The sequence below is a fragment of the Nuphar pumila genome, chromosome 9 (genome assembly GCF_984573655.1).
Source record: "Nuphar pumila chromosome 9, dmNupPumi1.hap1.1, whole genome shotgun sequence".
NCBI lineage: Eukaryota > Viridiplantae > Streptophyta > Magnoliopsida > Nymphaeales > Nymphaeaceae > Nuphar > Nuphar pumila.
The window spans coordinates 22,709,769-22,781,857 of NC_143257.1; positions in this window are offsets into that span (position 1 = coordinate 22,709,769).

Sequence of the window (72,089 nt, forward strand, 5' to 3'; positions counted from 1 at the left end):
AAAATGATATCAGGGACAGAAGGGGAATATTTAAAAGATTTTGAAAAATTTGGGGTGTTCACAGATGCCCCTCTTTGCTACTAAGCCGGTTGAAAGCCGAGCTTAGTGGCAAAGAAAACACTCCAAATTTTAAAAAATGCCCCAGTCAGCAGATCTGAACTAGGTGTGGAAGAATTTGATTTAAAAGACATGTTTTTCAGATTTAAAACTTTATCCTTGAATGGCTTGGGGAAGACGAAATCCTCGAAAAATGATATGACTGAATAAATAGAAATGAGGAAATCGTGATGGGACTTTTGGGTGATGATCCCCAAATGATGAAAGATAGGAGTTTTGATCAAGTCTCCTGGGTGAGGCAAGATCAACTTTTGAAATGACTCAGTTTTTTAGCCCTTAACCTGGATGGGACGAAGATAGATCAAGATAACTTGGATGGGGAAAGGAATGTTAGCAGACCTCGATGGGACATTTTGAGAGAAATGCCTCGTGAGATGAAATTTAAAACATGATCCTTTCCTGGATGGATGTAAAAAGAGCACAGATTCCTTTGTGGGGGGAAAACCATGATGGGACGGGGAGGATTACCTCGTCGAAACGAGGCTCAGGTTTAACCCAAACCTGAAAGGAAGGCACCTCACGGAGTGAGGTTCAGACTTCACCCTTATCCTGAAAGGGATGACCATACGGAACCCTCGAATGAGGACGCCGAGATGGGACAGAAAGGAATATATCATCAGAAGAAAATTTAAATTTAATCCTTGACCTGAGTGGGGGATGGTACGGAGTCTTCGGATGAGGAAACCGTGATGGGACTAGAAAGGACATCTAGTCGGAAATGGGACTCAGGTTTAACCTTAACCTGAACGGAAGATACCTCGTGGAACGAGGTTCAGGCTTAACCCTTAACCTGAAAGGGACGACCATACAGAATCCTTGAATGAAGAAACCATGATGGGACTTTCAGAATTTGGACGAACAAATCCGAAAGGGGTTCGCGAGAAGAGAAAAACAAGGGGTTCCCTAAAGCTTGGAAAAATGGATGATCTTAGGCGCCTCATTGCTGAGACTAAAATCAGCTTTCTAAAAACAGACGACCTCTCGCAGAAGGTTGGGTGATACCTCGAGGAGCGAGGTAACAGGTTTAATCCTTAGCCTGAATGGATACAGAATCCTCAAGGAGCGAGGAAAACTGTGATGGGTCTCTAGACTTTGCACAACAAGTTCAAGAGGGGTTTTTGCAAAAGGATAAAAATGGGGGTCCCTAAAGCTTGAAAAGGGGTTGTTCTTGGGTGCCTCATTGCTGAGACTGAAAATAGCTTTTGACAATAACAGATCTTTTGCAAAAAGTTCAGGTTTAACCCTTATCCTGAGCGGGAACTGTCCATGGTGGGACAGTGGGGAGCACAAAGAAGTGTGCGAATCTGAGAGTGCTCAGATCAGGCGGAAGGAAATGACTTTTCAGTCCCAAGGAGGGATGATGTCAGGATACGTCAAAACGATCCTCAAGTTCACACTTCATGTTGGGATAACTAAAAAATATGCCAAAAATTGTAGTTGATTCAGAATGATTGAATTGTGCTCATGTGTGAAAATATCACCTCTTTCTACCTAGAGTATTAATTCCAACAGGGCTAACTCTGTAGAATTAAGAATCAAATTCAAATTTATTGCTGTTGAGTTTCCTCAAGGAAGATATCAATTTCCTTGATATGAAAGAGAGGAAACATTCTTAGCTGCATAAAAGCAATTAAGTGAAAAGATATTGATAAAGAATTTCACATAGATAAAGATGATTCTTGATAGTTTCGGGCAGTTTGATATCCTGGGCATTTCCCATGATGATCCTTTTGCACTCTTTTGAACCATGGAGCTTTCTTGGCTTCTTTCACATCATCCTTTATTTTGGAGATATCCTGACTTTTTCTCTCTTTTTCGAGGAAGGGTATGTCACAAACTCCTTCATCTTGGAGATGCTCCGATCCTTCTTTTTCTTTCTCAGGAATTATGACATTGGTTCTTGGGTTGAAATCTCTAAATGGTAGCAGAAATCAAATATCTTTTAGGGTTTGTCGGTAGGTTCATCGCATCCGCCTTCATCTCGACGGTGATCCGAACTTTCCCTGGAAGCATCCGTGACAAACTCCGTCATCTTGGAGATGTTTCAAATCTTCTTTGGCCCCGGGGGTCTACTCGCTTAATTCGCCTTCATCTTGACAACAATTGAGAAATCCCTTTTGCGGATATTTGATTTACAACTCAAACGACTGGGGAGATATGGATTGGATAGGTTCTTTTTTACTGCCCAGGATATTTTCACTGTCTTACAGCCAAAAGAATAATCTTTAAGAATGTGCCACAGCTATGATCAATATCAGTTCACTTATGGCTTTTCAACATCATTGAATTTTCCTTTGTCGGTCATATCGAAGGTTTTTCTTCATCATCTTGGTTGACCAACAGAAAAAGCTTGAATTTAGTTCTTATTTCGCAAGAGTCTTGCTCTTTTGAAGATGATACTAAAGGTGGTTTGAGATAATTCTTTGTGCGATGAAAGCTTTGAGACCAACAAATGACTTTTGATAGCAGATTGACAATGTATTCTAGAAATCCTTGATGAAAGAAATTGCTCGATATCGAATTGACATGTCCGTGACAAAATTCTCCTCTCTTTTTCCCCAAAAAGAGAGACTCAGGCTTAGGCCTTTACGTGAATGGGAAGTTGGAAATACTCCTCTCTTCCCTGAAAGAGGAGGTGTTTGCAAAACGGAACTTTTGAAGAGAAATTAAGTTTTCGTCAAAACTCCCTATCTCTAGGCTTCTCTTATGGGAAGGCGGCCGAAAAACAAAGTTGAGAAAGTATCACAGAGGAACGAGTCCATCACACTCTCCCTAGAAGAGGGTCCTCTGTGAAGGGGTTGGCCAAAGATAATAAAAACAGAGGTCACAAAAGAAACGAGCTTCCGTCGAAGCTCTCCCTGGAAAAAGGGTTCTCTTGTGTAAAGTTGGTTGTTGTTTTGCAAACTGTTCGCGAAGAAAACGAGTCCCTTCAAACTCCCCCTCGAAAAGAGGGTTCTTGCAAATGAAAGATGGTTGCATGCGAAAGGAACGAGCTCCCTCGAACTCTCCCTAAAGAGGGTCCTTCGCAAGAGAAAATGATTGATTTTTTATAGAATGATGACCTGAAGGTCGAGATTGAGAATTTATAGCTTGAAATGATGATGTTTGGTTAGCACAAAGGCTGAATCTGGATGGCTAACTGATTAGTCAGCCAAACACTAGCACGAGTGCTAGATGTACCAGCACGAGCACTGGATTTCGAAAAATGCCCCAGTACGAGCGTTGGGTTTTGAAAAATGCACACCAGTACGAGCACTGGATTTTCGAAATGCACACCAGTACGAGCACTGGGTTTTCGAAATGCACACCAGTACGAGCACTGAGTTTTTCAAAAGGAGGATTTGAAAAATGAGACCGACATTCGAAGATACTTGAGAATTAAGCGAAAATGATTGCCGGTGTTTCAGGATTATCCCTTATCCTGAAGGGGAAGTTCAAGGAGAACTCCGCTCCATAAGTGAGCATTAAATTGGCAAGGAGATTCAAGTCAGAATTTTGAAAAAAAATGAGGATGTACAAAAGCGAAAATCCAAGTCGGGACTCAGTTTTTCAAATATAAGAAATGGGTGAGAACTGAGCTTGAAAAACTCGAATTCTCCACACGACAATTCATCCAATACGAGCATTGGATTCAAAAGGAAGTTCAAGTCAGAACTTGAGACTTCAAAAATAAGAATATACAAAAAGGAAAATCCGAGTCGGAACCCGGTTTTTAAATGAGTGAGAATCGAGTTTGGAAAAACTCAAATTCTCAAAACGATGATTTGTCCAACACGAGCATTGGATTCAAAAGGAAGTTCAAGTCGGAACTTGAGACTTCAAAAATAAGAATATGCAAAAAAGGAAAATCCGAGTCGGAACCCAGTTTTTAAATGAGTGAGAATTGAGTTTGGAAAAACTTGAATTCTCAAAACAATGATTTGTCCAACACGAGCATTGTATTCAAAAGGAAGTTCAAGTCGGAACTTGAGACTTCAAAAATAAGAATATGCAAAAAAGGAAAATCCGAGTCGGAACCCAGTTTTTAAATGAGTGAGAATTGAGTTTGGAAAAACTCGAATTCTCAAAACAATGATTTGTCCAACACGAGCATTGGATTCAAAAGGAAGTTCAAGTCGGAACTTGAGACTTCAAAAATAAGAATATACAAAAGGGAAAATCCGAGTTGCAACCCGGTTTTTAAATGAGTGAGAATTGAGTTTGGAAAAACTCGAATTCTCAAAACAATGATTTGTCCAACACGAGCATTGGATTCAAAAGGAAGTTCAAGTCGGAACTTAAGACTTCAAAAATAAGAATATACAAAAAGGAAAATCCGAGTCGGAACCCGGTTTTTAAATGAGTGAGAATTGAGTTTGGAAAAACTCGAATTCTCAAAACAATGATTTGTCCAACACGAGCATTGGATTCAAAAGGAAGTTCAAGTCGAAACTTGAGACTTCAAAAAAATAAGAATATACAAAAAAGGAAAATCCGAGTCGGAACTCAGATGGGAAGGAAACAATCCCAACCCGGAAGCCGGAACTTGAAGAATTGACAAAGCATGAATAGATTTTGACGATGAAAATGAGAGATTTATTCGAGATCCTTGACCCAAGGTGGCCTAAGATTCGAATGGCTTCAGGATCTTCCCCTATCCTAAAGGAGTATAGAATAGAATTTGATGAGAATTGAAGAATTTATGGGGGAATAATTCAGATTTATCCCGTAATTTGAAGAAGAATAAAATTTATAAACATGGAGAAGAATTTAAATAGCTTTATTGAAAATTTGTTTTAAAAAAGAATTCTCACGGGTAGCAGTGATGCTCCTATGAGGGGTATCAGGATTATCCCTTATCCTGAATGGGAACACCTCAGACAACGAGGGTCAGGTTTTTCCCTTAATCTGAGGGAAAAAAATAAAAGAATACCTCATGGGAAAGAGGCATCAGGTTTATCCCTTAACCTGAAGGGGTTTTGAAGATAAAAAAAAAAAATTTGACAATAAATTGATAAAACTTGATTAGATAAAAAGAAAAATGAAATGAACGCAATTTAATGAAGATAATCAAGTTAACAAAGAGTTGGTAAGAATTTAAAAAAAAAAGATCTGTCTGACCCTGCCTGCATTATGATGAAGGAAGATAAGTATAGATTAAAATAAAATGCCCCAGTATCAAGGAAGGATGTGAGAACTTAACAGAAGATTATTGCTTTATTGAAAGACTTTTAAAGAGTACAAAAGGTCATGATGAACAATTTAAGTATAAAATCTTTTCAAATGTAAAGCATTAATAGGATCTGGCAGTTCCATTCCATCTGCGTTGATCAGACGATAGGAATTGCGAGGCAGTGCTTCCTTAACCACATAAGGGCCTTCCCAATTGGGTGACCACTTGCCCTTTGGCCGGTGCTTGAGATAAGCTGTCGATCTGAGCACAAGATCATTGACTCAGAATCTTCTCTCAATTACTGATTTGGCGTAGTGCCGAGCTACCCTCTGACGATAGGCCTGAGCGTGTTCCGCTGCCTTGAGCCTCTTCTCATCTAATAGATCCAGTTGTACCAACCTCTGCTGCTGATATTGATCAAGCGGGCATTCGATGAGCGATGCAAACTTGAGTGCAGGCTTCTGAACGTGGAGAGGTAACACTACCTCGGTCCCGTAGACGAGCTCTGAAGGAGTGGCATTGGTTGGAGTCCGAATGGTGGTTCGGTACGCCCAAAGTGCATCATGCATCTTCTCATGCCAATCGCGACCTGTTTCCACTGTTCTTTCCAGAATGCGGATCAAAATCTTGTTGGTGGCCTCAGCCTGGCCATTCCCTTGAGGATAGTAGGGAGCTGAGAAATGGTGATGAATCCTGAACTTCGAGCAGAAAGTCTTCATCTTCTCATTCTTGAAATGACTGCCATTGTCTGATACAATATCATGTGGGACGCCGAAGCGGCAAAGAAGATTTTTATGGATAAACGAAACCATGTGTCGGCCTTCTACTGTTCGCAGAGTTACAACTTCGACCCATTTGGTGAAGTATTCTGTAGCCGCGAGGAAATATCGGTGGCCATTAGAAGCCGAAGGAGTGATTGGACCAACTACGTCAAAGGCCCACATCGAAAAGGGCCAAGGAGAGACCACAGATTGCAAGTATGCGGCTGGCGCATGAATGGAAGGTGCGTGCATCTGACATTTGACACACTTCATCACAAATCGATGGCAATCTTGCTGCATGGTTTTCCAGTAATATCCTGGGCGGATAATCTGCTTGATGAGTGTTTGGTAGCCGACGTGGCCACCACAAATTCCCTCGTGTGCCTCTTGGACAACCTCTATGGCCTCATCCTTATCTAAGCATCTGGCATACTCAGAACTGAACCCACGACGGTAGAGAGTATTGGCAAGGATGAAATAACGGGCTGACATGCGTTGGATTGCACGTTGCTCCCTTCTTGGGATTTTCGCTGGGAATTTACCAGTTTTAATGAAGTTTTTGATGTCTTGGTACCAAGGCTTCTCTTTCTGGGTGGCTTGGTTCACTTGTTCAGTTGGAATGTAGGCAGGTTGATCAAGTCTGCCGATCTCGAAGGAACGACAGGATTCACTGTCTTTAAAAGACAAAATAAAGCCTAAGCAGGCTAGGCCATCGGCTATGTGATTGAATTCTCTTTTGACATGGTTGAGCTGAAACTCTTCAAAATTGCCTATGAGGGCTAAGGCAATCTTTTGATAAGGGATTAACTTTGAGTCCTTGACTTGCCATTCAGCATTAACTTGACTGACAACAAGTAATGAGTCGTCGAAAGCATGTACTCTTTTGACATCGAAGTCTTGCAAAATCTTGAGGCCTTGTATTAGAGCTTCATACTCGGCCATGTTATAAGTACATTGGAAGTCGAGTCTGAGGGAATAAGGGAGCATCTCCTTTTCAGGAGTGATCAACAAGATCCCAATCCCTATACCAGACATATTTCTGGCTCCATCAAAGAATAGAGTCCAGACTGGAGATTCTTGGATGCTACAGATGCGATCGTCGGGAAAGTCGTCTTCCGCCTTGATCTCTTCTGTCAACGGGAAATCTGCCAACTGATCTGCGATGGACTGACCCTTGACTGACTTTTGAGAAACATATTCCAGGTCATACTGCATTAGGAGGACTTGCCATTTCGCAATCCGTCCAGTAAGGAAAGGCTGCTCAAGAATGTATATGAGAGGGTTGAGTCTTGACAGAATCTTGATTTCTGAAGTCATCAGATAATGCCTCAGCTTCTGGCACATCCATACTAAAGCTAGACATGTCTTTTCCGTCTGAGAGTATCTCTTCTCATAATCAATGAAAATCTTGCTGATGTAGTAGATGGCATGCTCTATCCGGCTGCCTTCCTCATACTGCGCAAGAAATCTGCCACAAGCATTCTGATTGACAGAAATGTATAAGAGAAGCGGTTTTCCAAGTTCTGGTGGCTTCAGAACAGGTGGATTGAGAAGATACTGCTTGATACGCTCAAATGAGAGCTGGCATTCTAGTCCCCACTCAAACTTTACTTCTTTTCTCAGCAAGTGATTGAAGGGCTCACATCTCATGGCCAAATTGGAGATGAAGCGACAGATAGACTGAATGCGACCTTGAAGGCTTCGTAGTTCTTTGAGGTTGGTGGGGGCCGGCATATCAATGATTGCCTTCGCCTTGGCAGAAGCCACCTCTATGCCTTTCTTGCTGATCATGTAGCCAAGTAGCTTGCCTGACTCTACCCCGAAGACACATTTCTGCGGATTGAGTCTCAACTTGTAGAGGATAAGTCTTTCAAAGACTTGGCCGAGAACATCAAGATGATCCTCTCCTTTAGATTTGACCAAGATATCATCTACATAGGCATCCATGTTCTTGTGCATCTGGTCATGGAAGATAACTGCCATTGCTCTCTGATAGGTTGCCCCAGCATTCTTGAGTCCAAATGGCATGACTGTATAGCAAAAGGTACCCCAAGGCGTGGTAAAGAAAGTTTTGGATTGGTCACGAGCGGCCAATTTGATCTGATTATAGCCTGAGTATCCATCCATAAAGGAAAACATGGCATGGCCTGTCGTGCTATCGATCAGAAGATCGATTTTGGGGAGTGGATAATCATCCTTTGGGGTGGCTTTGTTCAGATCTCTGAAATCAATACAGATTCAGACCTTGCCATTCTTTTTGGGAACTGCCACGACGTTCGCCAACCAATCTGGGTACTCAATAGTCCGGATGAATCCTGCTTTTAATAATTCTTCAAGTCCTTCTTTAACTTGCGGTGCTACTCGAGGATCCATTTTTCTGAGTTTCTGCTTGATTGGCTTGCAATCTGGCTTCAGTGCGAGACGATGCTCGACTAACTTGGGATCTAAGCCTGACATATCTTCATAAGTCCATGCAAAGACTTCCTGATGCTGTTTGAGAAAATAGATGAGCCTTTCCTTCTCATCTGAACTTAAGCTCGAACCAAGTTTGAGGATCTTTGGATCATCTTCCGAACCAATATTGACATCCGCTGTCGGATCCTGAACCAACGGCGATGGTTCATCCTGCTTCTGAACACTGGTAAATTCTGGCAATTCTTGAATCGCTGGATCGAACTCTGCTATTTCTTTGATCTGCCCTGTCACTTTGCTGACTTTTGCCCCTGCCTTCGCCTTGCATGTTCTGGCCGGTTTATTTTGAAAAAAAGTTGGTATTGATAACGAGCTTTTTGAACGATTTAAGAGCCATGATTCTGGCAGTCCTGAAAGCGAAAAGAAGGCCTTTGAGAAAAAGAGGTAAGATATTTTAAAAATAGCCTTTTGTACAGAAACAGAGAGCGACAAAATAGACGAGGATATAAGCAAAGAATTTGTGTATACCAAGATGAACAGAGAAAACAAACTTTTCATTGATTAAGTAAACTTTGATATTTATAAGTGATTGTTTGAAGGAAAGAAAGAAACTGGGGCGGATCTTGCCCTTATAAGATGACATAGCGAAAGAAAACAGAAAACACTGGCATTGTCCTTATCACTGGGCTCCCTTGACGAAGATAGTGCGCTTGCCGGATGACTGACCCGTGAAACCCAAGCCGGTACCGGTGACATGCTGATCGGGGATGACTGGCTCCAGAACGTCGTCTTCATTTCTGCCCAAACCCCTGAAGGGCTGATAACCGTGCTTTATTAGAAGATCAAATCCTTTCCTTGTTTTTGAGAACTGAGGAAAAAGCGGATGATCCCGAAAGGAGGTGCAGTCGAGGCGCCCACCTAACTTGAAGAAGTGGGGTCCCTGCCACTGGGCTACCACCGTTACGCTTTCTGTCGGCTGAACTTCTTTCAATTTCAGCATATCCAGGCTTTCACTCAGATTGATCTCGTCGACTTCCCTGATGCTTGGGATGTCGGCAGTGAAAGTAGGACGGGGGATCATGGGCTGTGGGAGTCGCTCTTTCGGGTCCTCTCCTAGGACCGTAGTGATCATGCCTCCCTTCGACCATTTGATGCATTGGTGCAGGGTTGATGGAACAACATTGGCATTGTGAATCCAAGTGCGTCCAAGCAACAGATTGTACGTGGGCGGTACATTGACTACGTGGAAGAGCACAGTATGCACTGAATAATTGATGAAGATTTCAAGAAATATTTTTCCCTTGGCTGTCTGCCCATGGTTATCAAAACCGTAAATCGTGATCGGATCTGGGGTATATTCCTCTTCTTTTAAACCCAATTTCTTGGCTGTCATCTCTGGACAGATATTGAGGTTGCTGCCCCCATCAACGAGCACATGAGGAACTGCCATCTCCCTGGTTCGCACCACTATGTAAAGTGCGTTGTTATGAAAAAAGTGAGGTTTTGACAAATCCTTATCAGAAAAGGTGATTGGTGCATTCGTCATGGCCTGATTGACGATTTGAGCCATGTCTTGCAGAGTCGTGCTAGGCTTGACTTTGATCTTTCTGAGCAGATCTTCTAGCACTTGCTGGTGTTCTGGAGAAGCGAGGGTCAGATCCAGGATCGAAATGTTGGATAAAGCAGTAATTGGCTTCCGCACTGACCCTGAAGCCTCTTCTTTCTTTGAAGCTGCCTTGATAAAGTGCTTCGAGATTCTGGGGACTATCTTGGCAATTTCTGTCGTTGCCTTTGTTTTGCTGGAGAATGCAGTGACATCCGCCCTCTTGGCGAAAGACTGTGCTTGACAAAGGACCAGGACTTGATGCTGATCCTGAATGTCCTGACTAGAACACGGCTGGATGCTGTCCTGCAGAGAGAGTGCCTGCTCCGTAATGACTGAAGCTGAGTGCTTGGGAAATGGCTTGGACAAGATCTCTGGTTGCTGCTCATCCTCGTCCTCAATTAGCATGTTCTTGTCAATGCAATCCTAAATGATGTTTTTGAGGACAAAACAGTGTTCGGTGTCGTGTCCGACAGTCCGATGGAACTTGCAGAATTTATCAGTCCATTTACCCATAGCGACGGGAGGATCTGCCACCTTGGGAAGTTTGATCATTCCTTTCGACATCATATATTCTAAGATGTCTTCGCGGGACTGCTCTAAAGCTGAAAATTCCCGATCATAACTCCAACCTTCGTGCTTCGGCTTTTCTGGCTGCTTTGCTTCTGGCTGAGGCACTGATTGGACAGGCTGTGGCTTAACAAATTTTCCCTTCTAGGCTGCAGAGTTTGTTCTTTCGGCCCTGGAGTGCCCTGAGTTTTTGTTGCGATTTTTCTTGTTCTTCTTTCTGCCAGAGCTACTGCTGTTATCGGAAAAATCCGTGGAATAAGCAACATGAGCTTTTTTCTTTTACTCAAGATTCCCTCGGACGAAAGGATAACCTTCGTACAAGCCATTGTCCAAGCCGGTCTCGAGCCACTCGGCTTTCTCAATCAATTTGATGAATGACTTAGCAGGCGATGTAGAAATGAGGTTCCTCAGAGGCTGAGCAAAGTTGTTCAGGATAATCTGCAAGGCATGTTCCTCTGGGATAGGAACCTTCATCTTGTTACAGGTGCTCCTCCACCTGTGGATGAATTCGCTAGCTCTCTCATTCTCGTTCTGTTTAAGATTATACAGATGGTTGAGAGTTGGTGCAGCCTCCAGGTTGAACATGAAGCGTTCAATGAAGAGATTTACGACTTTATCGAACTCTCTTAGTTCGATAGGGTTGATATGGTCTGCATACCACCTGGCCGATGTTCCTTCTAGGCTGCGAGGAAAGCAGATGAATAATGCCCGGTTGTCTTTCCTGAAGCGACCGCATTCAGCATAGAACATGGCCAAATGAGCCTTGGGATTTCCTGTTCCATCAAACTTGAGGAACTTCCGAGGGAGATTCTCTAGATTGTCGTCTCCGTTCAGGCCATTATAAAAATCTTCACCAGAATAGGTCTGTTTTCCCTTGCTCTTGGCCTGAATGTCCTTGATTGCGCGAGTCATTTCTCTCATCTGCTCGTGCATCGGATCCTCAGTTGAAATAGGTTTATTCACAGACTAGGGCTCTGCGGTGATTTTCACAAACTGCTACGGAGGATTCTGATGATAAACATACTGCTCTTCCTCATCCGATTCTTCCTCGGCTGATTCTGATTCCTCAGAAGTGGTGTTAGGCTGGACTTTCTTTCTGACAATCTTGACGGGCCTTTTCACAGCTTTCCTCTTTGGTTTGCTCTTCGGGACGGCCTTTTTCAGACTGGCCTCGGCCTGTTCTGACATCATTCTTGCCATCATCTTCTGGAATAGTCCATACATAGCAAGATCGATATCATCGCCCTTGTTCTGATTCTGCCTTCTGACTGATTTGGGAGAATCCATAGCTTCGATCTCGCTGTCACTGTGCTGAGGGGCTGTCTCTTTTCCAGCTCTTGTCTGAACCATCTTGACAGTGCCAATGATTTCTGTGTAGAATAAGGGAACGGTTAGAGCATGGGAGATCTTTTTGTAAACACGACTTTTGAGACAAAGACGAGAACGAAGGGATTTTGATAGACAATTAAACAGATTATCCCATCACCAGGGATCGGGTCATCACACAGCTTGCGATAATTGCGTTACCATTCTGTGATAATGAGGAAAAATGCGCCTTATTACCTAGGCGAGGTCGTCCATCATGATAAGGGATATTTACAGAAGAAACGAAAGGAAATGTCTCATCATTAGGGATGAGATTGTCACGGGAATCGTGACCATTCACAACATAAAAGAATCATTTGGCAAAAAAGAGCTTTTTCAACAAAACAAAAGTTGCATTTTATTGATGACGAATTCAAATACAAAGAGAAGGTGGGCACACAATTCGCCACCATTCCCGATAATCAGAAGATACATTGGGTCCAGAAAATATAGACAAAGGAATGAAGGAATCCCAAGTGTATTTGGCGACGTGGTATGCTCCAGACCACTGATCCGACTGTAGATCGAACTCTGGCATGCTGCCGGTTGGGAAGCGAACGTTGGCTCGAACCTGCTGTTGCGAGAACTGTCTGAGACATCTCTCTGGCTGATAGTCGACACAGAAGAATGAACCAAGCAATCTGTAGTGCTTGTTACGAGCATAAGTGTAGCGAGGAACCGACTCTCGCATGTCGAAGTAATCCCAAAGGATCTCCTCCTGGTGCAGATTCTCAATCGAAGCTCGATACTGAATGGCGGACTTCGGCTTCTTGCTGTTGAACCTGAAAGAGCTGGCTTTTGACGGCACATGTCGCAGGAACCAAGACTGCAAGGCATAAGTGCATCCTTCCACCAAAATGGTTTCTCCGAGGGCGAAACGAGCTAAACCTCTGTAGAGAAAGGCTAGAGCTGCCATGGATACTGAAAGCTGACGGGTCTGCTTGCTTCCCCATCTTCGAAAAAGTTGGGCGACTCTGACATCGATGAAATTCTGACCATCCTGAAAGAACGCCAGCTCCACTGTGCATAGGACCATGGCATGTTGAATTCTTTCTTTAGCTGCTCGAGACAAGGTATCAACTTCTTCATAGGCCCCATACTTGTGATAGAGTTCAAACAGATCGATGAACTGACTTCCGTTGATCTCTGTGAGAGGCCAGGATCTGCTCCCTGTAGCTCTGGCCAATGCTTCTCGAACATCTATCCCCTTGACGTTGATCAGGAACTGTTGTTCGACTGGATCATCTGGTTGACCAGCTGGTTCTGGCAATCCCATGATATCACTGAACTCATCCATTAGCAAAGTCATCTCTGTTGAGAAACTCTGTTTTGATGTCACATAATATGATACACTGTCTCATTTGATTTTATATGATATGATAATATGTCCTCTTGAAAAATGTTATATTATGACTGAATATGTTTTGCCATAAATCTAACGAGTATTTGATGCAAGGATATCTCACCCAAAAAGGATGGAGACTTCCTGTTCAAGTACAAATATGGTGCAATCATACTCCTTGAAGAAAAAGCTTGATGAGCCATGCATTCCTAAAGTTCAAATGAAGAGATCGGCTACCTCAAGATGAAGACTTCTTTCTTCTTTAGAGTCATATGTAACAGAACCTTCAGGAACTTGCATATTGCATATTACATACTCATTCATAAACACTATATCATAAAAGTATACGATAGTTTCAAAAAGCTCCTTTTTGAAAACCAATAATTGTACCTTCTTACAACCTTTTATGAAAAAGATATTTTGTCATATAATAATTGTACCCTACACTATATACAAGACAACATGAAAAAAGGAATGTAGGAAAAAGACAAAAACATAAAGTCGGCTACATGGAGAAAACAAATATAATATGTTTTTGAAAAGACTCTAGTTTCCTTCTTTAAAGAAATATGTTTAATATAAGAAGAAGACAAAAACATAAATCGGCTACACAAAAGAAAAACAAATATAATATGTTTTTGAAAATACTCTAGTTTCCTTCTTTAAAGAAATGTTTTTAATATAAGAAGAAGACAAAAACATAAATCGGCTACACAAAAGAAAAACAAATAAAATATGTTTTTTAAAGGACTCTAGTTACCTTTTTTCATAACCATAGAATGTCGACTTACTTGAAGTCATCATTCTCTTTACAAAGCATTAAATGCCTCCTATAACAAATCCTTGTTAATATCCTTCTCAAAGAATGTCGACCTTCTTTTGGTCCTCATTCTCTCTGGAGACTTTGAAATACACAACATAAAGAAAACACTTGACATGACTATGTACAAATAAATATCTCAAAGCACTCATTGTACTTACACTCATTTAAAGCAAAGAAGTACTAATGTACCTCAAATCATTAATTAGAATAAAGACAAAACTACAACCCAACGTTCAATGTACTATTGTAAGAAATAGACTTTTTACATAAAATATGTATTACCTAAAATATTACAACGACTAGTGTACCCTCTATTTTACTTTTATGGAAAAAGGCATTCTCGAATTTATCTAAAAGATATTTTTTGAAATGACATAACATTTCACATTTCAAAAAGTTACAATTCCAAAATATAACGACTACTTTTTAAAAGCTATATAAACACACTCAAATAAACTATTCAAACAATGGAATGGAATAGACGTGTGAGCTTACAACGAGAAAAATTTCTATTCGATATTTGAAAAGAGAGCCTTGAAAAAGAAAGAGAAAAAGGAAAGAAAGAAAAGAGAAAAAGTCAAGTCCAGCTCTTTGACAAAGAGTATCCTCTGAGTGACAAACAGAACATTCTGAGAATCCTTCATTCGTGCATTCATATCATTCTGAAGGTTCTATAGGAAGTATTGTAACTCTGTTATTCACTGTATTCCTTCTTTGTTGAAAGAAGTAGACCTCTGTGAAAGAGGGTGTTGCCCTTCTCTGTTGAGAGAAGAAGACCTCTGGGGAAGAGGGTGTGCCCCTTCTTTGTTGAGAGAAGAAGACCTCTGAGGAAGAGGGTGTTGTACTATTTATCCGGTGACTCGGATGTTATAGTGGAAAGCTCAAGTGGTTTGCTTGGGGACTGGATGTAGGTCTGGATACTGACCGAACCAGTATAAATTCTGTGTTTTATGTGTTGTGCCTTATTGCTTAATTATTTATTTTATCGATCATTATCATATTTCACTATTCACCCCCCCTCTAGTAGAATTTCATTTGGTATCAGAGCAGGTTTGCTGGTTTCGACGTAACAAGTCTTCCAGCACAAATGGCATCTACTTCCTATGCTCGTGATATTGAAGGTCAACACGCATCTCGTCCTCCTTTCTTCAATGGCTCCAACTATGGATACTGGAAGTGCAGAATGGCTATATTTCTCAAATCCATAGATTTTGCTGTATGGAAAATTGTTGAGCATCATACACATCTCCATCCGCAGACTATAACTTATGGTCTGATGAAGAAAAGAAAATGGCAAACCTAAATGCAAAGGCTATGAATGCCTTATATTGTGCCATTGATCAAAACGAATTCAATAGAATATCTATATGTGAATCTGCATATGATATTTGGCATTCTTTGGAAGTTATTAATGAAGGAACCAACAAAGTGAAAGAAGCCAAAATTTCATCTCTTGTTAGAAAATATGAGTTGTTCAAAATGAACAAAGATGAACCCATCACAGAGATGTTTACCAGATTCACCAACATCACCAACGATCTGAAATCTCTGGGTGTAACATATTCCCAGACTGAAAAGGTGAAGAAAATCTTGAGATCTCTCACAACTGATTGGGAGAAAAAGACTACTGCTATTGAAGAAGTTCAAGATTTATCTAAGCTTACTTTGGACGACTTAATAGGCAATCTTATGGCCTATGAAGTCCACATGAAAGAAAGAAGAGCAACCAGTAAAGAAAACTCTAGCTTTCCCAGCCCTATTTGAGAATGAAGACTCAGATAAAGAATCAGAAATTACGCTACTTACCAGAAAATTCCAGCGCTTCATGAGAAGGAACCAGCTTCCAAACAGGCACAAGGAAAGAAAAGATCCTAAAGAAGATCCCATGTGCTTTCAGTGTAATAAGCCAAGCCACTTAAAAATTGACTGTCCCCTTCTCAAAAGAAAGTCCAAGACTGAGGAACCAAAGAAGAGGTTCTTCAAGAAAAAGACTCTGCATGCTCAATGGGATGATTCAGAACCATCCACTAGTGAAGAGTCAAGTGATGATGAAGCCGAAACTGCAAATATGTGCTTCATGGCAAACGAAAGTTCGGTAAGTGAAATCTCTGATTTTTCTTTTGAAGAACTTCTAGATGCTTTTCAAGAACTATTTGAAGAATCTAGAAAATTGAGTTTAAAAAATAAAGATTTAAAATCTGAAAATTTAAAGCTTTCCCAAGAGAATGAAAAACTCAGCAGTGAAAATTCTGAGTTGAAAAAGGAAAATCTTATGCTTATGTCTGAAATTTCTTCTACTAGCCCAAAAAATAAAAATATGCAAGTAGAAATTTCAGAGCTAAAAAGTAAAACTGAGAACCTCATGAAAACGGTTTTCAAGTTTACTAAAGGTAAAGAGAACTTGGATAAACTCTTATCCTCTCAGAAGGTCTCTTTTTACAAGAATGGTATTGGCTACTCTCATTTCAAAAAACCTTCTTGTATGAATCAAAAGACCACATTTGTGAAAAGTTCATCTGAACCAAATAAGGAGTATTATAATGATAATCTTTTTAACTCCTCTAAAGATATAGACAAACCCAAATCCAAATGGATATGGGTTCCAAAGTCTAACAAAAAAGGACCCGATTGGGTACCAAAAAGGAGATTTACTTAATGTTTTGCAGGCTCCAAAGAAGAAGAACAGATGGATACTAGATAGTGGATGTTCAAAGCACATGACAGGACATCCAGACCTTTTTGTTGTTCTTCATCATAAAGAAGGAGGAACCGTCACCTTTGGAGATAACAACAAAGGTTTGATAATTGGTATTGGAAATATTGGTAACATAGATAAACCTCTTATCAAAGACGTTCTCCTTGTTAAAGGCTTAAAACATAACCTACTAAGTATCAGTCAAATGTGTGACACAGGTTATAATGTTAGCTTTAATCATGATGCATGCCTCATAGCAGACACCAATGAAAACATCATCTTAAAAGGTATAAGAAAGAATAATATATATGAACTATACCTAGAAAACATCACAGAACATTGTCTTATAGCTAATAATGACTCTCAACATTTATGGCACTTAAGAATGGGTCATGTAAATTCTAAATACATGTCTAAATTAGCTAAAAATAAGTTAGTACGTGGGTTACCCAAAATTTCTTTTAAAAAGGATTACTTTTGTGATGCATGTCAATTAGGAAACTTATCAAAATCATCTTTCAAATCAAAAAATATCATTTCAAGTAAGAGACCTTTAGAGCTTCTCCACCTGGATCTTTTTGGTCCTTCTAGAGTAGCTAGTCATAATTACAATAAATACGTTTTTGTTATTGTAGATGACTACTCAAGATTTACTTGGGTAATAGTTTTGAAAAACAAAAGTGACACGTTTTGTCAATTTGAAATCTTATGTAAAAAATTACAAAACGAAAAATCTTGTTCTATTGTTAAAATCCGTAGTGACCATGGAGGAGAATTTGAAAATGAACTTTTTGAAAATTTTTGTAACTTGCATGGTATTTCTCATAACTTTGCCTTTCCTAGAGCTGCACATCAAAATGGTGTAGTAGAAAGAAAGAATAGAACCCTTCAGGAATCTGCCAGGACTATGCTCCAACACAATAATCTTGTAAAATCTTTTTGGGCAGAAGCTGTTAATACTGCATGCTACATAACAAATAGAGTTCTCATTAGACCCTTATTAAATAAAACTCCCTATGAACTATTCTATGACAGAACTCCAAGAATAGACTATTTCAAAGTCTTTGGATGTAAATGCTTTATCCTAAACACAAAAGATAGCCTGGATAAGTTTGATGCTAAATCTGTTGAAGGCATATTCTTAGGATATTCAAGTCATAGTAAAGCATACAGAGTTTTCAATAAGAGTCATAATACTATTAAAGAATCTATGCATGTTAGTTTTTGTGAATCTATTGATCAATCTGTTCATATACAAACTAATGATGATGATGTTGAAAGTACAGATTTATTTTTAGATAACACAGCTAAGTCTAATGAAGATGATCATCAAAGAACCTTTGTCGATATCAAAGATCATCCTCAAAAGCATATTTTGGGAGAACTAACAAAGGGGGTTCAAACTAGAGCTCAGCTAGAACGGATTGCAAACATGGCATTCATTTCTCAACTTGAACCAAAGAAGATTGATGAAGCCATCATTGATGAGTTCTGGATGCTAGCCATGACTGAAGAACTGAATCAATTCCAAAGAAATGATGTTTGGGATCTTGTACCTAGACCAAAGGATCATCCAATCATTGGGACAAGATGGATCTTCAGAAACAAGCTAGACGAAACAGGTAATGTTATAAGAAACAAGGTCAGACTAGTAGCTCAAGGATACAACCAGGAGGAAGGTATTGATTTTGATGAAACATTTGCTCCTATTGCTAGACTTGAATATATTAGAATGCTCTTAACATATGCAAGCTATATGGATTTCAAATTATATCAAATGGATGTTAAAAGTGCTTTCTTAAATGGTTTTATAAATGAAGAAGTTTATGTAAAACAACCTCCAGGATTTGAAAATGAACAATACCCAGATCATGTTTTTAAACTCAAACGTGCTTTATATGGTTTAAAACAAGCACCTCGTGCTTGGTATGATAGGCTTAAAACTTTTTTATTAAAAACTGGTTTTTCTGTTGGCAAAGCAGATTCTACATTATTTGTTAAAGTAGTGAATAATCATACCCTAATTGTTCAAATATATGTCGACGACATCATCTTTGGATCTTCTAACAGCACTCTTTGTGAAGAGTTTTCTAAGTCCATGCAGAAAGAATTTGAAATGAGCATGATGGGAGAACTCACCTACTTTCTTGGACTACATATCAAGCAAACCAAGGATGGAGTTTTCATCAATCAATCCAAGTATGCTCGTGAACTTTTGAAGAGGTTCAACATGAACTCAACTACTTCAAAATCTACTCCTATGAGCACTACTACTGTTTTGGACAAAGATGAAGATGGTAAGTCTGTTGATACAAAGGTATACCGAAGTATGATAGGATCACTTCTTTATTTAACTGCTAGCCGTCCAGATATTATGTTCAGTGTTTGCTTGTGTGCTAGATTTCAGTCAAATCCAAAAGAATCACATCTTAAAGCTGTAAAAAGAATAATGAGATATTTAAAAGACACAGTTGATTTTGGATTATTCTATTCAAAATCCTCTACATTTGATCTAATCTCATACAGCGATGCTGACTTTGCTGGAAGTAAATCTGACAGAAAAAGCACAAGTGGAACATGTCATATGCTAGGGCACTCACTAGTATCTTCAGTAAGAAACAAAACTGTGTATCCTTATCAACTACTGAAGCCGAATACATTGCTGCTAGCCTAGCCTGTACACAAGTCATCTGGATGAAACAAACTTTGAAAAATTTTGGTTTAAAATTCGAAAATACAACTATTTTATGTGATAACACAAGTGCTATAAACCTTTCCAAAAATCCTGTTTTACATTCTCGAACTAAACACATTCAAATTAGACATCACTTTCTAAGAGAACAAGTCTTAAATAATATAATTAAACTAGAATTTATACCTACAGATAAACAACTAGCAGACATCTTTACTAAACCTTTGAAAAATGAAGATTTTATAAGAATAAGAAGAGATCTAGGTATATGTAAATTGAATGATATATAAAACTAAAATATTAAGTTCTCTCGAGTTCATAATATTTACTAAATTCATCTTAATAAGGATAATAAAAGAACTTTAAAAATTTAATAATCGTGTCTTCCTTTCACATTTTTTTAAGTTTACAAAAGAATCATTTCTAAGGGTCTCGAATACCACAAATTGCCTTAAAAGTTGAAACTTCATGTCAAAGTACATTCTACCTCTTGTCATATCATCTTTTACATCACTTTCATAATTATTGTTTCTCATAACTTGACTTTCTCTTTACTATATAGTTACTTTAGTTACTTTTCTCTCTCTCACACATATGATTTGAATCTCCATTCATAACTTTGACTTCTTTACTATTTTCCTAAAGAAACTATGAACTCCTTCAATCGAATTCCTTCAAAAACCTTGTTCCTCAAACCAAAACTTCTATGAATAACAACACATTCTTTATGTCTTTCCATTTTGTCACCTTTCAAGTACACATTAATAATCACACTTTGTCCTATCCTCCTCCACGCATACCCATGAGTACTACCTTCTTTAAATATAAGTAATTATGACACTCTTTCATATCACTCATCTCATAACATTCTTTCATCACCTTTTGTCCTCTTGTGAAAACCCCTCATACGAATAACAATCTTCTACACTTCAACCCATGCACTATATTTTAATAACACCCACTTATTTCTTGTTTTAGTAGGCCATCTTTTCTCACTTTCTCTCTCTCTCTCTCTCTCTCTCTCTCTCTCTCTCTCTCTCTCTTCACGAGTTTCTCTTTGCTTTTCTCAAAACAACTTTATGTCTAATCAAAATATCTTCTTCTTTCCATCATCATCACTCTTCTCTCTCACGATAGGCTAGCCGATCTTCAACAGAATAGTATATTTCTCATATTCAAATGATATATCTCTTTCTTTGTCCTATCAATATACTTCTCTAAAACTTGGGTCAAAATTTGATTATTTATCCATCGATCTTTTTGTTGCTACATTTCACGTAAATTTTTTACTATATCATCTACTATATCATAGCCTATGTACAATCAATTATCGTCTTTAGCAATCATGACCTTTTTCATATTGTATATCTTTCTCTCCAATCAAGACTCATTAAAAACTTCCTTAAGAAAAACTTCATCTTATGTCACTCACACATCTCTATTTGTCTTATTCCAAACACATTCTTCACGAATACTCTCCATAAAGTAAAAACATCTTATAAAAGGATATTTGTTTTTATTAGGCCATTATTTCACCTCATCTCTCAAAAATCTTTAAAAACCATAGAAAAATTCACTCTTTTGGCTTTATCACACATCAAGTCACTCCATACATGACACAAACTCACAATTCGATAAAACTCTCACATGATAATTCTTTCTTATATAAAAGAATAATTCAAAACCATGTCCTCCTTGACTTCTTCTTAAATATAATACACTATCCTCCAAACTTGATTTGATTTGTCATTCACAAGCCTCTTAACTTACTACTTACGGATTTCCTTATTTGACTAAATTCTAAAAATCACTCACTTCCAATGTCATTCAAAACCTATCAAAATTATTTTCATTCTTCTATTTAATGGAATGGTTCATACCATACCAATTCCACTCGTATCTATCAATTCTCCTACACACTATTACCCACTTCAAACTCGCTCTCCTTAGTTCCTTTTTTTCTTACAAACTCTTGCAATGGCCTCTTCCTCCTCCAACAATGTGATTACTGCAGCAGATCTAAGGTATCCAGATTTGTTTCACACTTACAACTTACTATGCTCTCGCCCCATTCATGAAGGTAAATTGGTTAACTTTGACGACTTCATGCTCTTTGACTTAGACACCTATCTCCCTGAACTCAAACCTCTAATAGGATCTTCATCCCAAGCTGCCTATTATCCCGAATTAGTTCGACTGTTTTATACCAACTTCTCTACTGATCATGAACAAACCACAATCACCAGCAAAGTCTGAGGAAAGCTGATGATTTTCGATGCTTCCGACCTAGGTAGAATTCTAATCCTACCTTCCACCGGTACCGACCTTAACACCATAGTACCAATCGAACGATCGGTACTTCGAAAAATACTTCTCTGCACCAACTGCTACCAACTTCCATGGCACATGAGGAATCTCCAACCTCATGCTCAACTACTTGCCCAGATTCTTCTCCACAACATCTATCCCAAGCGTCCCCGCCAGGGATTAGTTCTTCGAAAAATCTCTCTTCTTATCTACGCAATCTTTTCTTCTCTTCCGATAAACTGGTCATCCATTCTTTTCGACCTTTTTATTCGTTATCAGAAATTCAAGCCTCTTCTTTTTGGATGTTTCATAACTCCCATTCTCAAATACTTCCAAGTACCACTTCACAACGAAGTCATCCTCCGTCCCTCGCAAGTCCTCGATGGTACCACCTTCAATCTAAGGTCCCTGCACATGCCCGGCTCTGATGAAGCAGATCCAACATCCTCCTTCAATTACTTTTCTGCTATGATGGATATCGAGCACTCTCAGGATCGAATCCTTCGTAATCAAGCCCTGTTGCAGCAGACTCGCAAGCGGAATCGTGCCGACCGAACACATTCACCTCCTCCACCTTCGAGATAAACTCATTTTTTTTTATCTGTAATAACTTTTAATTACTTTTGGACTGTAATATTTGGTCTGTAATAACTTTCTTACTCTGATCCCTTCCTTTTTGTCCATGACAAAGGGGGAGAAAAACCTGTCTCCATTATTGGAGAAATACTCTCTTTAAAACATTTTTTCAATTTTTTTATCATATTATTATTTCTATGCATAATGTCTTTTTGACAGGGGGAGCATATTTTGTCTTCATCAAAAAGGGGGAGAATGTTGAGAAACTCTGTTTTGATGTCACATAATATGATACACTGTCTCATTTGATTTTATATGATATGATAATATGTCCTCTTGAAAAATGTTATATTATGACTGAATATGTTTTGCCATAAATCTAACGAGTATTTGATGCAAGGATATCTCACCCAATAAGGATGGAGACTTCCTGTTCAAGTACAAATATGGTGCAATCATACTCCTTGAAGAAAAAGCTTGATGAGCCATGCATTCCTAAAGTTCAAATGAAGAGATCGGCTACCTCAAGATGAAGACTTCTTTCTTCTTTAGAGTCATATGTAACAGAACCTTCAGGAACTTGCATATTGCATATTACATACTCATTCATAAACACTATATCATAAAAGTATACGATAGTTTCAAAAAGCTCCTTTTTGAAAACCAATAATTGTACCTTCTTACAACCTTTTATGAAAAAGATATTTTGTCATATAATAATTGTACCCTACACTATATACAAGACAACATGAAAAAAGGAATGTAGGAAAAAGACAAAAACATAAAGTCGGCTACATGGAGAAAACAAATATAATATGTTTTTGAAAAGACTCTAGTTTCCTTCTTTAAAGAAATATGTTTAATATAAGAAGAAGACAAAAACATAAATCGTCTACACAAAAGAAAAACAAATATAATATGTTTTTGAAAAGACTCTAGTTTCCTTCTTTAAAGAAATATTTTTAATATAAGAAGAAGACAAAAACATAAATCGGCTACACAAAAGAAAAACAAATAAAATATGTTTTTTAAAGGACTCTAGTTACCTTTTTTCATAACCATAGAATGTCGACTTACTTGAAGTCATCATTCTCTTTACAAAGCATTAAATGCCTCCTATAACAAATCCTTGTTAATATCCTTCTCAAAGAATGTCGACCTTCTTTTGTTCCTCATTCTCTCTGGAGACTTTGAAATACACAACATAAAGAAAACACTTGACATGACTATGTACAAATAAATATCTCAAAGCACTCATTGTACTTACACTCATTTAAAGCAAAGAAGTACTAATGTACCTCAAATCATTAATTAGAATAAAGACAAAACTACAACCCAACGTTCAATGTACTATTGTAAGAAATAGACTTTTTACATAAAATATGTATTACCTAAAATATTACAACGACTAGTGTACCCTCTATTTTACTTTTATGGAAAAAGGCATTCTCGAATTTATCTAAAAGATATTTTATGAAATGACATAACATTTCACATTTCAAAAAGTTAAAATTCCAAAATGTAATGACTACTTTTTAAAAGCTATATAAACACACTCAAATAAACTATTCAAACAATGAAATGGAATAGACGTGTGAGCTTACAACGAGAAAAATTTCTATTCGATATTTAAAAAGAGAGCCTTGAAAAAGAAAGAGAAAAAGGAAAGAAAGAAAAGAGAAAAAGTCAAGTCCAGCTCTTTGACAAAGAGTATCCTCTAAGTGACAAACAGAACATTCTGAGAATCCTTCATTCGTGTATTCATATCATTCTGAAGGTTCTATAGGAAGTATTGTAACTCTGTTATTCACTGTATTCCTTCTTTGTTGAAAGAAGTAGACCTCTGTGAAAGAGGGTGTTGCCCTTCTCTGTTGAGAGAAGAAGACCTCTGAGGAAGATGGTGTTGTACTATTTATCCGGTGACTCGGATGTTATAGTGGAAAGCTCAAGTGGTTTGCTTGGGGACTGGATACTAACCGAACCAGTATAAATTCTGTGTTTTATGTGTTGTGCCTTATTGCTTAATTATTTATTTTATCGATCATTATCATATTTCACTATTCACCCCCCCTCTAGTGGAATTTCAATCTCTCCCCATGGAAACCAAAATGTGCAGGTACGCGGATTCCAATGCTCTGCCGTAACTTGAATCAGACTGTCGTTGATGGTTCGCTTGCCAACTGCTGATGCCATCTCCAATCCACAATCATCCAAGTGGTCTGGGAACATACGCGAGAAGGCGATGAACCAAGAATAGTACCACCGAGGGAAGAAGGTACGAGACTGGATGACCCGATGATCTGGGGTTTCATCCCTTATTTGATAAAAGACATGATCCCAAGGAAAAATAGCATCGGAAGATTCGGACGCCATCGAAATGATATTGAGGCGAGAGAGGAAAAGAGTCAGATAGAATGCAGGACTTACGGATAGACTTTTGATGAGAGAAAAGGGATAGACATAGTTTCCTGGAAATTTTGTAAAAAGATCAAGGGATTTTGAAGAAAGAATTTCCAGGGTTTTTAAAGAAAGATTGACATAAAAGAGAAAAGAACGTAGGTAAAGGAGGAATATACACCTGGGGTTTTTGAAAATAAAGGAAGTTTTGAACAGTACACCCAGGGTTTTGAAAGAGGTTCGATATATAAGAGAACACAAGGAAAACATCGCATAATCATAGCTGCACCAACAAGGATGTGCACACAGCACTCCCTAAAGGCGGACTCTAAATGCAATATTTGAAATGGCTTGTAGGACCTTAATCCTAACTCTAAGATTTAGATCATCTGATTCCAATCAAGGTATGCCGATATACTCAAGCCAAAGCTCGAAGTACGTGGCATATAAGATATTTCTCCGGTTCTAAGGTAATGGCTTCCCAACATCCTTGAGCACCTACCGATATACCTCAGACTATGGCCCTTAGGTACGTGGTAGGGGGGCGCGAACCCAAATAAGTGGTCCAGTTGTGTGGCTCTCTCCCGAACTATGGTTCAGTGAGACAACCCAGCAACGTGAAGACCGGGACAATATAGGTAGGGATGTTTTCAAAATATGATCAACATGCAATAAAATCAGAAGGCTCTAATGCAAGTCCTAAAGAGATAGATTTAAATAAAAAGAAGCATACACTTGCATACATTGTTTTGCATTCAATCCCTAGAATTGAGGAGAGTTGTATTTCAACCTAAATCTAATGTGGACATGGATATAATCTCTTCAATATGGTCCTACCAAACCATACTTAGATCCTACATGCAATGATGTCAGCTTAGGACAGAGTCTAGGCTCCTAAGGTTTGCATGGAAATGAAGCTGACATATGAAGAATAAAGACTTAGATTATATAAAAGTAAAGCAAAGGCATAAATCCGACCGAACGAAGACGAGTCCCATCACGGTCGCCAAACCTGTGATCATCGCAAAATTTTTCCTCTCTCTTGTGGTTTCTCTCTCTTCCTTCTCTTTTCCTTTTCTAACCTCTATTCTCCTCCTTTTTGAAGGGAGTGAAATAAAAGAAAGAAAAGAAAGAGAGAAGAGAAGAGAAAAGAAAGAAAGAAAAAGAGAAAAGAGGAACTCTTTTTGCACGGTCCCACTTGACCTTAATTTGAAAATATTTAGAAATTTAACTCGCCTCTGTTTTGAAAATATTTGCGGGAAAATGGAGAGACGGGATTCGCTCGTCGGTACGAGGTTCGACCGTTCCTGGTGCCTTTACCAGGGGTAATCAAACCAAGGATCGAATCTATGCCTTTTGCTTTGCCTAAATATAATCTAAGAATTTATTCTAACTCTAAATGCACAAAGAGTCATGCTTGTGCAATGCAAGGATATATGCACTTTCGAAAATTGATTTAGAAATTTCCAAGTATTCTGAGATGAACTTGGTAAAGGAGTGAAGAAATGATTTAATCTAATCTTAGAACTTGAGATAGATCAGAGGAGTTCTAAGTTTTTGAAGTAAATCGGGATTGGAAGAATAAATGAGAAAGAATGACTTGAAGCTTTGAAATGAAAGGAAATGAAGTTTCAAAGTCAAAAACAGACTTTGAATTTGAATTTTGAATTTAGGAAAGGAAATGAATACTTGAGGGAAAATTGAATTTGGATTTCTGAAGTTTGAAATTTGGAATGGACTGAGAAAATCAAAGTGGCATTTAAGAATAGAAATGGATTTAAGGGGGGGTTCAGATGAGATGTGAAAATTGACTTGGGTTTGAAATCTAGATTTTGAAATTGAATTGGATCTTAAAATTGACTTAAGATCTGGGATCCGAGATCCGATGTAAAACTGGGTTCTGGATCCTAAGATGGATTTGAGATCCAAATGTAGAATTGGGTTTTGGATCCTAGAATGGATTTGGATCTGAAATCTGAGATCCAAAGTGAAGTTGGATGTTGGATCCTAAAGTGGAATTGGATCTGAAATCTGAGATCCAATGTGGAGTCGAATTCTAGATCCTAAAATGGAATTGGATCTGAAGTCTGAGATCCAATATGGAGTAGAATTCTGGATCCTAAAATGGAATTGGATCTGAAGTCTAAGATCTAAAGTTGAAATTGGAGTCTGGATCCTAAAGAGGAATTGGATCTGAAGTCTGAGATCCAAAAAGTGGAATTGGACTTTGGATCCTAAAGAAGAATTGGATCTGAAATCTGAGATCCAATATGAGTGTTGAATCCTGGATCCTAAAATGGATTTAGAGTTAAATTCAGAAGATGAATCAAGAACTTCCAAATTTGATTTGAACTTTGGAAAATGATTTTTAGAAATTGAATCTTTGAATATACAAATGAATTTCAAAGTCAAATTAGACCTTGAATTTGAAATTTAGAAGATGAATTAAGAATCTCAAAGTTAAATTGAACTTGGAGATTGGATTGGAGTTTTGAATGAATTTGGAATTTTTGAAATCTGATTTGAATCTGAATGTAAAATGAATTTGAAATCTCAAAGTTAAATTGAACTTTGAGATCGAAAATAGAATTTTGAAAAATGAAAGGATGAATCGGATTTGATAAGGATTGAAGATAGATTGAGGAAGATATTTACATTTACTTAGAGTTTTTGAAAATTGAATTTTTGAATGTAATTCTATCCTAAATGAATGAATTTAAATTTTTGAAATTGGATTTTGAAAAGCTATTCCATTCTTTAAATGAATTAAAATAAGATTGAAGATATAATACATCTTTGACTATGGTCATTGAATGTATTATATAATAATCTATATTTAAATTCAAGAGAAGAATAAAATACATTTAGTGCTTTTATAGAATTTAAAATGAAATCAACTCTCAATATACCCTGACTATGGCCATTGGTATATATTTTGAGTTAATTTTAAGTTAAATTCTAATAAAAGGAGAAAATATTTAAGAAAACATGCTGAGTTTTGAAAATGGATCTAGTGTGGATTCAGTGTTATTTCGTAAAAGATAAAAATCCTAAGTTTTGTTTACATCCTGACTATGGCCATTGATGTAAATCATCAACTTAGGATTTATTACCTCTTATGAAATGGTGCACGTGCCATTCGTGTTCCCATTTGTGAGATTTTGAAAGAACAAAAAAAAAAGTAAGTATGAGCAATTTGGGGCACTATTATGCTCATTCATTTTATCTAATGCAGAAAGATATAAAATTTTCATTGACATCTAACTATTACATGGTTTTGAGTTTAACTCAAAATTTACAAGAGTTACTAATTCTAAGCAAAGAAACAACAATTTTTTTTCTTTTCTGCAAAACAGGATTAGCATTACGCAAAGTGTAAAGAGCAATTCATAAATTCTACTAAGACTAGAATATACACAATGGTGCCTAAATATCTAGGAGGGAATGGATATTAATACAGGTGTGGAGTGCGTCGAACTAATGAGAAAGTATTGTGTTATAATGTATATGACAAAGCTAAGTGAATGTCAATGGACTGAGCATATGTTAGGACTGACATTAATGGATGCTATAAAACCCTGAAGTTGCCACTATGTACACTTGGTAAGACAATACTAAGAAAACATCAAGGATCAGTCGTATATTTTATGGTGAAGATCAATGTTCGAATCGGGACTGAAAATCATCAATCCATAGTAAGAAAAAGCATAGCAATACTTAATTAAACCTGATTGCAAGATTCTAATACAACACCTAAGGGTACAGCACATACGATACTTGACATAGCGTTGAGCATATGATTCTACTCTATTTAATGCACAACTAATAATCTAATCATGTGGCACACCGACCCAACGAATGATATATACTGAGTGTTGCGCAGATGGCAACATTATCTATGCCCAGGACAGAGAGAATGAAAACACGAGGGTTGATGACTGACAGGAGTCGGCGGTGGCGCCATGACAGAGTATGGCGGGACTGAATGATGGGCCATGCAGCATAATACAGGGATGAGTTCCAAGATTCTAAAACCGAGATTAACATATGGACACATGGAACTGATCTTGTGGAAGCCGATAACCCTGTGACATAAGCTTTATGTGCCCTTTGGATGACTGCTTGACAGTCACTGAAACCAGTCCAGGAAAGCCCGATAGGTCTGTGGGCTACTTTGAGTAGCCATGAACTAATTGACAATAGCACTAGTGTAGAATCTCGATGGTGCTAACAGACAGACCCTTAGCAGCACCCATTTACCGATTTAACGCATAAACCAGTAGGACTGAGCGACGCGATAAGATGAACATGGATGGGAAAGCAGTGAGTGCAGAAATTTATAACGACAGTGGGTCTGATATACAAGGGATATGCAGAAAATGCATTGGATGTGAGGTTTGTAAGTGATAATGAATGTAATAACGATACTATAGAAGTGGATGAGTATGCAAGGGGTGTAAGAGGAGGGATATGACCTGATAATGAGTGGATCTAGGCAGTCTGAGCCGATCCAGCAAAATATCTCAGCTAACACTTTAGACCAAACTCGACCAACCCTGTTGAAACGACCCTACTTGATGTATTATGACTTTATCAATACGTAATTACATATGATAAATTTCCTGAGGTGGGAATTCAAGGGCTTTATACAACACTCAGACTTAATGTAGCAGTGGTGTGATGAACCTAAGCAAATTAATTTTTTTATGACAAACATTCGCAGAGAGAAAGAACAAAAGAAAAAAAAAATTAGCAGAGTTCTACATGATTCATGGGAAAATTTAAGCAAATCTCTACAACCGGAATTTAGATCTAACAATTCGACCAAATGGATGATGGAGGAAAATTTTCAAACCTGTGTAAGCTGTTGTGGTTAAGAGTTCGTCGACAACCTGCAATGAATGAATATTCACCTAATCAGAAGTTATTTTAGCAAGATGGGCTCCAATGTCATTAGCGAATTCGCCTTGTCCTTGGTAATTTGTGACATGTACATGAGACCGGGATTAGTCAAATGGTGAAAGTTTTTGTTGACCAATGATACTCAACTGGCTAAGACAAAATTCACAGGAAGGTAAACCACAGTAAAAGAATCGAGTGAAAGGGGATAGCAACACTCATTTTACAGAACTCAGGAAAACCATCTAGCAGTAAGGTCGCAGGGGTTCCATGATCCGGCTCTGTTCTCCAAGTTTATTATTCTTCCTCTCCTTGGTAATTCGGCTGGAAGTCTGACAGGGACCGAACACTCTTCACAGGTCTAGACTTATCTTTGAAGATCTGATCCCAGATTCAAGTTTAGACCCAGATATTCACTTCCACTCTTACCTTTTGGATCATCTCTCTTGACCAGTACTTTAGATGGTTCAGTATTCACTTAGAGTGCTGATCACCTTACCCTCCGGCCTTTTCAGCTTACCGCCAAGCGCGTTTGTCTCTCCTACTCGATGAAGGCCTTGACAGTCATGGATGGCAACTCATAAAGGAAAAAGGGGAAAGAAAACTATCGTGTACATTGATGCAATATACAAAATATAATGGATAATCGGGAGAACAAGTATGATGCGGACAAAGATATATATAAAAAAAAAGAGGAAGAGAGAAAAGAAGAAAAAAAAAAATGAAAAATGACGGATTAGCAAAATAATCATACTACACATGAGCAAAGAAGAGCTTTCAACAATGATACCGTTTAATTATAAAGAGCAGGAGAAATAAAGAAAGTGAAATGAAAAAAGGGGATTAACCCTTTGATGCAGAGTGCAGGTCGATACTGCCATTAGAGATCTTGTCATGGCATATTGCTTGTCACTGGGACCCATTCATGAAATCGACTTTACACACGAAGGAGGCAAAAGAATTAAGAGGGGGCAAAGAGGCACACTAACGATGTTTAATCACTCAACTTGCATCAACCAGAACAGTATGATATATCTCCAACAGCAAATCGGCTGAAAGGGATCGACAAGCTCCAAAGTATTATTTACAGAATTGTAATCTTGGAGGATGCCTATCGAAAAAAAAAAAATCCAGTCCCTCTAACTTGCAAATCGCCGAAACAGAAAAACATATGATAACGAGAGACAGATTTCACAAATAGTAAATGACAAAAGGAAGTTGAGAAGAGAAACTACAAAGGGGAAGCTGAGTTTAAAACAACATAAACAAGAAACTATACTTATAAGAAGAACTCCCGTAAGATAAGTCAAAAAGCGAAAAGAATCAAAAGAGGAGTCTAAATGTAAACGATTTATCTAGAATAGGACCAGAAATCAAACATCTAGCCATAGATCAGTGAAAGTATACTGAATGCAGAAGATTGTCGGAATGTAATCGTTCCTTTTGCTATAGCACTGGGATGGATCAATGTAACATGAGCAACATCGGTATCATCAGAAGTGCGTTAATGAAAAAAAAAAAAAACGATGAGGGGAAAAACAGCGGAGCGAGTGAAAGAGGGAAAGCTCATCAGATAGCCTTGCGCTGCCAGAAACAGGGAGAGCAACAAAGAGATTAACGACGGATGATGCGCGAGAGCGATGGGGTCAAAGAAAGAATCTGATCCCCCTCCTTTCCTCCTGCGTGCTCCTTTTAAAGAGGAGGTGGAAGGGTCCGGAGGGTTTGGGAAGGTGGTCAGTTGGCGATCAAGGGTTGCGATGAAGGTTGTTAGTGAGAGTCAGCCAATCCGAGGGTCGAGGATGTAGGGAGCTCTTCCCAAAGGGGAGAAGAAGGTGATCGAAGCTTCTGGAAGAAAAGGGGGGCGCGAGGCAAGGTGGAGCGCGTGATTTGGTTGTTGATGATGAACGAAGGAGCGGGGAGGACAGAGGCAATCAGAGGGTTGATGATGGAAGAGGAACGCACATGGGGGTGGTCGGCCATGGAGGGAGAGAGAAACGAGAGCGGGTCGTTTCCTGTTTCTCAAATTTCCAAAAGAAGGATTCCCTCTTTTTTTGTAAAATGACTCAAAATGAGATTTTTGGCAAAAATTCCATTTTCAAGTTTTAAAAACTATTTGCTTTTACTCAATTTTTGATTTTCATATTGCTTTTCCATTTTTTTGTATTTTTGTAGGAGAAAACTAAGATTTAAAAAGAAAACAAAGTTTCAAACACTAAATTTTTGTATTTTTTTGAGAAATATTTACAAAAGTATTCTTCTGAGAATTTTAATCCCTTTCGAGAAAATTTCTTCAGAAAAAGGGGTTTTTGACCAAAGTTTTGAGAAAATGTTCGAGTTTTGACACTCGAATCGAGAAATACAATGTGATAGATCCAAACGGATGTCAAATGGACTGTCCGAGCTATTTAAAGGCTATTTTTGGTATTTTCTACAATTTTAATTTAAAATTTGAACAAGGAGGCTCAGATTTGGATCTGGACAATGGATCCAGATCCAAAATCAATTTAAACATATGAAATGAATTTAATTTCAATAAAACTAGAGAAATGAACTGGAATTTTGATTTGAAATGACCTATTTTCTCAGAAAATGATATCAAGGACAGAAGGGGAATATTTAAAAGATTTTGAAAAATTTGGGGTGTTCACAACCCCTCCTATGGGCTCTTTAAATAGAAAGAAATTAGGTTTTCTTTTTTAGAAAGTTTTTGTTTTCTTAAAACTCTATCTAGAACTATTAGTGGGGGGCAATTTTACTGAAATTTCCTAACCTTTATGGACTCTAGCTAACCTAATTAAAACCTAATTAGACTCCTAACTAACCTAAAAGACCCCAAATGAGGCGCCACCTAGTGTGGGCCCACATTGGGTTTTTAAAACTACAATTTAAAACTCAGAAAAACAATAGTTAAAAACCAAAGTTAAAATAAATTTTCAAAAATTAATTTTGACTCTTCTAAACCTCTAATCTAACTAGGATACTGACTAACCCTAGTCTAACCCTGACTTATGCAAATGTGGTGCCACCCCGAGTGGGCCCCGTTTGACTTTTTAAAATGATTTTAAAACTTGAAAATGAGAGGTTTTTCAACAGATATTCAAAAGTAGGCTTGAAACTGAAAGTTTTGAAATGACACAGAGTCATGACTGGGTCAGAACTCCTCTAGATATGGCACCAACAAAGTGGGCCCCACATCAGGGTTTTAAAAATTTTGAAATGAAGACTGAAAATGGCTCTGAAAAGGGGTTAAAATCAACAGATAAAATTAAAAGATTTTGAAAATAGAGTTTTAAGTGAATTAAAACTCCAGACTAGAGTCCTGAACCAATTAGGACTCTAAGATTTTAGATTTTTGAAAGCCAAATGAAGGACTTTTTGAAAGATTTTATCAGAACTGGTAAAAATAAGTCAGAAAATGCAGTCAGGGTTAGAGTCCTAACTCAACCGAAACTCTAAAATAGAGTCCTGAATCAACTGGAACTCTGCAAAATGGGCCAATTTTGGAAAAACAAATGGAGATAATGGAAATGAAGGTAGAAACAGAATTCTCAATAGAGTTTTGATCAGATTGGGACTCTGAGATAGAGTCCTGATCGGACTGAAACTCTAGTTTTTGGGTCTTTTCTGATAAACAGATAAAAGAATTTGTGAAAACCAGTGAAAATGGCAACAAGCAGTGAAATCAGAACAAAGTTCTAATCCAACTGGGACTCTGAGGACAGAGTCCTAATTTGACCATGACTCTTAAAATTTTGGATTTTCTGAGAAAACAAATGAGAGGATTTTGAAAAAAAGGTGAAAATAAGGTGGAAATTGAAGTCAGATTCAGAGTCCTGATCTGACTAGGACTCTGAGGAAGAGTCCTAATTTGACTAGAACTCTGAGCAATTTTGGTTTTCTAGAAAGCAAATGATGAGATTTTAAAAAGAACTTTTGAAAACAGGTGAAAATGAATTGAGAAAATGAAATCAGGATAGTGTCCTGATTCAATTAGGACTCGAAAGAAGAGTTCTGATTCAACTAGAACTCTAGAATTTTGGCTAAAATAGAAGGTTTTGAAAGGTTTTCTCAAAAATAGGTAAAAATGGTAGTAAAAGGTAGAGTTCTGATCTGACTGGAACTCTGGAAAAAGAGTCCTGATCCAATTAGGACTCTGGGAAAGAGCCTCAATTCGATTAAGACTCTAAGGTTTTGGTCAAAATGAAAGATTTTAAGGTTTTCTCAAAAAGCAGGTAAAAATGGTGGTAAAAGGCAGAGTTCTGATTTGACTGAGATTCTGGAAAAAGAGTCTTGATTCAACTAGGACTCTTGAGATTTTGGCCAAAATGACAGAGATGGATAAGGGACATGACTACAACTGATTTAAAATCAAAATGAAGTCTTTTTAAAAAGGTTTAAAAAGATTTAAAAAGATTTAAAAAGATGAAAAGACAGAGTCCTGATTCAATTAGGACTCTGAGGTTTTTGAAAAATTTGATAAATGAAAGAATCCAGAAGCGACACCACCTAGATGGACCTCATATGAGGATTGCAATCAGTTAAAAATGGTTTTAAAACAAATCTAAATTTTTTTTCTGAAGAAAATAAGGTCCTGGGGGTTAACAAGTGAAAAATGTCAGTTCAAAACCCAGGTTTTGAATTTAATTTCGAAAAAAAAGTTTTAAAACTCGAATCTGGATTCAATATTTTGAAAAACAGGAGTGCTGGATCTCGATAATGAGATGTAATGACATGCAATGCTATGCAATGTCATGAAGTGATATGCCAAATGCATGCAGTGATATGCAGCGACACATGAAGTGTAAACATTGGATAAGGGACTTGAAATCCCGGACCCCTGGCAAAGACAAAGGACTTGGAGATTCTCATCTGAGGATGAGAACTGACAATTGAAATTGAGCTAAAATGAGGATTGAATCTTGATTGCAGGATGGAGTATTGAAATTTATTTGTAAAATTTGGGCCATGAACAACCCTGGCTCAAAGGTTGACCAACTGATACCCTGAAGACTACAGAGAGTGAGTCCCAGTGGCAGAACGCAGGTGTTTGTGAATGAGGGTAAAATTTTGGGGTGTTTACAGATGCCCCTTTTTGCTATTAAGCTGGTTGAAAGTCGAGCTTAGTGGCAAAGAAAAACACACCAAATTTGGACTATAAAATGCCTCAGTTTGGAGAATCTAACTGGGTATGGAAGAATTGGCTCTGGCAATCATGGTAGATATGAAATGGAGAATAAAGAAGAAAATTTACCTCATCAAAACGAGGCACAAGCTTAGCCCTTAACCTGGATGGGATGCAGAATACATCGTAGAAGAATGAGGTTCAGGCTTAAACCTTAACCTGAAGGGGACAATACCTCATGGAAAAACGAGGTTCAGGCTTAACCCTTAACCTGAAGAGGACGATACCTCATGGAAGAACGAGGTTCAGACTTGACCCTTAACCTAAAGGGGACGATACCTCATGGAAAAACAAGGTTCAAGCTTAACCCTTAACCTGAAAGAGACGATACCTCATGAAAAAACAAGGTTCAGGCTCAACCCTTAACCTGAAAGGGACGATACCTCATGGAAAAATGAGGTTTAGGCTTAACCCTTAACTTGAAAGGGACAACAGAATCCTCAAAAGAAGAAACCATAATGAGACCTTCAAATTTTGCACAATAAATCTGAGAGGGGTTTGCAAAAGAAAGAAAAAGGGGTTGAAAATGATAAATGTCATTTGTAGGAGGTAAATTGGAAGGTGAATAAGACAACTTTCTTGAAGAGGAATAAGGCAACCCTTTCGTCAACGCGAAAGGCAAACAAGGTAATCCTTTCAAAGAGAAGTAAAGCAACTCTTTCGCCAACACGAAAGACGAACAAGGTGATCTTTTCAAAGAGAAACAAAGTAACTCTTTCGACAACGTGAAAGGCGAACAAGGCAGTCTTTTTAAAGAGAAATAAGGCAACTCTTTCGACAACGCGAAAGACGAACAAGACAATCTTTTCAAAGAGGAATAAGGCAACTCTTTTGACAACGTGAAAGACAACAAAAGTTATCCTTTTGGAGAGAAGGTAAGGTGAATCTTTTGACAATGCAAAAGATGACGAAAGCTATCCTTTCAGAGAGAAGGCTAATCTTTCAACAATGAAAAAAATGATAAAGGCTATCCTTTCTGAGAGAAGGCTAATCTTTCAACAACGCGAAAGACGACAAAGGCTATCCTTTTAGAGAGAAGGCTAATCTTTCAACAACGCGAAAGATGAACAAAGGCTATCCTTTTGGAGAGAAGGTGAGGCAAATTTTTCAACAACGCGAAAGATGACAATGGTTATCCTTTTGAAGAGAAGGCTAATCTTTCAACAACGATAAAGATGACAAAAGCTATCCTTTCAAAGAGAAGGCTAATCTTTCAACAACGCGAAAGACGAACAAGGCAAATCCTTTCGAAGAGAAGGCTAATCTTTCAACAACGCGAAGGACGACGAAGGCTATCCTTTCGAAGAGAAGGCTAATCTTTCAACAACATGAAAGATGACAAAGGCTATCCTTTCAGAGGGAAGGCTAATCTTTCAACAACACGAAAGATGACAAAGGCTATCCTTTCAAAGAGAAGGCTAATCTTTCAACAACGTGAAAGACGACAAAGACTATCCTTTCAAAGAGAAATAAGACAACTCTCTCGACAACGCGAAAGACGAATAAGGCAATCTTTTTACAGGAAAGTAAGGCGACTCTTTCGACAACGCGAAAGACGACAAAGGTAATCCTTTCAAAGAGAAATAAGGTAACTCTTTCGACAATGCGAAAGATGAACAAGGCAATCTTTTCAAAGGAAAGTAAGGTGACTCTTTCGACAACGTGAAAGACGACATGGCAATGGAAGACAATTCTTTCGACAACACGAAAGATGTATAAGGCAATGAAAGGCAATTATTTCGACAACGCGAAAGATGAATAAGGCAATGTAAGGCAATTCTTTTGACAACGCGAAAGATGAATAAGGCAATGAGAGACAATTCTTTCAACAATGCGAAAGACGAATAAGGCAATATATTTTTTTAAAGGGAAATAAGGTGACTCTTTCGACAACATGAAAGATGAACAAGGCAATATGAGGTAATTCTTTCGACAACGTGAAAGATGACAAAGGCAATAGAAGGTAATTCTTTCGACAACACGAAAGATGAATAAGGCTACTCTCTCAAGAAGGTAAAAGATGATGCTAAAATGTGTTGAGATGGATATTGAACTTTTCACTTCATATCGGGATAGCAAGAAAATATTGCCAATAAGATAAAAATTATAGTTGATTCAAGATAATTGAAAATAAACACATTTGTTTGAAAGATATTCCCTCTTCTACCTAGAGTATTACCTCCAACTGGGCTAACTCCGCAGAATCCAGAATCAAAATCAAATTATTGTTGTTGAGTTTCTTCAAGGAAGCTATCAATTTCCTTGATATAAAAAAAAAGGAATTTGTTCTTAGTATCATAGAAGCAATTTGATGAAAAAGATATTGATAAAAGAATTTCACATAAATAAAGAGGATTCTTGGCAGTTTCGGAGTTTGATATCTGGGGCTTACCCATGATGATCTTTTTGCACTCTTTTGAGACATAGAAAATAAGTTTTCCTTGGGGTTTGGCGAGAATTTCATCACACCAGCCTTCAATTTAATAGTGTTTTGATTTTCCCTGGAAGGACACATCACTAACTCTTTCAACTCAGAGATGTTTCACATCTTCTTTAGTCCCAAAAATTATATTACAGATGTTGTCTCTTTTAATTGAAGTATCTTGATAATCTCTTGTGCTCTTTTGAGACATGAAAAGTGAGTTTCTTGGGATTGGGCGAGAATTTCATCATATTAGCCTTCAACTTAGTTGTGTTCTGATTTTCTTAGGAAGGACACACTACAAGCTCCTTCAACATGGAGATATTTCGCATCCTTTTTTATTCTCAGGCAGTGAATTAATAAAATTGTCTCTTTGGTTGAAAATCTCTTTATGGTAATAGTGATTAAATATCTTTTAGGGATTGACGAGAGGTTTATCTCATCAGACTTCAACTTGACGATGATTTAAACTTTTCCTGGAAGGACACGTCGTATACTCCAACTCGGAGATGATCTGAGTCTTCTTTGGCCCCGGGGGTCTAACTCATCCATCAACCTTCAACTTGACGATGATTGAGAGATCTCTTTTGCAGATAGTTGATTATAGCTTGATTGATTAAAGAGATATTGAGATTTAGTGAATTCTTTTTATATCGCCCAGGATATTTTCACTGCCTTATTACCAGAAGAATGATCTTTAAGGATGTGCCATAGCTATGATCAATACCGATCCACTTATGGCTTCTCAACATCATTGAATTTTTCCTTTGCTGGTCATATCGAGGATTTTTCTTCATCCTTTTAGTTGACCAACAGAAAAGATTGAATTATGATTCTTTCTTCGCAAAAGCTTTGTCCTTTTGGAAAGAATATTGAAGGTAATACGAGGTAAAATTTTATGCAATAATGATTTTGAGATCAACAACTATTTTGATAGCAAATTGGCAAAATATTCTTGAAATCTTCAGTGAAAGAAATCACTTGAGGTCTAATTGACACATCTGTGGCTAGATTCTCCTCTCCTTTCCCCAAAGGAGAGACTCAGGCTTGACCCTTACCTGAATGGGTAATAAAAAAATACTCCTCTCTTCCCTGAAGAGGAGGTGTTTGCAAAATGAATTTTAAAAAATAAAGTTTTCGTCAAAACTCCCTATCTCTAGGCTTCTCTTATGGAAAGGGGGCCGCTAACAAAGGTTGGGAAGGATATCATAGAGGAGCGAGTCCATCACACTCTCCATAGAAAAAGGGTCCTCGATGATAGGATGGCCTAACAAAAGACATTTAGGGTTACAAGGAGGACGAGCTTCCATCAAAACTCTCCCTAGAAAAAGGGTTCCTTGTGTGACAATAAAGATTGTTTTGCAAACTGTTCGTGAAGCACGAGTCCCTTTAAACTCTCCCTAAAAGGGGTTCAACGAATGAACAATAAAGACATGCAAAAAGAGCGAGCTCCCTCGAACTCTCCCTGGAAAAAGGATCCCTTGTAAGAGAAATGATTGATAATTGATTTTGAGCCAATTGGCAGACGAGTTTGACACAAAGGTCGAATCTTGAAAGACCATGATTAACGGATGCAACTTGAAGGTTGGAAAATAATGACTGACTTTGATAGAATTGATAACCTGAAGGTTTGCTTGATATGAATCGATGACCTAGAAACCTGGAAATGATCGACTGGAGTGACCCGAGGGTCTGATAAAAAATCATTTGGCTTGCATATCTGAAGATTGGCATTGAGCGTGGACCCTGATGCAGGACTAATGTTTGGATTGCTACCAGTATGAAAATCGGATTTTGAAGAAGCACCGACACAGACACTTGGTTTTAAAAACAAAGTACCAGCACAAACACTGGAGTTGGTGAAAGGACTGACGAAAAACTGGGTTTGGAGAGAGGCTTAACCCGAAGGTTGATTTTGGCGAGATTGACAAAAATGGTTTTGATAAAAGACTTGACTCGAAGGTCGAATTTGAAAAGGCTTGGTGTTTTGAAAAGTATTTGTTGATTGTGATGGGAGATTTTTCATCTTCATCTTCACGATGACTTTGGACGACTTGTTGGGGCCTCAGGATCATCCCTTATCCTGAATGGGTAGCTCAGGTTTATCCCTTAACTTGAAGGGGAAAATGAATTTTGATGCAAATGAATGTATGCAAATGCAAATGAATACAAAATTATGTAAATGGGTGTAATAGATGCAAATGAATGGTGGAAGATTTTGATCCTGCCTGCATACAGGATGTTTTGAAGACAAATTTTAAAATAATGCCTCAGGGTAATAGGGGAAGAAAATTTTGGATAGAAGGAAGATAATTGACGTTTGAAGAACGCTCACTGAAGGTGACAAAGCCACTGACTTTTGATTGATTCAGGAGGGACTCTGAAGAGGGTCGTTCCTCATGAAAGGATGTTTTGCAGAGAAGGAGAACAAAAGGTGGCATCAAACTTATGAGGAAAATTGACAATTTTATTGATGCATTGAAGGAAAAATGAAAATCAAGGAAAGATAAACGGAATTACATCATTCCTTCAAAATAATGAAAGCAAAATAAGAAATGAGAAAATGCTAGTATTGTCAGCTTCTTGAGGAATTGAGGAAAAAGCTCAGTCAGGATGACTGGTCCTTCTTTTTATCTTCAACAAGAAGATTCTTATCAATGCAGTCCTGAACGATATTCTTGAAGACGAAACATTGGTCAGTATCATGTCCTACTGCTCGATGAAATTTGCAGAACTGGTCCATGAATCTGGCCATGATCGTGGGAGAATTTGTGGCTCGGGGAGCTTTACCAATTCCTTGGTCAACATATACTCAAGGATTTCATTAAGAGGCTGCTCAAGAGGAGTGAACTCGTGATCGTTACCCCAACCATCCCACTTTATATTTTCTTTTTGTTGACATAATTTTTCATTCTGCTTTGAAGACTTTTCTTTCTGACCTGTATGATTATCCTTGCTATTTTTGTAATCACTGCGGCCAGTTTTGGTGAAAAAGGTGAAATTTGTCTTCTTCTTTGAATCTTGATTATTCTTGATGAGAGTGATGCCATCATAGACCCCATTCTCTATTCCCATCTCGAGCCACTCGGCTCGTTCAATAAGCTCAATAAAAGACTTAGAAGGCGAGGTGGAGATAAGACCTCTCAAAGGTTGTGAAAAGTTATTCAGAATAATCTGGAGTGTGTGTTCCTCTGAGATAGGATTTCTCATTTTATTGCAAGTGCCCCTCCACCTGTGGATGAAGTTTCTAGCTTTCTCATTCTCTCTTTGCTTAGTATTGTATAGGTGATTGAGCGTTGACAGCACTTCGGTGTTGAAAAGGAATCGCTCAATGAACAAATTGACCACTTTATCAAACTCTCGTAGCTTGATTGGATTGATATGTTCGGAGTACCACTTGGCGGCGGTGCCCTCCAAGATGCAAGGAAAACACCCAAACAAAGCACGATTGTCTCTCTTGAATCGATTGCATTCCACAAAGAACATAGCCAGATGAGCCTTGGGATTGCCAGTCCCATCAAATTTGACAAATTTATGGGGGAGATCCTCTAGGCTGTCATCCCCATCTAAACAATGGATGAAAAATTGAAGTTAGGTTGACAATTTGAATGATATCCCTTTACCAGAGATTTGGCATCGCTGGGATCACAACAATTGCGTTGTTAGTCTGTGAGAGGAAATAAACAACCGAGATATGCCTTGTTACCTAGGCGAGATCGTCAACCACAAAGAAAAAGATATTTTTCCAGGAATATAACAAAGTAATGCATAATTGGCAATGAGCTTCCTAGTGAACTTGGGAGATTATCCGAGAAGGAAGGCAAAAAGATTTTTTCAGGAAAAATTATTCATCACAAAAGACATACTGCATGAGAGTTCAGAAAATAACATTATAAAAAAAGTGACACCCAAATATAAGGAAAATTGATGATTTCATTGATGTCTTGGAGAAAGGATGACAAATTTAAGGAAAACAGCTGGGGACTACATTATTCTTACGACAAAGAAGCAAAAAGTAGAAATGGGAAAGCATTGGCATTGTCATTTTCATGAATGATCAGGGAAAGGTTCGGTCAGAACGGCCAACTGGTCCTCTTCTTCAACGGGGAGATTCTTGTCAACATAGTCTTGAATGATATTTTTGAAGATGAAGCATCACTCAGTATCGTGCCCCGTAGCTCGGTGAAATTTGCAGAAGCGATCTTTCTATTTTCCTAGGACGACTGGAGGATTAGCAATTCTTGGAAGTTTAACCATTTTTTTGCTCAGCATGCCTTCGAGGATCCTTTCAAGGGGCTGATTCATAGGAGTGAACTTGCGGTCATGACCCCAACCTACATGTTTTGGCTTCTTTCAAGTGCTTGCTTTTTGTTGCAAGCAAGATTGAAGGGATTTGGCTTGGACAGTCGGCTAGTCTGCTATTTTGTTTTTCCCTAAAATATTCTTATCAATGTGATCCTAGATGATGTTCTTGAGGACAAAACAATTTTTTGTGCCATGTCCTATTACACGGTGAAACTTGCAAAATTGTTCTTTGAATCTACCCATGATTGTCGGGGGACCGACGACTTTTGGTAAATGAACCATGCCTTTTGCGAGCAAACATTCTAGAACAGTCTCAAGTTTCTGGTTCAGAGGGGTGAACTTTCGATCAACGCTCCAGTCTTTGTGTTTTGGTTTTCTCTGATTGATCCTTTTTTGCTGAGGGCTGAACTAGAGAGGTTGGTCATTCTGCTTGGCTGGCTCCTTTCTGGTGCTTGACTCGAGTAGCTCCAATAGCATCTTTGTCATCATCTTTTGAAACATCTTATACATGACTGGATCAATGTCATCTTCACTTGTCTGGTCCTGCCTCTTGACTGGTCTCGGGGAACTCATCTCTTGGACACTGCTTGGTGTTGTTCTCTTTCCTGACCTTGTTTGAACCATAATGAAATGCCAATGCTTTTTGTAGAATAAAGGAATGGTTTAGACTGAAGAATTTTTTAAAGAAAGGTAGATGATGAAAGAGATATTGAGGATTTGAAAAGAAACTTTATATGAGAAAACATAAATTTTGAATAGAATTTGGAAGACACATATGAAGAAAAGAAGTTTGATAAGATTTGAACATTTGAAAAATTGCAGGCAGGATAATAAGGCTGAAAACTCGAGATCCAGAGGAAAGGTAGGAAAAAAGGAAATCGCATGGACCTTTTGAGAAAAAATATGGGGTTTTTGAAAATCTTCCAGGGTTTGAAAATAAGAAGAATGTGTTAGGTAGTGCATGAAAACAGACGGAAATAGGGGATTTTGAAAATCATTCAGTATTTTTAGAAAAATCATTCAGTATTTTTAGAAAAATCATGAAAAATATAAAAGAATAGAGAAAATAAAGAGAAATAACCAAGGTACATTCAATCACATCCTGTACAAATAAGTATGCACATACAACATTCCCTAAAAGCTGACTCTAAATGCACAAATTTTGAAATAGCTGTAGGACCTTAATCCTAACTCTAAGGTTCAGATCATCTGTGTCCAATCCTACTATGCCTATATACTCGAGCCGAAACCCAATGTACGTGGCATAAAATCAATTTCTCTGGTTCTAGGCTTGTGTTTTCCAATATCCTTGAGCACCTGTCGATATACTTGGACTATGGCCCTCGGTATGTGGTAGGAAGATCAACCCAAATAGGTGGCCCAGTTGTGAGGCTTTGTCCCAAACTATGGTTTTGCAAGAAAGCCTAGCAACGTGAAGACCGGGTAAAGATAGGTGGAGTTGTTTTAGACATATGATCAACATGCAAGAAAACAAAAGGCTCTAATGACCTAAAGAAGTAGAGTTTTGAAAAACTTTAAGAAGCAAACATTGTTTTCAATCAGATCCTAGATTGAGGAGGATTGTATTAGACCTAAGTCTAAGTGAGCATGAATAATGCCTCCTCAATTAGTCCTACCAAACCATGCCTAGGTCTAGATACAATCCATGTCAGCTGGGTTTGATTCTAGGCTCCTAGGTTCACATGATATTATAAAATAAAAGATGACATTTGTAGAACACGATTTTGACAAGTTGAATAGAGTAAAGCATTAGATTGATCAGGTGAAGACAGGTCCCATCATGGTCACCAAACTTGTTATCATTGTAAAATTTTACTTTTGCAAGTCAAACTGACCTTTAAAAAAGTTTTTGAAAATAACTCGCCTCCATTTTAAAATGCGGGATAATTTCGAAGAATGAGACTCGCCTGTCAGTATGAGGTTCAACCATTCCTGGTACCTTTATTAGAGGTAATTGAACCAAGGATCAATCATGTGCTTTGCTTTGCTCAATTTGTCTAAATCATGTTCTATTTCCTAAATGCACGAAGAATCAGGCATGCACTATGAATTTCTGAAGTTTTTGATTGGAAAACATGATGTATGATTCAGAGATTTGAAGTATTCAGAAAATCCTTGGAAAAGATAATACTTTGAAAATCATGGCCCTTGTTGAGAGGACATTTCTGAAGAAAAAGAAGATTTGATTTCTGAAGAAGTCTTAAAGTTTTGAAGAAAATTGATTTCTCAAAATGACTTAGTGAAAGTTGATTTCTCTAAATTTAAACTTTGAAAATGAGAATATAACTTGGAAAGTCATGAATTGAGATTGGAAAATACTTGGAAAATCTTTGAAAAACCAAAGGTTTTTGAGAAAATCAATTTTAAAGAAAATCAGGGCAAATTTGAGAAAATCAATTTTATGAGATGGAATTTGGAAAATACATCAATAGAATGGGCATGTGGCCCTATGAAATATTTTCATGATGCAATCTAAACCTAGATGATGCATGAATATGATGTTGAGAAAAGATTTCTGAGAAAATTGTTTGAAAAGGAATTTTTGTGCCTTATAGAATTTCCATGAATCAAATTCTCTACATATCCTTGACTATGGCCACAGATATGGATTGAATATAACCCACTTGATTCTAAAAAGATAAAAACATTTATAAAAGATTGAAATATGCTATGGTTTTTTAAAATAGACTAAGAGTGTAGTCTGATTGTGGCTTCAAAGAATATGATAAATCTGGATTTCCTTCGTATTCTGACTATGAGCATAAATATAAACTCGATCGAGTTTACCAACTCTCTAGAAGCTAGTTCACATGTCATTCATGTAGACCATGGTGGAATTAAAATATGTGCATGAATGACAAACATAACGGTTATATATCAAAATTTAAACTATATGCAATGCAAACCCTAATTCTAAGCAGGAATTGAAATTCTTATTCTAAATTTGTTTACAATTTACATCACTAATTGAATTTAAATAAAGAAAAATAAAAGGAGAAATATGACCTTGAATGTTCCTGCAAAACTAGAAAACTTGTTAGTGAAGATATGTTGGCTTTTTTGGATTTATCCAATAATATCTGGAAATTACTAAATTTATCTAGATATAAGCCTTTTTCTATGTTTTTCCTAAGATAAAAATAATAAAATAGGATGTAAAATTGAAGAAATAATAAAAATAAACAACTTTGAAATTCAGAATTTGGGGAAAATTGATAAAAATACTCCTAAAAACAAGACTATGGCCTTGAAATCAGGGTTTTTTAGAAAATATTTTGGTAAAAATTTGGATTTAGGGTTTAAAAAGACTCAAATCAAAACCAAATAGAATATTCAATGTCCTAGCATGATTCTAAACGTGTACAAACCCTAAAAACATAAATTTTTATGAAGAAAATTAAAAACAACACAAAAATTTTGATTTTGCTAGTGTTTCAGGATCCTACGAGCACCCTGTTTTGAAATATAATTAATTCGAGCATCAAATGTGTTTAAAAATTAATAAAAATCAGCACCTGAACTGATGATAACCCTAAAATTAAACTTGAATAAAAATTTTTTATTTGTGACATCATTTAAATAATAAAATTGCATAAAAACTCTAAAATATGCTATTTTTATTTGGGGGCACGTACCTGTCACAGTGTTAGACCCGAATTAGGGGCCAAATCACCATAGAAATTCATAAAATTTTACAAAAAACTACTGGACAAAAAAACAAAGATTTTTATTTTTACAGATCAGAAAAATCATCTTCGGTTAAGGAGATATCGTTCCGGCAATCCGTGCTTGAATTTAACGAATATAAAATATACTAAAACAGGTGATTCTAGTTTCGGGTACAAAGAAAAATAGTAAATCATATTCAACAATTCTGAAACTTTATAAGTGAATATCAGACATTTAAATAAAGATTTTACTTTTTTATAGATTGTCAATCGGATCTTTGGTTAGGGATATATGATTGACACAAATCAACTTAGGGTTTAAAGAAAGCATAACGAGTTATGAGAAGTAGATCTTATTTTATGACGGAGAAAAAATAGCAAACAGAGACAAAAAAATATAATAAAATTACATCAAATAATAAACACTAATACAAAGCTACTGCAATTTAAGGATTTTAAATCGGACCTTGGATGACATAAATATCTCATGTGCAAGTTATACCTGAATATCAATAGCGATTTTAAGAAACAAGAATCATGGTTCAACTTTGTATTTTTCTGACAGAGTTTCCGAGCCCAAAAATATCTAAATTTTTTATAGGGAGTTACTGACAAATTCTTGAACCAACCATAAAAAAATCAGAAATTTCTAACAGATATTTAAGCATGAAATAACATGATTTCTACAGACCTAAAATCAGAACATGCGAATATCCAATAAAACACAAAAAACTATGATTTAAACATGAGAAATAATAAAGAAATACATAAACAGCATAACGAAATTTGATTTAATGCTAGAATATATATAATAAACACTAATATGAAAGGAAAATAAAAAAAATACAGGGAATCCATGGCTGAATTTGATTTACCCTTTGAAAAGATGAATTTAGCCCATTTAACGAACAAATCACATCTTTCATTGGTTAAGAACATAAAAAATGGATTTCTAAACAATTCTAATGGATTATAATCCTATAAATCACAATAAAACAGAGTTAGATCATCTTCTTGAATCGATTTTGAGGTTCTTGAATGAAAACCATGGTTGAATCCAACATCAAATGGGCGACAATGGCTAGAATATGAAATAAAATAAAGAAAAAAGTAAAAAAATAATAAAAGGAGGAAGAGAATCATACCTTGGATGTTGTAGCAATGAGGGAAGCAGATGGGAGGAGAGAGAAGCTCCAAGAAGAGAATGAGAGAGGAATAGGGGTCGACCCCCCTTATGGGCTCTTTAAATAGAAAGAAATTAGGTTTTCTTTTTTAGAAAGTTTTTGTTTTCTTAAAACTCTATCTAGAACTATTAGTGGGGGCCAATTTTTCTGAATTTTCCTAACCTATATGGACTCTAGCTAGCCTAATTAAAACCTAATTAGACTCCTAACTAACCTAAAAGACCCCAAATGTGGCGCCATCTAGTGTGGGCCCACATTGGGTTTTTAAAACTACAAATTAAAACTTAGAAAAACAATAGTTAAAAACCAAAGTTAAAATGGATTTTCAAAAATTAACTTTGACTCTTCTAAACCTCTAATCTAACTAGGACACTGACTAACCCTAGTCTAACTCTGACTTCTGCAAATGTGGCACCACCCCGAGTGGGCCTCGTTTGATTTTTCAAAACGATTTTAAAACTTGAAAACGAGAGGTTTTTCAAAAGATATTCAAAAATAGGCTTGAAACTGAAAGTTTTGAAATGACACAGAGTCTTGAATGGGTCAGAACTCTTCTAGATATGGCACCAACTGAGTGGGCCCCACATAAGGGTTTTGAAAATTTTAAAATGAAGACTGAAAACGACTTTGAAAAGGGGTTAAAATCAACAAATGAAATTCAAAGATTTTGAAAATAAAGTTCTAAGTGAACTAAAACTTCGGACCAGAGTCCTGAACCAATTAGGACTCTGAGATTTTAGATTTTTGAAAGCTAAATAAAGGAGTTTTTGAAAGATTTTATCAGAACTGGTAAAAATAAGTCGAAAAATACACTTAGGGTTAGAGTCCTAACTCAACCAAAACTCTAAAATAGAGTCCTAAATCAATTGGAACTCTGCAAAATGGGCCAATTTTGAAAAAACAAATGGAGAAAATGGAAATGAAGGTAGAAACAAAATTCAGAATAGAGTCCTGATCAGATTGGGACTCTAAGACAGAGTCCTGATTGGACTGAAACTCTAGTTTTTGGGTCTTTCTGAAAAACAGATGAAAGAATTTATGAAAATCAGTGAAAATGGCAACAAGCAGTGAAATCAGAATAAAGTTTTGATCCAACTAGGACTCTGAGGACAAAGTCCTAATTTGACCATGACTCTTAAAATTTTGGATTTTCTAAGAAAACAAACAAGAGGATTTTGAAAATACGGTGGAAATTGAAGTCAGATTCAGAGTCCTGATCTGACTAGGACTCTAAGGAAAAATCCTAATTCGACTAGAACTTTGAGAAATTTTGGTTTTCTAGAAAGCAAATGATGAGATTTTAAAAAGAACTTTTGAAAACAGGTGAAAATGAAATGAGAAAATGAAATCAGGATAGTGTCCTGATTCAATTAGGACTCGAAAGAAGAGTTCTGATTCAACTAGAACTCTAGAATTTTGGCTAAAACAGAAGGTTTTCTCAAAAATAGGTAAAAATGGTAGTAAAAGGTAGAGTTCTGATCCGACTGGGACTCTGAAAAAAGAGTCTTGATCCAATTACAACTCTGAAAAAGAGTCCCAATTCGATTGAGACTCTAAGATTTTGGTCAAAATGAAAGATTTTGAAGGTTTTCTAAAAAAGCAGGTAAAAATGGTTGTAAAAGGTAGAGTTCTGATCCGACTGGGACTCTGGGATTTTGGCCAAAATGACAGAGATGGATAAGGGGCATGACTACAACTGATTTAAAATCAAAATGGAGTTTTTTTTCAAAGGTTTAAAAAGATTAAAAGACAAAGTTCTGATTCAATTAGGACTCTAAAGTTTTTGAAAAAATTGATAAATGAAAGAATCCAGAAGCGACACCACCTAGATGGACCTCATCTGAGGATTGCAATCAGTTAAAAATGGCTTTAAAACAAATCCAGATTGTTTTTCTGAAGAAAATAAGATCCTGGGGGTTAACAAGTGAAAAATGTTGGTTCAAAACCCAGGTTTTGAAATTAATTTCGAAAGAAAAGTTTTAAAACTCGAATATGGATTCAATATTTTGAAAAATAGGAGTGTTGGATCTCGATAATGAGATGTAATGACATGCAATGCTATGCAATGTCATGAAGTGATATGCCAAATGCATGCAGTGATATGCAACGATACATGAAGTGTAAACCCTGGATGGGGGACTTGAAATCCTGGACCCCTGGCGGAGACAAAGGACTTGGAGATTCTCATATGAGGATGAGAGCTGACAATTGAAATTGAGCTAAAATGAGGATTGAATCTTGATTGCAGGATGAAATATTGAAACTTATTTGTAAAATTTGGGCCATGAACAACCTTGGCTCAAAGGTCGACCAGTTGATTCCCTGAAGACTGCAGAGAGTGGGTCCTAGCGGCAGGCGACAAGTGTTTGTGAATGAGGGTGAAAATTTAGGGTGTTTACAATCACTAAAGTGTAAGTGACTATTATGCAAGTGCAGAGATGTTGTTTCTAATATAGATGAAATGCTAAACAGAAAATGACCTGCTGTGAAGAATCAAATGATATGCTATGAGAAATCAGATGGCATGCTGTGAATACATATGAAGCGACAATGAATGCACATGAAGCTACAATAAACGCACATGTAGCTACAACATGCAGGGGAAAAGATGAATGCATATGCTAGTATGCCATGCAATGCAACATAAGAAATGAATTATAGTGAACGATATGCAAATGTAAAGGTGATGTTTGATATGCACAACTAATCGAGAACCTAGTTTAACCTAAGAAATGAAATGCAATGAATAACATGTGAATGCAAAAGTTGTTGTACAAGTGTACAAGGTATGAATGAGATGCAGTGGGTGAACTTCATTTGACTGGGAAACATTGGAAGGGGTGTTATCGTCGCAAAATTTTTCCCGTCTTCCCTTCCTTGCGGAAGAGAGAAGGAAATGCTTTTGCGATTCAAACTTGACCGGATTTTGGAAATTGTTTTGAAATACTCACCTCCGTTTTGAAAATTGCGGGAAAATCCATGGGATGGGGCTCCACCTGTCGGTACGAGGTTCGACCGTTCCTGCTGCCTTTAACAGGGGTAATCGAACCAAGGACCAAAATTGTGCTTGACTTAGTGAAATTATCGAAATCGTGTTATATCCTAAATGCACAGAGAATTCAGGCATGTGCTATGAGATTTTTTTAAAAATGTAAATTGGAAAATATGATGTATGCTTAGAAAACATTTGGAGTTGAGAAGCATTTCTCACGAAAAGATGGAAATCAATCTCTCAGGAAACTCAGACGAAAAAGGTTTGAAATCTCGAGAAAGTTTATAAAGATTTGGAAAATCTTGAAGAAGTGAGAATCTTGAGGAAAATTTTGAGAAAGTTTAAATGAGAATCTCGGGAAAATCTTAAGAAAGTTTATAAAGACTTAGAAAAATGAGAATCTCAGGACAATTTTGAGAAAAGCTTAGAAAGACTTGGAAAACCCTGGGAAAATAAGAATCTCAGGACAATTTTAAGAAAGTTTAGAAAGACTTGGAAAACCATGAAGAAATGAGAATCTCAGGAAAACTGAAGGAATTCTTGAGAAAAGATGAATATTTGACAAGGAAAGCACTTTTCGGGAAAACTCAGACTTTGAGAATTTTTTAAAGAAATGATGGAAAATTTGTAGGAAAACTCTTTGGAGAAGGAAATTCAAAACTTAGGAAATTGAAATCCTGAGAATTTGGTTTTTTGAAATATCTGAAAATCAACTTGGATTCTTGAGAAAATGAGAAATTCCTTTGAAAATGAATCTTAAGAAAATGATATTTTCAGGGAAAATCATAGGAAAAACTTTGATTTGAAAAATCCAACTTCGAATATCATCATGGTTTCTTGAGAAATCGATTCCATGAAGTGAAAATTTCTTGAGAAAATCATGAGAAAACAAATGATGCAGATGATTTGAATGAATGAATGCAGTTTGAAAAGATTTCTGAAAAATTTGTTGGAAAATGTGGATCAAGTCAAAGTAAATCCTTCACATATTCTGACTGTGGCCATGAATATATTCAGGGTTTATTTGAGTTAATTCACAATATTTTGAAAACATTGGAAATATGAGGTGCATTTTCAAGATAGCCTAAGAGTGTAGGCTCAATGTGACTGGTAGAGAGATGATGGATCTGGGCCTCATCCATATTCCGACTAGGGCCGTAAATATGGACTCCACCGAGTTCATCAACTCTCTAAGAGTTGGTGCACGTGCCATTCGTGTTCATCCACGGTGGGTTTTGAAAATTGAGATATATGCATCATAGAATCAGGATATTACTGAAATCAAACTATGTGAGATGCGGCCTAATCTAAGCAGTAAAAGTAAATCTTATTCCAAGGTTTACATTGGATTGTTACATTGCATAACATAAAGTAAAAGAAAATTGAAATGGAGCCAAGGAATCAACATCTTCTAGATTTTCCTGCAAAATGAGAGTTAGTACAAAATAACCAAGGAAATGGACATATATACTATACACAACGAAGATATACAAGTAAATGTAGAAATACTTGAATTTATGATGAATGATATATGATAATGAAGATATATTTACAAACGTAAGATAAAAGAAAAATATATATAATAACCAATACACATGAAAGGATATGTATGTATATATATAAGTATATATCTATGTATATATATATACATATATATATACATATATATATACATATATACGTATACATATAGGTAGATATACATTATATATATATATGTATATACATATAATAAGAAACATATACATATATAAAATATATATATATATATATACTAATGAAAATTATATATAATGGGTAAAATCAGAAAATACAGATATATGTTGTTTCTGTAGGTGATTTTACACAGCTGTATTTCCCAAATTATAATGTATTTTTCCGTAAAAATGGGTATGGAGCTTCTCTATATATCCATAACAAAGTATGCCAAAGATGATATAGAGATCATGAACGGATATGGATATATTCGTTCATGAAGGTGGCTGTTTATCAAGACTGCACACCTGCAGAAACAGGAATGAAAAACACATGGATGACACACCTATGAATGGGAATGATGGTGAACGATAAAAAAGAACCGAATTTCTGTATCCTTCCAACTAAAATAACGAAAATATAATGACATGAATTATGTAGCCTGATCATTACAACATAGGATGGATTTTATGAAAATTGGCATATAAAGATGTAGAGCATGCTGAAATGATATGCAAGGCATTGACAGAACTCAGAGGAAAAAAAAAAAATCTGCAGGTATATTATCTTGATTATCAATCACTTGAGCACAAAACATAAAAGAAACTAGATGATATGTAGAGCACAAAACAAAGCGGATCGATGCCAGGTATTGGTAGAACACAAAGCACAGAAAATTGGCAGAACACAGGAAAAAAAATCTGCTCTTAAAGCAATATACTTATGCTTTCCTCCTCAGGTTTGAACTGTGGTGAGCCTTTGAAGCAAGGAAAGCTGTTCTTTGCAAATGGCAAGGCATGTCATACACTCAAAACTCTGCAACTGGGTTTGAAATGGATTATAATGATGATCTCATATCATTAAGTTAGAAACAATAGGAAACAAGATATGAGATCCAATGAATGTAACACAGAAAAGTTTTAGGCGATGAATGAATCAAAATGCAAAAATATGCATAGAAATAAGAATATGCACCGAATGGAAATGCAATTAGCAGAAAATGTAATGAATGAGATCAGAAAAATCAGAAGATGCGATAAAGCGAAACAGGAAATCACGAATTAGAAAAAAAAAATGCACGATAACAAACTTATAAATCTAATATTGAATTTAAAACATGCTGAAAACAGGAATCCCATGAACAAAAATTAAATAGAAGAAGAAGAGGAAGATGATGAATCTTACAATGTGGCTGGAGCTCTGCAGGAGGGAAATAGAAAAGAGGCCGCAACCGTGGGGCTTATTGCTGTGATATCTCCTGCTGATAGGCTGAAGCAGAGGCTGCAAAACGATAGCTGGACCAAAAAAAAAATGGATACGTTGGCTGGGCTGAAGAGGATGAACACGTTGAATGGCTGGGCTTTCCTGCTGGTGAGCTGAAGCGGTTGCTGCTGGACCTATGCTGGATCTGCTGAAAGAAAGGTTGAGACAAAAGGTAATGGCTGTGTCTCTTGCAAGTGGGCTGAAAAAGGGGCAGCAGAAACACGCTGGGTTGAAGGGGATGTGGATGCAGTTGGCTGGATTTTTGCTACGGCTGATGGGTGTGTGGCAGCCTCTGGTGGGTTGAAGCAGTCGTTGGAGGTGGAAGAGAGCTCCGCCCTCCAAAGCCCCTCTGCAAAACAGGAAAATCCTCAATTAATCGGCTTTCCCCTCCCTTCAGCCTCAATCGGCCAGCTCCTCTGGTTTGATGGCAGCTTGCTGGTGGTTCTGGTTTTGGGCTGGCTGGTGCTGAAGAAGGATGGCAGTTGGCTGGAGATAGAAGACCTGCGGCTGGGCTGAAATGAGGATGCAAAACTCCTTCCCCTTCAATGGAAATGGCGCTGGTGGTGGAAGACTCTGCAAAACCGAAAACGCCTCCTTCTTCAATCGGCTCCTCCTCCCCCCTTCAATCGATCCCTGGCCTCCCCTTCTTAAAGAATTTTTTGAATCCTCTTGAAGAAAACCGCAGTTCTCCCTTCTGGGGTTCCGTTATCAATTTTGAAAATTTGTGAAACCGACGCCTCATTGATTTTGAAAATTTGTTGTTTTTAAAAGAGGACGGTTTCTTAGCTTTTAAGAAAATTTTGTTCATTTACCTAAAGTCTAGGTACAATGAACGCATCTTCTTCTTTTTAGGAATGTTTGGCTGTGGCACCAACTATGCGTGGGCCCATTGGCTATTTTAGAAAATAAATAATATCGAAAATTTAGAGAGAGGAATTTGTAAATTGTCTGGGTGAGCCCCACTTGAAAATAAGAAACATACCTGATCATTTGAGTGTGATACTAGTTCAAGGCGGGTCCCACACCATTTTTTTTTTTTGAAAATAAAAAGTAGAAGAAAGAACTTCTTTTTGGAATTTTTATAATACGAGATAAAACTTTGTTTATTTTCAAGAATTTGGAAAGATTGGTTTTTCAGGGCAAAAATATGGATAAAGTAAATGTAAAAAATTTTGTAAGAGATTTAAAATCTTTTTACAAAAAGTTTTGAGATAAAATCTTCAAAATCAATATCCAAATATCCAGATTGTTTTTCTTGAGAAAATTTTTGTAATTCAAAGTCCTGGGGGTAAAATGGGAAAATTTGGTAATTTTGAATACCCAGGGTTTTTAAAAATCAATTTGAAAAGTTTAAAAATCAAATCTGAATTGACAATTTTGAAAATCAAGAGTTCTGGATCTCAAAATGACATGTTGTGCAGTGAAATGATGCAATGCTATGCAAAGACATGTTCTATGAAATGTCACTCTGAGCTCGAACTTGGAAATTTTAGCTTTTTGTCCAAAAAAAGGATTTTGAAATTTTGCAATTTGAAGATGTCTTTGAACCTAAATATAGAAATTTTGAGGCTCAAAAATGAAATTTTAGACTTTCTGCAAGATCTAAACTCAGAAATTGACCATTTTGCCCTTCATTGATTCCGGAGAACTGAAATGTGCCGATTGAGGGCGATGTCAAGAAGGTGAGTGAAAATTTGGGGTGTTTACAGATGCCCCTCTTTGCTACTAAGCCGGCTTGTGGTCGAGCTTAGTGGCAAAGAAAAACACTCCAAATTTGGGCTATATATATATAAAAATGCCCCAGTTAGAAGGATCTAACTGGGTATGAGGAAATTAGCCCGAGGAAGATGGTAGATATGAAATGGAAAAATAAAGAGGAAAGACTCACTCTGTGAGAGCGAAGTTCAGGTTTATGCCCTTAACCTGGATGGGACAGGAAATGCTCCGTATGGAACGAAGCTCAGGTTTTAACCCTTAACCTGATTGGGCGAGAAAATGGAATACCTACTTTGAATGAAGCTCAGGTTTGTACCCTTATCCTGATCAGGCGGAAAATGGAATACCTCTTTGAATGAGGCTCAGGTTTGTACCCTTATCCTGATCGGGCGGAAAATAGAATACCTCTTTAAATTTAGCTTAGGTTTGTACCTTATCCTGATCGGGCGGAAAATGGAATATTGGAAGGTGAATAAGACAACTTTTCGAGGCGATAGAAATGAAATTGTAAGAGGCAATTTTGGAAAATGATCAAGACGATCTGGTGAATTTTTCATCATTGTGAAATATGAATAAGGTAAGGAGTAAGACGACTCTTTCGACAACGCGAAAGATGGATATGGCAATCTTTTGATGAGAATAAGGTAACTCTTTCGGCAACGCGAAAGACAGACAAGGCAAACTCTTTCAGAGAAGAGTAAGGCAACTCTTTTGACAATGCAAAAGATGAATAAGGCAATTTTTCCAACGAAGAATAAGGAAACTCTTTCGGCAATGCGAAAGATGAACGCTGGCGATCCAAAGGAACAAGGCGATTCTTTCGATAACGCGAAAGATGACAAAAGGCAATCCAAAGGAACAAGGTGATTCTTTCGGCAACGCGAAAGATGACAAAAGGCAATCCAAAGGAACAAGGCAATTCTTTCGACAATGCGAAAGATGACAAAAGGCAATCCAAAGGAACAAGGCAATTCTTTCGACAATGCGAAAGATGACAAAAGGCAATCCAAAGGAACGAGGCGATTCTTTCGACAATACGAAAGATGACAAAAGGCAATCCAAAGGAACAAGGCGATTCTTTCGACAATGCGAAAGATGACAAAAGGCAATCGAAAGGAATAAGGCGATTCTTTCGACAACGCGAAAGATGATAAAGGTTATCCAAAGGAACAAGGCAATTCTTTCGACAATGCGAAAGATGACAAAGGTAATCCAAAGGAACCAGGCAATTCTTTCGACAATGCGAAAGATGACAAAAGGCAATCCAAAGGAACAAGGCAATTCTTTCGACAACGTGAAAGATAACAAAGGCAATCCAAAGGAACAAGGCAAGTCTTTCGACAATGCGAAAGATGATAAGGTGATCCAAAGGAGTAAGGCGATTTTTTCGACAATGCGAAAGATGACAAAGGTAATCCAAAGGAACAAGGCGATTCTTTCGACAACGCGAAAGATGACAAAGGCGACTTAAAGGAACAAGGCGATTCTTTCGACAATGTGAAAGATGACAAAAGGCAATCCAAAGAAATAAGGTGATTCTTTTGACAACGCGAAAGATGACAAAGGCAACCTTTTGACGAGAATAAGGTAATTCTTTCGGCAACGCGAAAGACAGATAAGGCGAACTCTTTCGAAGAAGAGTAAGGCAACTCTTTTGACAACGCAAAAGATGAATAAGGCAATCCTTTCGGGGAGAAGGCTAATCTTTCAACAACGTGAAAGATGAAAAAGGCTATCCTTTCGGAGATAAGGTTAATCTTTCAACAATGTGAAAGACGACAAAGGAAAATCTCTCGAAGGGGTCAAGATGCATTAATATGGACATCAAGCTCTCACTTAATGTCAGGATAGCTAGAAATATTGTCAAAATGTTGAAAATTTATTGTTGATTCAAAATAATTGAAAATGATGCTCATTGTCGCGAAAATATTCCTTCTTTTCTACCTGAAGTATTACCTCCAAACAGGATTGACTTCATAGAATCAAGATTTGGAATCCAAATTGCTTGCGATTGACCTTCTTTAAAGAAGTTATCAATTTCCTTGATATGAACAGGAAAGAGAATTTGATATTATGAAAGCAATCGATGAAAGGATATTGATAATAGAATTTCACAAATTTAAAGAAGATTCTTGATAAATGTGGCAGTTTGATATCCTGGGAGCTTATCTCATGATAATCTTCTTGTGCTCTTTTGGCTCTCTTGGGTTTTTGCTACATTCTCCTTCATTTTGGAGATGTTATGACTTTTTCTCTCTTTCTTTTTCCTCTCTTTCTCTCTTTTTTGGAAGGGTACATTACAAACTCCTTCAACTTGGAGATGTTTCGTTCCTTCTTTGCCTCAGGGGTCATGTTGATGATATTGGCTCATTGGCTTGGAGATCTTTGGGTAATAGCTGAAATTGAATATCTTTTAGGGATTGTTGGGAGGTTCATCGCATCTGCCTTCATCTTGAGAGTGCTTTGGACTTTCCCTGGAAGGATCCGTCACAAACTCCATCATCTTGGAGATGTTTCAAATCTTCTTTGGCCCGGGGGTCTACTCGCTTAATTCGCCTTCATCTTGACGACAAGTGAGAGATCCCTTTTGCGGATATTTAATTGCAGCTTAGGTGATTTTGAGGAGATAGGGCTTGGATGAATTCTCTCTTTTCTAGCGCTCAGGATATTTTCACTGCCTCATTTTCACAAAAATAGTCTTTAAAAATGTTCCATTGACTGCGATCAATATCAATCATCTATGGCTTTGCAAAACATTGAATCTTCTTTTTCTGGCCATATCGAGGATGTATCCTTCATCCTTTTGGTTGGCCAATAGAAAGAATCTGGATTTTGAATCCTTCTTCACAAAAGCTTTACCCTTTTAGAAGTAGTACTGAAGGTAAACTGAGGTAAAATTTTGTGAAATAAAATTCTGAAATCAACAGGTAATTGATTAACAAATTGATAAAGTGTTCTTGAAATCCTTAGTAAAAGAGATCGCTTGACATCCGAGTTGACACATCCATGACGACGGTACTCAACTTCAAAGGTAAGTCCTGGCATAAGGCTGGATTTTGAAGGTAAGCCTAACTCAAAAGTTGGTTTTGAAAGACCATCCGAATCAGGACTCAGGTTTTACAGGGAAAGTTAGAAGATTCGAGTCAAAACTCGAGCCTTCGAAGGAAAACTAAGAAGTTTGGTTTCTAAGGAGATAAAGTTCGGGTCGAAACCCAAATCTTAAAAGGAAAAATTAGGCCAATTCAGATTTTTGAGTCAAAACTCAAATATTCAGAGGAAATTTGGAAAGTTCGAGTTAGGGCTCGAATCTTAAAAGAAAACTGGGAAGTTCAGATTTTGAAGGAAAGAACACTTACGTTAAAACTCAAATCTTCGAAGGAAAACAGGAAAGTTCGAGTCAGGGCTCGAATCTCAAAGGAAAATCTTTAATCAAAAGATTGAATTTTTGAAAATCGATAGTGCGAGAGCTAGGATTGAAAGTTTTGAGAATGGCCAGTTCGAGGACTGGATTATTTGACTTGCAATGAAAAAGACCATCATATTTAGATGTGTGTGGTCTGATTTTCAGGATTAAAACCCTTATCCTGATCGGGGATATGAATAAAAATTGAAAAATCATGGAAAATAATTCAGGTTTATCCCTTAACCTGAAGGGGTTTGAAAATGGATGCAGAATTGATGCAAAATGAAATGTAAATGCACATGAAATGTAAATGAATGCAAAATTAATGCAAGCGGGTGCATATATATGCAAAATGAGAGATTGGTTTATCCTGCCTGCATACAGGATGTTTTGAGGTAAAAATAGATTTTTCAAAAAAATGCCCCAGTGTAACTAGGGAGGAAGATTTTGAATACAATGAAGGATAATCGAGGAATAAGGTGACATGCTTCTTGATTGAGAGACGTCCTCAAGATCATTCCTTACAAGAGACATATTTGTGAAAAGGAACGAAAATAAAATGGTGCCAAATTATTGGCGAATTTTATTGATGCTTAAAAATCGAGGAAGATAACAAAATTATCCCTTTGACATGAAGAAAGTGCTAGAACATGGGATCTTTAAAGTAAAAGGAGAATGTTATTTTGAAAGTGAGAAATCATTTTGGGAAGAAAATCAACTGCAAGGTTGATTTTGAAGAATGATCAGCGTGAGAGCTGATATTTGAAAGGGGAATCAACACGAGGGTTGATTTTGAAGAGAGATCATCATGAGGGTTGATTTTGAAAATGAATTGGTTTAACAATAATTTTGGAAAAGAAAATCAATACAAGGTTTGATTGTAAAAGATAATGGTTCGAAACCAATTTAAGAAAAGAAGATCACCACAATGGTTGATTTTTGAAAAAGATTGGAACAAAACATTAAACTTTTGGGTGATCATAACGAAGATGTTTATAGAAAATTTTCAAGAATTTCACGATTTTTGAAAAACCCTCATAGGTAATTTCATTTCTCTCATGATTGATGTTGGGATTGCCCCTCATCTTGAAAAGAATGGGCAAAGAAGATTCTTTAAAACGAAAACAGGTGCCCTAATGGGGCAAAAGAAAGAAGTATTGGATGAAGAAATTTGACATTTTATTGATAAGCAGAACTGATAACAAAAGACTGCATATTTATAAGCACTCGACAAAAGGGTTGCAAAAACTGGGCGGACTTGCCCCTACGAGGTGACTGGCAAAACGAAAGGAAGAAAGCAGGAAACTTTAGCATCGTCAATTTTCTGAATGATCTGGGAAAGGCTTGGTCAAGATGGCCAGCTCTTCTTCTTCTTCTTCTTCAGCAAGGAGGCTCTTGTCAATGCAATCTTGAACAATATTTTTGAAGACAAAACAATGATCAATGTCATGCCCCACTGCCCGATGGAACTTGCAAAACTGATTCTTGAACCTTCCCATGATGGTGGGAGGAGTTGTGGCCTTTGGAAGTTTCACTAATCTCTTAGTCAGCATGAATTCAAGGGCTTCTTCGAGTGTTTGTTTGAGAGGAGTGAACACACGATCATTACTCCAACCTTCATGCTTTATCTTTTCCTTTTGTGGAAAGTTGGGTTGAAATAGCTTGCTATTCTGTCTTTCCTCTCGATCTGCATGGTTGCCCTTAATACTTTTGTTATCATTGCGGCTGATGTTGGTAGAGGAGGTGAAATTTGCCTTTTTCTTTGGATCTAGATTATTCTTGACGAGGGTGATACCATCGTAGACACCGTTTTCCAGCCCCATCTCGAGCCACTCGGCTCGTTCAGTAAGCTCTATGAAATACTTGGAAGGCGAGGTGGAGATAAGACTTCTTAAAGGTTGTGAGAAGTTGTTCAGGATCAGCGATAAAACATGCTTCTCTGATATAGGATCCCTTATTTTGTTGCAGGTCTCTCTCCATCTGCGAATGAAGTCCCTTGCCTTTTCCTTTTCATTCTGCCTTAGATTGCAGAGATGGTTCAATGTTGGGAGTGCTTCAGTATTGAACAGAAATCGCTCAATGAATAGGTTGACCACCTTATCGAATTCTCGCAGCTCGATTGGATTGATATGCTCGGAGTACCACTTGGCGGCAGTGCCTTCTAAGCTACGAGGAAAATAGAGAAATAGGGCCCTATTGTCTCTCTTGAATTTGGAGCATTCGACGAAGAACATGGCGAGATGGGCTTTGGGATCACCAGAACCATCGAACTTGATGAACTTGCGGGGCAGATTTTCCAGTTCTTCGTCTCCTTCTAATCCATCATAAAAATTCTCGCTAGTGAAGACTTTCTTGCCTTTGTCGCGAGCTTGCAGGTCTTTAACAACTTTGGCCATTTCTTTGAACTGTGACTGCAGGGGCTCTTCTGCAACTTGATTCTTTGATTTGTGACTCCTCCTTTGTTCTCGGCCCTGTTTCTGAAATGCCGGAGGCACCTCATATTCTTCATCGGTGTCTTCCTCTGATTCTGATTCATCTGAAATTTCCTCTGGCTAAACATGCTTCTTGGAAGTCTACTTATCCTTGTGCCCATAGAACTTCTCTCTGAATGGGTTCTTCTCTGCACTGGTCCCAGCCTGTTCACTCATCATTTTGGTCATCATTTTCTGGAACATGGCATACATCTGTGGGTCTATGCCATCCTCCCTTGCTGCTGCTCTTGACTCTTCTCGGATCGCGGGGAGCCCATATCTTCTTCTGAGGCTGAGGAGTACTGAGATGTCGTTGTTCTTTTTCCTGATCTTGTTCGAACCATCAAATGTTGTGGATGCTCTCTGCAGGATGAAGTCTTGATTAGACTTTGAGGAAATTTTGGATTGGGAAAAAAATGATATGGTAGACAATTGGAAGAATATCCCATTACTAGGGATGGAGTCGCCGCTGAAATCATGACAATTGTGTTGTCATTCTTTGTAAGAGAAATAACAATGGAAAATGTGCCTTGTTACCTAGGCGAGGTCGTCAACCACGAGGAAAAACATCATTTTGAAGGAAAGAGATATCTCTTGGAAAAACAATCCGCAAACGGATTTAGAATAAGGAGAAGGCAAGTGGGTAAACAATTTCCACCGCAATAATCAAGGTATGCACGAGAAAAAAAATACGATGAAGAATTTTGCAAATAGACAAAAGAATTGAAAATTCAAGGAGAGAAACATATGCTTTTGAAAAATTGCAGGCAGGATAAAAAAATGCAGCTGAAAATTCGAGATCCAGTAGAATGGTAGAATGGAAAATCACCTGAAGTTTTGAAAGAAATGGGATATTTGAGTAAATCATCCAGGGTTTGAGAAAATAAAAGGAAAAGATGAGAATATGGGTATTTGAAAATATTTTAGGAAAAATATAGGAAAATAGAGGTAATATAAGAACAATCGCATCCTGCACAAACATTTATGCACATACAACACTCCCTAAAAGGTTGACTCTAAATGCATCATTTTGAAAACAGCTGTAGGACCTTAATCCTAACTCTAAGTTCAGATCGTCTTTGTCCAATCCAGTTATGCCGATATACCCGAACTGAAATCCGAGGTAAGTGGCATATAATTTCAACTCCGGTTCTAAGGTAAGGTTTCCCAACATCCTTGAGCGCCTACCGATATACTTCGGACTTTGGCCCGCGGTACGTGGTAGGGGGGTGTTAACCCAAATAATTGACCCAGTTGTGAGGCTCTGTCCCGAACTAGGGTTCTAGAAGAGAGCCCAGCAACGTGAAGACCGGGTAGTGATAGGTAATGGAGATTTTAAAAAATGATCACATGCAAAAAATAGATGACTCTAAATCCTAGAGAGATAGATTTTGGAAACTTTTGAAGAAGCATACATTGTTTGCATTCAGATCCTAAATTGAGGAGAGTTGTATTTAGACCTAAGTCTATGTGAACATGAAAATTTCTCCTCAATCTGGTCCTACCAAACCATGCTTAGTCTATATGCAGTCAATGTCAGCTAGGTCAGAATCTAGGCTCCTAGGTTCGCATGATAGAAAAAGTAAAGAGCTGACATTTTGTGAACATAATTTCGATAATTGAACTAAGTTAAGCACATTTTTTATCAGACAAAGACAGGTCCCATCACGGTCGCCAAACCTGTTATCGTCGCAAAATTTTTCCTGTCTTCCCTTCCTTGCGGAAGAGAGAGGGAAATGCTTTTGCGATTCAAACTTGACTGGATTTTGGAAATTGTTTTGAAATACTCGCCTCCGTTTTGAAAATTGCGGAAAAATCCATGGGATGGGGCTCGACCTGTCGGTACGAGGTTCGACCGTTCCTATCGCCTTTAACAGGGGTAATCGAACCAAGGACGAAAATTGTGCTTGACTTAGTGAAATTACCGAAATCGTGTTCTATCCTAAATGCACAGAGAATTCAGGCATGTGCTATGAGATTTTTTTAAAAATGTAAATTGGAAAATATGATGTATGCTTAGAAAACATTTGGAGTTGAAAAGCATTTCTCAGGAAAAGATGAAAATCAATCTCTCAGGAAACTCAGACGAAGAAGGTTTGAAATCTCGAGAAAGTTTATAAAGATTTGGAAAATCTTGAAGAAGTGAGAATCTCGAGGAAAATTTTAAGAAAGTTTAAATGAGAATCTCGGGAAAATCTTGAGAAAGTTTATAAAGACTTAGAAAAATGAGAATCTCAGGACAATTTTGAGAAAAGCTTAGAAAGACTTGGAAAACCCTGGGGAAATAAGAATCTCAAGACAATTTTAAGAAAGTTTAGAAAGACTTGGAAAACCATGAAGAAATGAGAATCTCAGGAAAACTGAAGGAATTCTTGAGAAAAGATGAATATTTGAAAAGGAAAGCACTTTTCGGGAAAACTCGGACTTTGAGAATTTTTTGAAGAAATGATGGAAAATTTGTAGGAAAACTCTTTGGAGAAGGAAATTCAAAACTTAGGAAATTGAAATCCTGAGAATTTAGTTTTTTGAAATATCTGAAAATCAACTTGGATTCTTGAGAAAATGAGAAATTCCTTTGAAAATGAATCTGAAGAAAATGATATTTTCAGGGAAAATCATAGGAAAAACTTTGATTTGAAAAATCCAACTTCGAATATCATCATGGTTTCTTGAGAAATCGATTCCATGAAGTGAAAATTTCTTGAGAAAATCATGAGAAAACAAATGATGCAGATGATTTGAATGAATGAATGCAGTTTGAAAAGATTTCTGAAAAATTTGTTGGAAAAATGTGGATCAAGTCAAAGTAAATCCTTCACATATTCTGACTGTGGCCATGAATATATTCAGGGTTTATTTGAGTTAATTCACAATATTTTGAAAACATTGGAAATATGAGGTGCATTTTCAAGATAGCCTAAGAGTGTAGGCTCAATGTGACTGGTAGAGAGATGATGGATCTGGGCATCATCCATATTCCAACTAGGGCCGTAAATATGGACTCCACCGAGTTCATCAACTCTCTAAGAGTTGGTGCACGTGCCATTCGTGTTCATCCACGGTGGGTTTTGAAAATTGAGATATATGCATCATAGAATCAGGATATTACTGAAATCAAACTATATGAGATGCGGCCTAATCTAAGCAGTAAAAGTAAATCTTATTCCAAGGTTTACATTGGATTGTTACATTGCATAACATAAAGTAAAAGAAAATTGAAATGGAGCCAAGGAATCAACATCTTCTAGATTTTCCTGCAAAATGAGAGTTAGTACAAAATAACCAAGGAAATGAACATATATACTATATACAACAAAGATATACAAGTAAATGTAGAAATACTTGAATTTATGATGAATGATATATGATAATGAAGATATATTTACAAAAGTAAGATAAAAGAAAAATATATATAATAACCAATACACATGAAAGGATATGTATGTATATATATAAGTATATATCTATGTATATATATATACATATATATATATACATATATACGTATACATATAGGTAGATATACATTATATATATATACATATAATAAGAAACATATATATATATATATATATATATACTAATGGAAATTACATATAATGGGTAAAATCAGAAAATACAGGTATATGTTGTTTCTGTAGGTGATTTTACACAGCTGTATTTCCCAAATTATAATGTATTTTTCCGTAAAAATGGGTATGGAGCTTCTCTATATATCCATAACAAAGTATGCCAAAGATGATATAGAGATCATGAACGGATATGGATATATCCGTTCATGAAGGTGGCTGTTTATCAAGACTGCACACCTGCAGAAACAGGAATGAAAAACACATGGATGACACACCTATGAATGGGAATGATGGTGAACGACAAAAAAGAACCGAATTTCTGTATCCTTCCAACTAAAATAATGAAAATATAATGACATGAATTCTGTAGCCTGATCATTACAACATAGGATGGATTTTATAAAAATTGGCATATAAAGATGTAGAGCATGCTGAAATGATATGCAAGGCATTGACAGAACTCAGAGAAAAAAAAAAATCTACAGGTATATTATCTTGATTATCAATCACTTGAGCACAAAACATAAAAGAAACTAGATGATATGTAGAGCACAAAACAAAGAGGATCGATGCCAGGTATTGGTAGAACACAAAGCACAGAAAATTGGCAGAACACAGGAAAAAAAATTTGATCTTAAAGCAATCTACGTATGCTTTCCTCCTCAGGTTTGAACTGTGGTGAGCCTTTGAAGCAAGGAAAGCTGTTCTTTGCAAATGGCAAGGCATGTCATACACTCAAACCTCTGCAACTGGGTTTGAAATGGATTATAATGACGATCTCATATCATTAAGTTAGAAACAATAGGAAACAAGATATGAGATCCAATGAATGTAACACAGAAAAGTTTTAGGCGATGAATGAATCAAAATGCAAAAATATGCAGAGAAATAAGAATATGCACCAAATGGAAATGCAATTAGCAGAAAATGTAATGAATGAGATCAGGAAAATCAGAAGATGCGATAAAGCGAAACAGGGAATCACGAATTAGAAAAAAAATGCACGATAACAAACTTATAAATCTAATTTTGAATCTAAAACATGCTGAAAACAGGAATCCCATGAACAAAAATTAAATAGAAGAAGAAGAGGAAGATGATGAATCTTACAATGTGGCTGGAGCTCTGCAAGAGGGAAATAGAAAAGAGGCCGCAACCGTGGGGCTTATTGCTGTGATATCTCCTGCTGATAGGCTGAAGCAGAGGCTGCAAAACGATGGCTGGACCAAAAAAAAAATGGATACGTTGGCTGGGCTGAAGAGGATGAACACGTTGAATGGCTGGGCTTTCCTGCTGGTGAGCTGAAGCGGTTGCTGCTGGACCTATGCTGGATCTGCTGAAAGAAAGGTTGAGACAGAAGGTAATGGCTGTGTCTCTTGCAAGTGGGCTGAAAAAGGGGCAGCAGAAACACGCTGGGTTGAAGGGGATGTGGATGCAGTTGGCTGGATTTTTGCTACGGCTGATGGGTGTGTGGCAGCCTCTGGTGGGTTGAAGCAGTCGTTGGAGGTGGAAGAGAGCTCCGCCCTCCAAAGCCCCTCTGCAAAACAGGAAAATCCTCAATTAATCGGCTTTCCCCTCCCTTCAGCCTCAATCGGCCAGCTCCTCTGGTTTGATGGCAGCTTGCTGGTGGTTCTGGTTTTGGGCTGGCTGGTGCTGAAGAAGGATGGCAGTTGGCTGGAGATAGAAGACCTGCGGCTGGGCTGAAATGAGGATGCAAAACTCCTTCCCCTTCAATGGAAATGGCGTTGGTGGTGGAAGACTCTGCAAAACCGAAAACGCCTCCTTCTTCAATCGGCTTCTCCTCCCCCCTTCAATCGATCCCTGGCCTCCCCTTCTTAAAGAATTTTTTGAATCCTCTTGAAGAAAACCGCAGTTCTCCCTTCTGGGGTTCCGTTATCAATTTTGAAAATTTGTGAAACCGACGCCTCATTGATTTTGAAAATTTGTTGTTTTTAAAAGAGGACGGTTTCTTAGCTTTTAAGAAATTTTTGTTCATTTACCTAAAGTCTAGGTACAATGAACGCATCTTCTTTTTTTTAGGAATGTTTGGCCGTGGCACCAACTATGCGTGGGCCCATTGGCTATTTTAGAAAATAAATAATATCGAAAATTTAGAGAGAGGAATTTGTAAATTGTCTGGGTGAGCCCCACTTGAAAATAAGAAACATACCTGAGCATTTGAGTGTGATACTAGTTCAAGGCGGGTCCCACACCATTTTTTTTTTTTGAAAATAAAAAGTAGAAGAAAGAACTTCTTTTTGGAATTTTTATAATACGATATAAAACTTTGTTTATTTTCAAGAATTTGGAAAGATTGGTTTTTCAGGGCAAAAATATGGATAAAGTAAATGTAAAAAAATTTGTAAGAGATTTAAAATCTTTTTACAAAAAGTTTTGAGATAAAATCTTTAAAATCAATATCCAAATATCCAGACTGTTTTTCTTGAGAAAATTTTTGTAATTCAAAGTCCTGGGGGTAAAATGGGAAAATTTGGTAATTTTGAATACCCAGGGTTTTTAAAAATCAATTTGAAAAGTTTAAAAATCAATTTGAAAAGTTTAAAAATCAAATCTGAATTGACAATTTTGAAAATCAAGAGTTCTGGATCTCAAAATGACATGTGCAGTGAAATGATGCAATGCTATGCAAAGACATGTTCTATGAAATGTCACTCTGAGCTCGGACTTGGAAATTTTAGCTTTTTGTCCAAAAAAAGGATTTTGAAATTTTGCAATTTGAAGATGTCTCTGAACCTAAATATAGAAATTTTGAGGCTCAAGAATGAAATTTTAGACTTTCTGCAAGATCTAAACTCAGAAATTGACCATTTTGCCCTTCATTGATTCCGGAGAACTGAAATGTGCCGATTGAGGGCGATGTCAAGAAGGTGAGTGAAAATTTGGGGTGTTTACAAGGGGGCATAAGACAATCCACACAGCACGTCTCCCAAATAGATGGGAATCTTGTTCCATTTGCATTATAGGCCATAATGGTGCACCACTGGTCAGGAGAGATAGGAAGGAGGAGTAACCAACAGATGCAACCGCAAAGGGCTTACCTTCCAATAAGCCAATAAAAAATGCAGCTAAACCCAAGATAAATGCCAACAAGCAAACTAAGAACATCTGGGTCTTTGTCAAATAAAAATTGTTTTAAAGCCTAATAATGAATAACACCAATAGCAAAGACAACTAACAACAGAACAAAAAAAAATAAAAACCCTATCGTCCATGATTTAACAGTTATTATGACAGCTGAGATTGCGCCAAGCAAAAGAAGCAACTCAATGCCAATAAAGACATAAACACCACGAGAGAGTTGCCAGTCATAATCTTTCCATTTGTACAACCTAGGGCAAAGCAATAGAACTGCAAGAATGCACACGAGTGGTAGCAATGCCTTCCACATATTAAAGGGAGACAAGCCCTAAAACCGACTAGTCCTCTTGAATTTATGGAGTTTCCATGATGAATTACATAATGAAACTTGTTGCTTATTTGCAACAAGAAGCTTTCTAAGTAAATCATATTGCTTGAAAAGATGATCAATCAATCAATTTGCAAGAGGATAGTCCTGAAGAAACACACAGCTAAAGCAAAAACGCACAGGATAACAATTTTGTGATTCTTGAGGATATCCAAGCAATCTTTGTTTTTTTTTCAGCCAAACCATTATCGTGACAAAACATTTCAATCAATTAGCAAATTGATAGCAAATTAACCAATATTCACATCTATCAATGACACATGAGATGAAAATAAAGAAAGCTCTATGTGTGTGAGAGAGAGGTGATAAAATGCAGATGCTGAATGTAAGATGAACAAAATATTGTAAGATGAAATACCTAACAAACAAAGGTTAAAATAAAAAATAATAATAAAAAAATGCAAAGAATCAACACTTGATTGCGGGACCGTCATCTACTACAAAATATGAATCTAAAGTGCCAAGGAAGTAATGAAGATGATGGATCGTTGATGGGTGAAATGCCAAATGCTAGTATAACACATGATATGCAGCTAAAAATAAAGATGAGATGTGTTACAGAGTTTAACCAATGAAACGTAGAAGTAAGTGCACTCTAATAGAGTGCGTAAAAAAAATGAAAAGGCACAAACAAAAGGAAATGTAAGACAACAAGGGAGATGTTGTTGATGACCGTGAAACAAAGCAGATGATTTTTTATGGAGATCTTATAGCATCCGATTAGATGATAATCTGATTAGATCCAGAAACATATAAATGATCTGATTAGCTATGAAAATTATACTAGATCAGAGGATACAACTGATCCAGATACATGAAAAGGCTAGTAAAAGCAGACTTAATCAAATCATTTCAACAGTAGAAATGACAATCATCTATTGGTGTGGATGATGTATGATGCATATCAGATGAAGGACATGAATGTGTTGTAGAGTACCTCATTGCACAACAAATGGAGTACAATATTGCGAATGGATAGGAAATGAAGCATACAAGAAATCATATACAAGTGATGCAAAATGGATGAGATGCTAAACGGAAATGCAACAGAGAATGATGCGTATGATATCAAAAGCAGAATGCTATTGTATAAAGGCTAAATTCACATTAATGAAGGCACCCCTTACACTTGAAAGGGGTATGTCGTTCAGTGGTGAATGCCACAAATATGATGCAAACAAGCCATGATGCAAATAATGCAGGAGAAATGCATAAACAAATGAATATAGAGCAATGCATTATAAACAAGAAATTGAAGCATAAACAATGCGGGGATAAGAACGAGATTAATACCTTGTTGCAATATGTAGATTGATGCTACATCTTGCATTTTCAATAGACAATTGAGAATGAAAGAAAAATAACAGCCGATGCTATGTAAAATTAGAAAGAAAAGAAGAAGAGAAACGTAAATTCATAGAAAAAGAATAGGGAAGAAAAAGGAGATGATTCTCACCTTGATTTAGTTTGAATTGAGAGGAGAAAAATGTCTCCACTATATACTGTTGTTGGACCAAAACTCCTTCAGTTGATCAAGGGGAGGAACCAGAGAAAAAGGGGAAATAGAAAAAGAAAGAAGAGGGAAGAGGGGAAACAGGAGAAGAGAGAAAAGGAGGACCTCTCGCAAAGGCTCAACGGTGCTCGATGATGGTCCCTTTGCCAAAATGCTTGATGGATGAGAGCCTTCTCTGCATTGGTTTATATAAGAGGAGACCGTTACAGATTTTTCAAAAGGGGTCCCTCATAGTTTTAAAGAATTTCAAAAAATGGCTCTAAGTACGAGGAATTTCTAGAAAGGGGTAAAGCTACTTTCTGAGGGTTTTTTTTATATTTTTTGAAAGAAAAACCTAAAAATATGAGGGGAATACGAGGGATTTAAAAGATAAGATCCAGATGAGGTTTTTGAATGCTTTACGAAAATATTGAATTTGAAATTTTGAGGATTTTACAAAAGAAGGGTTTTGTAAAATAACAGAATTGATTTAAAAAAAAAATGGTTTAAAAATGGATTTGGATGTGGGATTTTGAGCAAATATCGAGTTTGGATCTCGAATTGAGAAAACAAATGGAGATTGGATCTTGATAAAATACTTGAGCCAATACAGAGAATTAATTTTTGATTTTTGAAAATAGAAGATTCGGGCTCAGAATTGAATTTGGATATTTGATTTGGATCTGAGATTGGGTCAAATATGGAAAATGAAATTGGATTTCAGATCTTCAATAAGAAAATAAATCTGAGAAATGATCAAGAATTGACCCAGTTGCTCAGAAGGTGGGTGCCAAAGGCAAAAAGGGAATTTTTGAGATTTTGAAAAATTTGGGGTGTTTACAGTTTTCTAAAAACTCTAAAAACCAATGCTAACTACTAAAACTTCCTAAAAACTCTAACGCCAATTATTTTTTTCTAATCTAACTACTTAAAATCTAAATCCTAAAGAGAATATCTCTAACTAATTCCTAAACGACCTAAATTGCCAATTTTAACTCGCAATTTATGTTTTTCTGATTTTTACCTTTTTTGCATATTTTTCTCAAAATTAATGATAAATGTGAGAATTTAATGCAATTATTCATCATATAATGCATGAATTAATATGATAAAATGCTAAAATAAATGCATGATCATAGATCTCATGTTTGATCATTGGATCAAATCACTTATGAGATTCTATTCCATTCAATTATGTTAAGATGATATTTTCAATTCTGGTTAGTTTTTTCCTTCATAATTTTGCACATAATTAGGTCTTATTTTAATCTGATTTTTTACCATATCTTTATTAGTATGTTTTTGAGATCCACACCAAAAATCAGATCAATCTGAGTTGGTTTTATCCCTCAAAAAAATCAGGGTTCGGACCCTACCATTTGGTCTCGTCCGAATTTTCCCAGAAATTAGACCAACTTGTTGGAGTGATTTCTACCTAACCAAAGATGATATTTCAAATATGTAAATAGGTAAATCTTTAGCATTGAATATAATTTATTCATGTATTTTTTTATCAATTTCTATGGTGTTTTTATATCTGATTTTAGTCGAAAACCATGACCCTGTAACTCTGTTATTTTAATGGTTCAGAATTTTATCCATTTTGTCAGAGACATATCTCCCTAATGAGAGATAATTTTTAAAATCTGTAAAACGGATCCTCTCAATATGTATGTCTAGTTTTTTCATGTAAATTGTCATTTATTTTTATGGAGTATTTTTATTTATTTTGCATTTTACGTCGAGACACTATCTGTTTTCATTTTTGGGTATTTCTCAGACTTAAAATCAACTTGTTGCATTTATATCTCCCTAATGGGAGATCATTTTTTAGATATGTAAAAAAGAGTTTTTGCCTTAGAATGTCTAGTTTATGCATGCCCATTTTCATAAATTTTCATTAAGTTTTCATCTATCATTTGGATCAAAAATCAAAAACCTGTTGAATTTTCTTTCACAGGATTTTATAATTTTTTATTCAACTTTATCAGATTGGATCTCCTCAATGGGAGATCATTTTCTAGATATGTAAATTGGAAATGTTTCATGGTTGTACTGAAAAAATTCTCTCACAAATTTGGGAGAAATTAAATCAGTTTAGTCTCTGAAACTCAAAAATTACAAAAACTTGTCTATCAAAGCTTAATTTCCTGATTTCAAAATGTATTTCTCAATGTTTTAATCATATCTCAAGTTTTAAAAATGATTTTTAAAATCTGTAAAAGGGATATGGTTTTTTGAAAAGTTAAGAATCCATGAAATTATTTTTCAACTCAATCTAAGTCGTTTTAGGCTTCCATTTAATTGAAATACTATAGCAGAGTTGATTTGCATATCTCGATTTTGAAATATCGTGTCTTGTATAAAAAAAACCAAATTCGGGTTTTCCTTCAAACTTTTTTCTGCATTTTTAGAATCTAGTTCACTTTTAAAGTTATTATGAACCTTAAAATCCAATTTTATTAATTTTTAATATGTTTATGGATTTTTTCTCTATTTTTTGGGGCATAAAAAGGATAAATTATGGATTTTTTTCATTTTTTCAATAATTGAAGAAAATTCCTAAATGCCTACATTTATTTCTAATATGTTTGCTCATTTTACAGGATTTTTCTTTTCTTTATTTTTAATTAATGTCAATTCATTCAAGTGTTGTAATAATACATTCATGAGAATTTTATTTTATGCTTAGTTTAGAATGAATGAACATTTAGATTAAATTCCATAATTGATGTATTTCATTCATTTTTTTTTAAAGAAATTCACCATGAAAAACATGAATGACACGTGCACTATTTAATGAAGAATAAATAATCCTAAGTAAAGTTCATATTTACGACCATAGTCAGAATATGAATAATACTTAGAATTATTATTCTTTATTAAAATACAAAAATCGACTTACACTCTTAAGTCTTTTTTTTTAAATCATCATATTTCAAGAAAAATGCATTTTCTCCCTTTATTAGAATCTAAAATAAAGATTAAATTAAAGTATATTCGTGGCCATAGTCATAAATATATGAAAATTTAATTTAATTTTAATTCTATAAAGGCACAAAAAATTATTTCATTCTTTATTAAATTTTAAATAAAGATTAAATTAGAATATGTTTGTGACCATAGTCATGAATATATTAAAATTTAATCTTGTTTTAATTCTATTAAAAAATGGAATTTGCTTTTAAATTCCAACAAATTCTTTTAATGCATTCATCATTTAAGACAGAATTGCATCATTTTCTTTTAAATTATTTCAAGTTATTTTCACATTTCCAAGTGATTTTCAAAATAATTTTCAAAAACAATTTTCATTTCTAAATTCAAAGTTATTTTCAATTTCCATTCATAAATTCAAATTTATTTTTCAATTTCATTTCCAATTCCATTTAACTTTAAATCCTATTTCAAATAATTATTTTCAATTTTTATTTCTTACTTTCCATTTTTCAAATTCCAAATTTCAATTTTGAATTTCATTTTAATTTCAAATATCAATTTCAAT